The sequence below is a fragment of the Nerophis ophidion genome, linkage group LG19 (assembly GCF_033978795.1).
Source record: "Nerophis ophidion isolate RoL-2023_Sa linkage group LG19, RoL_Noph_v1.0, whole genome shotgun sequence".
Classification (NCBI taxonomy): Eukaryota; Metazoa; Chordata; class Actinopteri; order Syngnathiformes; family Syngnathidae; genus Nerophis; species Nerophis ophidion.
Window position 1 is genome coordinate 23,624,332 of NC_084629.1, and position 59,608 is coordinate 23,683,939.

General features: G+C 40.3%; 2 protein-coding genes across 7 annotated transcripts; one reads left to right on the forward strand and one right to left on the reverse strand.

Annotated features, from left to right (window-relative positions):
• Positions 1-7,040: 7,040 nt before the first annotated feature.
• On the reverse strand, positions 7,041-33,397 carry sf3b1 (splicing factor 3b, subunit 1). 6 transcript variants are annotated; one of them, XM_061879609.1, is made up of 24 exons: positions 33,310-33,397; positions 32,668-32,846; positions 32,414-32,515; positions 28,270-28,384; positions 26,214-26,293; positions 25,962-26,147; positions 24,156-24,618; positions 23,959-24,080; positions 23,680-23,877; positions 23,500-23,601; positions 20,247-20,426; positions 20,078-20,164; positions 19,563-19,833; positions 19,328-19,473; positions 18,944-19,090; positions 18,570-18,695; positions 15,536-15,757; positions 15,272-15,454; positions 15,084-15,195; positions 13,801-13,921; positions 13,583-13,714; positions 8,805-9,077; positions 8,513-8,729; positions 7,041-7,498 (listed from the first exon to the last, which is right to left on the reverse strand). In XM_061879609.1, the coding sequence occupies exons 1-24, from the start codon at positions 33,335-33,337 to the stop codon at positions 7,340-7,342; spliced, it is 3,951 nt and encodes a 1,316-aa protein (XP_061735593.1). In that variant the 5' UTR covers positions 33,338-33,397; the 3' UTR covers positions 7,041-7,339. The 6 variants fall into 6 exon arrangements, 4 of the variants coding, with proteins under 4 accessions (XP_061735593.1, XP_061735594.1, XP_061735597.1 ...); XM_061879610.1 differs by lacking the exons at positions 28,270-28,384; positions 32,414-32,515; positions 32,668-32,846; positions 33,310-33,397 and adding an exon at positions 26,643-28,141; XR_009802948.1 differs by lacking the exons at positions 7,041-7,498; positions 8,513-8,729; positions 8,805-9,077; ... (13 more) ...; positions 23,959-24,080; positions 24,156-24,618 and adding an exon at positions 26,643-26,697 and having other exon boundaries at positions 26,084-26,147.
• Positions 33,398-35,088: 1,691 nt separating this feature from the next.
• On the forward strand, positions 35,089-59,018 carry coq10b (coenzyme Q10B). Its single transcript, XM_061879614.1, has 5 exons — positions 35,089-35,245; positions 52,563-52,721; positions 56,043-56,235; positions 56,310-56,411; positions 58,253-59,018. The coding sequence occupies exons 1-5, from the start codon at positions 35,148-35,150 to the stop codon at positions 58,418-58,420; spliced, it is 720 nt and encodes a 239-aa protein (XP_061735598.1). The 5' UTR covers positions 35,089-35,147; the 3' UTR covers positions 58,421-59,018.
• The last annotated feature ends 590 nt before the right edge of the window (positions 59,019-59,608 follow it).

Consider the following 59,608-nt stretch of genomic DNA (forward strand, 5'->3'; position numbering starts at 1 on the left):
ATATTAACCTAATCATCTTTCACATTCCTATAATTCACATAATTTTCAGCCCATAAATTCCAATTGAACAAAAATTATTCCAATGTTATCATTAATAGTAATGTTGTCAAACCATGTTACTGTAAATGTATTTACACTATGTCACAGCTTCCTTGTCCTTGCACTGCAACATAATTCCTTTCCTTGTATGAAGCAGACCGTGACAGTAATATAAAATCATGGAATCTTGAAGAAAGCCTATTTCATATTTCCACATTTGTCAACAGAATAACCTTCAGGACATTGTCCCTTTTCCCAGAATACCCCATTTTCCACAAGAAACATTTCTCTACCCATCAGAAAGACTCCAATATCAAAAAGTTCTGGACATTTTTGGTGATAACAATTTTCCACATTCCAAAAATGTCCAGAAAGTTAGTTTTTTTTACCCATAATTTCACATTTTACGATACACAAATTCCCTTTAAACTTAAGTAGCGACAGATTTAAACCATTCCAGAGTTAGAATTAAAAACACAATAATTAATTTATTTATTTGATTATAAAAAAAATCTTTGATTTAAATTATTTTTCTTTGATTAATCATTTACAGAGTGCAAATATTAACACATTCAGAAAATCCGGACCGGCCTGCCTGGAACTTTAAATATGTGGACTTTGCTTCCACTGCAATTGAGCGTACATGAGAGCGGTGGTGTGTGTGAGTGCCAAGAGTTTTAAATGGTTTGTTTGAGTGGCAAGCAGAAAAATCCACTATTTTAAAGACACAGTATATTTAAAAAAATATTTTGAAATAACTGTGTTTTTAACCCAACAAACTAATCAATAGGTTACTTTATTATTACATGTATGGATAGCTGCCGGAAGGCCTGGGCGATAAAGCGGTGATACGTAGTGCGATAAACAGATAATCGATAAATAAAAATGTGTTCAATAAAACTTTACTTTTTTTTTTGTTCTCTTGGTTTGGAAGATAACCGAAAGTAGCAAAGCAACTAAACAAAGGTCATCGCTCTCTGGTAACCGAGCAACGCAGGAGCGATGGGAGGGACACGCTAACAGCCAATCAGGTGACAGTATAGACTACCAAGTTTGCTTGCGCCATCTTGTCGTTCTGCGGTTAGATTCTTTGCATGGAGTGAAAAGAGAAATTAAAAATGAAGAAAGTGTGGAGAAAAGAGGAAAAGTCACCCGGACAGTATGGCAGTCTTGGGGATTTTGTTATAAAAGGGACCGTAGTCAGACCAATGTGGTCTGTAAATAATACAACCACACCACCATCGCCGCGCTCACCCTTTAGAGCACAGCCAAAACTTCCTGGCACTGAACCTGCAGAAAATAATTTCTCTCAGGTTTCTTTATGTTTACATTTTTTCTCTATTTTGCTACACTTTATCAAACATTTCTTACATATTCCTTAATTTTCACCTTCATTTTAAGAGGTTACTATAAAGTGTTCAATGTGATTTTACAATTGTGGTTACATTGTTTGAGGGTTTTTTTCATGCTTGTGTTAACATTTCCTTTCTGCCTTGATAGCATAGGGGATTATAATCAGAGAAAGGTTACATTTGAAATAGAAAAGTTTACATTTAATATATTTTTCTTCTTCTCCTTATTCACCATAGGTCACAGGTGTCAAACTGAAGGCCCGGGGTCTAGATCTGGCCCGCGACATCATTTTATCTGGCCTGCAAACACCTGGAAATTATATGAGTCAATAAAGTACTTAATATTTTCTCACTAAAAGGTAATGGATTTTTTTCATTTCAACAGAAAAAATATATGTACTTCTTGAAATGGCATGTTTTTTGAACATTAAATGTATCCATTATGGCAACAAATATAACAGTATATTATCATACTTTCCTAACATCCATTCATCCAACCATTCTCTACCGCTTTTCCCTTTCGGGGTCTTGGGGGGTGCTGAAACATTTTTTTTGTCTAAATAAAAATAAATACTTAAATTTACAGCAAACTATCCATCAAATTTATAAAAAATACAATACATCTTATGTTGTTTTTACGATAAATTGAAAAAAAATTATGTTTTTGCATTAAAATTCTGTTGAGTGAGCTGCTGTCTTTTCACTGTAAAAATCTTGTCTTTAACAGTGTGTTACTGTAAATGGAATAACGATCCATTTGTTTTTTACGGTAAAAAAACTGGCAGCTAAGTTTCCAGTATAAAAAAGGAACTTGTACTGTTTTTCCATTAACACTATAATGTTGTAAAAAACAATGTAAATATAATAGTAAAATTCTGGCAACTAAGCTGCCAGCTTTTTCCGTGAAAAACAAAAAAACTAAACAATGGTACTCTTTTTATATTTACCGTGAAATGTAAGAAAAAAAACACTATTTTACGATAACATCTCGTAAATGTATAGTTTTTACTGTAAAATCTAAAGTCTACTTAAAACAATTCATATAATTAATGAAATCCAGAGGCAAATTCATACATTATTCGCTGTTACAAGAGGCTCTTTTATAGCAGCCATAAGTGCCACATGTGGCCCTCAAGAAAACCAGTTTGACATCCCTGCTATAGATCATAAAAATATCAATAATATAAAAGACTTATATTGTGATGGAGTTTTCAGCCATTTGGCAACACTTGTGGAATGCCAACAAAGCTGTTGGAGGTTAGATGGTGGTCTGTTTAGTCAGATAGTCGTGCTAGGATTGTACAGGTGGACCGAATGACTTCCATTTCCAAGGCGTTCCTACTTGCTGCACCACAACAGGCCTCAAAGCAGCACGAGTAACAACATGAAGACGTCCCGTGCAGTCCCGGACAAGTTTTGGACTTGTGTACGCACTATTGTGTCATGGTGTCAAAAACGAGCGCTCCTCCTCCTCAAGCTGTGCGGAAGAGGACATCGTGTGTTCTGCAGCCTGCAGGAATCTGGGTCACGGCACGTGTCCCAGGAATTGAACACAGAAGTGGGAGGTAGGGGGGTGATGGAGGAGGGGCTCTTTTCTTCCCCTTCTATAGTGTGTGTGTGTTCTTGTATCCTACATCAAGGAACAGTATCTTCCATATGAGGACCGGTGAACAAGTTAGGACATAAATAATGGTCCCAATACAGAAAACCATTGCATCTAATAGAGAATGACTCATTTGCACCGCTGCTGGTGAAATTTATCAAAATGAGTGTGGTCCCAAAAAGGAGGGATTTATCAAATTGGCTGTGTGTCGGTTTTAAAAGTGCTCCCCCTCTGGTCAACATATAAAATAACAAGTGAGTGTAAAAATTTGAAGTGCTACCCCTCTGCCGACATATGTTATAAGTGTGTGTAAGAAACTGAAATGTGCCCACTTTGGCCACAATTAATTTAAAAAAATGAATAAATAAATATGTATATAACTGTTCATAACTTTTATGGACAGAATTTCTAGATGCAGTCAAGGCGTTGAGGGGTTCCGGTTTGGTGGCCGCGGGATTAGGTATCTGCTTTTTGCAGATGATGTGGTCCTGATGGCTTCATCTGGCCAGGATCTTCAGCTCTCACTGGATCGGTTCGCAGCCAAGTGTGAAGCAGCCGGAATGAGAATCAACACCTCCAAATCCGAGTCCATGGTGGAGTGCCATCTCCGGGTTGGGGAGGAGACCCTGCCCCAAGTGGAGGAGTTCAAGTACCTAGGAGTCTTGTTCACGAGTGGGGGAAGAATGGATAGTGAGATCGACAGGCGGATCGGTGCAGCGTCTTCAGTAATGCGGACATTGTACCGATCCGTTGTGGTGAAGGAGCTGAGCCGTAAGGCAAAGCTCTCAATTTACCGGTCGATCTACGTTCCCATCCTCACCTATGGTCATGACCGAAAGGATAAGATCACGGGTACAAGCGGCCGAAATGAGTTTCCTCCGCCGTGTGGCGGGGCTCTTCCTTAGAGATAGGGTGAGAAGCTCTGTCATCTGGGAGGAGCTCAAAGTAAAGCCGCTGCTCCTCCACATTGAGAGGAGCCGGATGAGGTGGTTCGGGCATCTGGTCAGGATGCCATCCGAACGCCTCCCGAGGGAGGTGTTTAGGGCACGTCCAACCGGTAGGAGGCCACGGGGAAGACCCAGGACACGTTGGGAAGACTATGTCTCCCGGCTGGCCTGGGAACGCCTCGGGATCCCCCGGGAAGAGCTAGACGAAGTGGCTGGGGAGAGGGAAGTCTGGGCTTCCTTGCCTAGGCTGCTACCCCCGCGACCCGACCTCGGATAAGCGGAAGAAGATGGATGGATGGAAATATGTATATAAAGACATACTGTAATAACTAAGTAAATAATGAAAATGAAAAAACTACAACCAATTCAACAACAACAAAATTAACTAAAAGCTTACATGTTTTATATTTGTATAGTATGTTGTAAATAAAAAAATCTTTCTACATCTCGAATGGGTGGTCCTAAAGAGGTAAGCATTTTTTCAGAGGTCTCAAGAAGGTTACAAATACAAGAATGTGTGTGTTTGTGTTCATGCATGTGTGGGACTTTTAAATTGCCACATGAGTGACTTGATGACCGCAACCCAAAGGGCAGGGAGAGAAAGAGGTCAAGTGTGGGTAAACACTAGACAGTGGAGGGCAGGGGGCGCTATTGGGCTATCTGGAGTATTAGGAGTGTAATGACCAGGATAAAAATATACCTAAGCGGGTTTGTGGTAGAGGTATTTTTCCATGAAAAATGTGTTACTTCGTTTTTTTTTTTGCTTTTAATATTAAAAGAAATAAACATCAGTGAAAAATGTTAATCTGAGAATTAAGATAACTTGAAATAATTTCTAACCAAAAAAATATCAAAGTTATACTTTCATGCGGACTAAGTACTTTTAAAGAAATAGATGTAATGTTTGTTTTTTTAATATATTAGATTTGAGATCAATTATCTTTTCAAGACAAAAAAATAATCTTGGGATTTTTTATAATGGTATTTTTTCTTCAATTGAAATCTTTGTTTTGATGCGGATTGTTTTTTTAAAAACAAACTTATTTTAAATACATGTGTACATATATATATACATAGACACAAATATGTATATACGCTATATATATACATATATATATGCAGCTGAGATAGGCTCCAGCGACCCCCCGTGACCCCAAACGGGACAAGCGGTAGGAAATGGATGGATGGATGGATATATATATATATATATATATATATATATACACACACACACACACACATATACACACACGTTTATATATATAATATATATACAAATATAGACACATACATACCTATGTATACACATATATATATACAGTACAGGCCAAACGTTAGGACACACCATATATATATATATATATATATATATATATATATATATATATATATACATACATACATACATATATATATATATATATACATACACACACACATTTACATAAACATATGTACCGTATATAAATACATTTGTATTTATAAACATATATATATATATATATATATATATATATATATATATATAGATATATCATTAGAATTATACATATTTGATTTATATAATTATTATAATTAAATATATTATTAACGGTTGTATAATTATTATAAATAAATGATTAGTATGTGAAAATTCAACTCCTACCTTGTTTACTTTTATTATGACCTCCTTAAAATTTTGTGGTCACTCAGAAATATCAAGGAGCTAAAACGTGCCAAACATGGATAAGTGTGGAGTTTTTTCATTTCGAAAAGATCCAACACTACTGCAATACATTTACGCAGACAAATCCACAGTAGTCTTAGATAAAGTAAATTTTTTAAAACATGTCTTTTCCAAAAGATTTTTTTTTATTTTCTAGACAAAAAGTAGTAACAAACAAAAAAAGGTATTAAAAACAACAAATGTTGAAATCCTATGACAAAATTGAGATGCCAAAGGGAGCGATGATGTCATACTCTTAAGCAGGGGTTCGTAATCTTTTTGACATGACCCAACTTTCCCACTACAGAGGGCCCCATAACCAAATAATATGCTTATGATTTGAATTTTGTTAAACAATATTTAACCTACTTACATTTAACAGGACAAACCTTGTTAAATGATATAAAAGCATGTGTTAATCACAAAGATTTCTAAATTACAGAAATAAATACTAATCAAATGCTGAAATATATTCCAATGAAATGTATAAATGTCATTACAAATTAATTGAAAAAACTGATGTTCCTTAAACTGCCAGAAAAATGTTTAAGTAAAAATGAAAATACAACTTCACCGCTTTAGTCGAAATGTTTGTGCTTAAAAACTTCTCTGCGGCCTTGTTCACACTGCAGATCAATTCCAATTATTCAGATTTTTTTTTAAATCCGACCCTGGTCGGCCTCTTTAACATGTGGATATAATTTGCATACGTATCCGATTTGTCTGCTGTCTGAACGCTGCGGTCCTGTTTGTCCGAACAGTACGTCATCAAAAAGCGGTGTCAGAATTCTTCATCGAAATAGACAGATGCAAAATAAATAGTCGGCAGGTCAGCAGAAAAGTTTCAACAATAAAATATTTGAAGAACTCACGACAAAGTTTCCCCATACCTGTCTTGGACTGCTTGCACACACCTTCATCGGAGCAAATGTCCCACAAACTGCCAGTGCCAAAACGCTCGCCTTCTTAATCTTTTATGCGTAATACTCCCGTTCAGAAAATGTTGACTTTGCCTGCACAAAATCCTTGAAATTGCCACAAATGCGGCAGTACTAAGACCTACGAGAATCAGAGCCATGTTTACTTCCATAGACACTGCAACACGTGTGACATCAAATTTTTTGTCATGTATACAACTACATTCAAAACATCTATCCTGCAATGTGAACTCTGCCTATGACTTTAGCGGTCTGATCATTACTGCCATAAGTGGTGGAAAAGTGTACTACAACTGTGACCCTATATAACAGTAGGCCCTGGCCCGATGGTCAAAAACCCTGTTCTAAAAGGACCACCCAAAGAGCCCTCATGCTTGTCTTCATTCATGTTTGTATGTCTGAGCAGCTAGAAGCGGCATTCGTTGATAATTCCGTGCAATAAGTTTGTGAAGCATGTGAAAGCAACTGTACACAAACCTTTAATTCGGTTAAATAAAAACAACAACCTAATAAGAGCTGTGAAATGAGGGAACATCCAATCAGAATGGATACATGGGAAATATGCAAATATTTAAAACAATTCCAACTGGTTTCTGGCATTGAGGAGGAAATAAAGAGGAGATGTGTTGATTACGTACAGACGCTAGATTGTTCTTTTAGTGCGACTGCACCTACTTTTACTGCTCACTGTGGACATCACGCAGCTGCTGGGGGAACGAAGCAAAGAACCAAGAAAAAGCGAAGGGAAGGAGTATTTACAAGACATAGTCCAGCTCGTAGCGGACGTACATGTTCTTCTCGTCGTTGTACACTTGAGGGTAGTGAGCGATGAGGGCGTCCTGCGAACCGATGTAGATGGAGTTGTAGATCTTCCAGTAAACATCTCGCACCTTCCTCGCTGGGTGGAACAGACCCTGGAGACATAATACATTTTTTAAATATTAAAAAAAAAAAAAATGTACTACTGAAGGCGCTTTTGACTCATAATCCATAGTCTGGATTTATCCCGAATTTCCACTGAATCCGAAATGATTGCGGATCAACAACGCGGTGGCGGACTCTCTACATCAGGAGTGTCAAACACGTTTTCATTGAGGGCCAGATTGCAGTCATGGCGGCTATCAGAGGGCTGCTTTTAACAGTGAATCATCTACTAATTTGCCTACACATTTTACTATCAAAAATATTTTTTACGTACAGTGTAAAAAAAATGAAAAATAAAAAATCTGTATATTTCACATTAAAATTCTGGTCTCATATCCCAGCTAAATGGGGATATAGGAGCCAGCATACATGGAGACCGAGAAAGCAGAAGACTGGTTGATGTAACACTCTCTCCGCAAAAAATAAATTGGTTTATCAAGGCAGGACAAAGTAAACGATTTGTGGTTTACTTTTGTACTACTTCCCTTATCTCGTGATTACGCATAGATTCGTGAGATCTTGTAAAAGTCCACGCTATTTCGCTGCACGATCGGCGGTGGGGATTGCCGCGGCCATCTCGGATTGAGTGGAAATCCGCGGTCACAAGCTTCTCATTTATCAATCAATCAATCAATGTTTACTTGTATAGCCCTAAATCACTAGTGTCTCAAAGGGCTGCACAAACCACTACGACATTCTCGGGCAAGGAAAACTCACACCCAGTGGGACATCGGTGACAATAATGACTATGAGAACGTGATACTGTGATACTGATGACTATGAGAACATATGAGAACATGATACAAATACTATTTATTGTTAGCGTCGGCTTTTCTGTGTATGCAAACGATTCAGTATTAGGTAACAATGAGTTCTATAGTTATCTTGTAGTTCAATTTGAATTCCTAGTCTTGGTTTACTTCTGGTTCTGTAAAATTGTCTCAATGGAGAATAGGTAATTTTTTTGTTGAGGTTAAGCTTTTGAAAAATAGTTGGCGTCTCACCTGTAGGCAGTATTGCAGCATGCGGCATGGCCCGATGGCGACCCTGAGCCCCTCCAGGGCGCCCATGACGGCCTGTATGACATGCGGCGACGTCTCAAACACGTTGGGCCACACGTAGTTCAGCAGATGGTTGAGGGAGTCCTCGCAGCCAAAGCCATAGACGCCGAGGGACATGTGTTGGACCACGGCGCTGGCCGTCTGCCTGTGGACCAGGTCTCTGTGGGACCACACAGCAATACGGGTTAGGCAAAGGTCCCTTCAAAATGGACGACTGAAGGGCGGCGCGGCTCACCTGTCCATGAGCGCGTCCTCCAGCAGCGGCGTGACAGCGTAGATGTAGTCCTTGCCCATCTCACCGATGTACTCAAACAGGAAGGACAGCGACTTGAGCACGCCGTTCTGGACGTTGAGCTCGGGCACGCGGTACTCGTTCATGAGTGCCGGCAGGACGGTGAAGGGCGAACACGTCTCTGCCACGATGGCGATGGCCACAGTGGTGCACACGCGGTTCTGCCGCTCCTGCACCTTCAGGTTGTTGAGCAGCGTAGCTAAGACATCGTGGGGGCTGGAAAAGACAAGGCGACCATTATTAACCTTTAGTGTCCTATTCACCGGTGGCATATGGAAGGCAGAACCTTTAAATGTTGGGAGTTTCAAACCCTTAACGCGCACCTTTGCATCCGTTGGCCTCTTGGTGGCAGTGTTGTGTCCCCCCCTCCCTATGCAACCAAAGCAGTGCTATGTGCGGCTTTTTTTCAACCGACTAAAAAGTAAATAGACATTATGTTTCATGGCTGCTTTACTTTTGCCTTCAAAAGCAGGTGCTACCGAGCACTGGAAAAAAAAAAGTTTTTTGACAAAACTGACAAAATCAAAAAGGGCATTCATTACCTCTGGTTTAACTTGACTTATTTACATACTTTAAAGCATACAAAGAGCCATTTGAGCCCATTTCCCCCAAAATAAAACCCTCCTAGAGCCGCAAACTCTGTTCGATTTGTAAATGAAGGTAACACCTCTTATAATTTTGTTACACTTGTGCTTTATGAAATCAAACACAAAAAAAACCCTCATATTTTATTTCCCGGTATAACGAAGCAAATCACTAAAGTATTTTGAACATTACAAAAAAATACACTGTTCCCTACCTTATTAATGCATTTAAAAAAAAATCAACTTGCTCCAATATTATGAAGGCATACAACTGCGGCTTTTTTTAATTAGACTAAAAAGGGGAAACAACAGTCTAGTCATCAATGAAGCCTTAATAAATCAAATGTTTAGTCTTTCTTTATCCATCTATCGCTAGCTTACCGGTTGACCGCGAATACAATTGCTTGGTAACATAGGGCCTGAGACGTACATTGCAATCGACAGTATATTAAAATGTTTGATTTTCATATAACAAGATCCCAGAACTCTCCAAAATGATTGTTAAATTAAAATAAACCAACTAAATAAAATTGAATAAATGAAGTAGCCATTATTTGTTGACATTTTGTTCAAAGCCAAAGGGAGCCATAGCGGAGGCATGAGAACGCCGCATGAAGCTCCAGAGCTGTGAGTTGCAGACCCCTGATTTAAAGACTTGTGAGCAGTTTTAAAACGGCACTTCTGAGTTTAACCTGAGCGTCTGTGTTTCTTTGTCATTAATAAGCAGCTCTGCGATGACTGTCTAAGCACTTGAAGCGACAAATATTTTTAAGCGCTTAGCACAGAAAGCACATTTCAGCACATTTGGGACAAACATGCCAATGAGGATGACTATCCAAAATTCCAGCCATACAAGGATGAGGAAAATTTTGGCTTTTTTTTAATTTTTATTTTAAGAGCTAGGAGTGTCGATATTGATATAGGTCAAATAGCAGCAAAAAAAACCAGCATCAGATGATATTAGTGTGCAGCCAGATAAAATCTAAATGTAAGCACACAAGGTGGATATTTTCTTCTATTTCAGTCAAGTCATTTACAAAATGTAAACAATGTACGCCATTGGCTACTAGGAGCTTTCAGCTACACAACAGCTAAACACACCTAGACATGATAATTGAACAATATTGCAGTCTAAAACAGCACATATAAACAACAATCAAATAATTATACAAACCCCGTTTCCATATGAGTTGGGAAATTGTGTTAGATGTAAATATAAACGGAATACAATGATTTGCAAATCCTTTTCAACCCATATTCAATTGAATGCACTACAAAGACAAGATATTTGAAGTTCAAACTCATAAACTTTTTTTGCAAATAATATTTAACTTAGAAGAATTTCATGGCTGCAACCTGTGCCTTAGTAGTTGGAAAAGGGCATGTTCAACACAGTGTTACATCACCTTTTCTTTTAACAACACTCAACAAACGTTTGGGAACTAAGGAAACTAATTGTTGGAGCTTTGAAAGTGGAATTCTTCACCATTCTTGCTTGATGTACAGTTTAAGTTGTTCAACAGTCTGAGGTCTTGTTGTTGTATTTTATGCTTCATAATGCGCCACACATTTTCGATGGGAGACATGTCTGGACTGCAGGCAGGCCAGGAAAGTACCTGCACTCTTTTACTAAGAAGCCACACTGTTGTAACAAGTGGCTTGGCATTGTTTTGCTGAAATAAGCAGTGGCATTCATGATAACGCTGCTTGGATGACAACATATGTTGCTTCAAAACCTGTATGGACCATTCAGCATTAATGGTGCCTTCACAGATGTGTAAGTTAGCCATGCCTTGGCCACTAATACTACCCCATACCATAACAGATGCTGGCTTTTGAACTTTGCGCCTATAACAATCCGGATGGTTATTTTCCACTTTGTTCCGGAGGACACCACGTCCACAGTTTCCAAATATAAATTTGAAATGTGGACTCGTCAGACCAAAGAAATCTTTTCCACTTTGCATCAGTCCATCTTAGATGAGCTCGGGCCCAGGGAAGCCGGCGGCGTTCCTGGGTGTTGTTGATAAATGGCTTTCGCTTTGCATAGTAGAGTTTTAACTTGCACTTACAGATGTAGCGACCAACTGTAGTTACTGACAGTGGTTTTATGAAGTGTTCCTGAGCCCGTGTGGTGATATCCTTTACACACTGATGTCGGTTTATGATGCAGTACCGCCTGAGGGACAAAAGGTCCGTAATATCGCTTACGAGCAGTGTTTTCTCCAGATTCTCTGAACCTTTTAATGATTTTACGGACCGTAAAATAGATGGTAAAATCCCTAAATTCCCTGCAATAGATCGTTGAGAAATGTTGTTCTAAAACGGTTTTGACAATTTGCTTACAAATTGGTGACCCTCGTCCCATCCTTGTTTGTGAATTACTTAGCATTTCATGGAAGCTATTTTATACCCAATCATGGCACCCACCTGTTCCCAATTAGCCTGCACACCTGTGGGATGTTCCAAATAAGTGTTTGATGAGCATTCCTCAACTTTATCAGTATTTACTGCCACCTTTCCCAACTTCTTTGTCACGTGTTGCTGGCATCAAATTCTAAAGTTAATGATTATTTGCAAAAAAAAAAAAAATGTTTATCAGTTTTAACATCAAATATGTTGTCTTTGTAGCATATTCAACTGAATATGGGTTAAAAATGATTTGCAAGTCATCTTATTCCGTTTATATTTACAGCCAACACAATTTCCCAACTCATATGGAAACGGGGTTTGTAGTTGCACATTACTTACACATACAAAGTCTTCTAGGCAGAAGTAGGGGTGGGTATCGAGTATTGATTGGAACCGGGACTAACTTTCCGATTCTCCCGGAATCGTTCAAAATTTTAAATTTCGATTCCTAGTTTCGATACCAAGTCCGCCGACCGGAAAAAAATAATAAGTCCGCCAACCCGGAAGAAGAAGCCGCTGAACACCAACGAAGAAGCGCCCACCGCCGGAAGTGTTAGCATAGCCGAGCGAGTCAGTCAAGCATGGATAGCGGGCGGCGACGGTTGAAAGTGTGGCTTTATTTTATTAAAAAAAAGAAATATCGGCAAAATGTAACACGTGCGACAGGACTGTTTCGTGCTTAGGAGGTTGCACGTCGAACACGATGAAGCACCTCCGAGTTCATGGAGTACAAATAAATGCGTGTCCCGTCTTCGACAGGAGACACTATCTACCCAGAACGCTCACGCATCCTGCCTGAGAAGGCGGATATGGTCATTTTCCTAAACAAGAACTGTCTCTGATTTTATACTGTACCTGCTGCTAATCTGGACTGGGTTCAGCAAGTTGTTTCTTAGTGTTTTTTTGCTTTTCTGCACCAGGTTAGCCCATCAGTGGGAGCACGGTAACATGTGTAAGTACCTGCAGCATCATACACTTATGTGTAAATGTGTTTTTAAAAATAAAGCTCTCTTGATGAAAGTGTACCCCTGTGAAAATGTATTCATAATATTTATATTTGAGTTCATAGATCTGATAATTATATTGTAAACAGCCCTGTGAGGAATTTATAGTAAAGTTCATAAAAAGTTAATAGAATTAAAATTGATGGAGAATGTCAGACTATTTCATTCGGAAGGACTGTAGGTTAGCTGGCTCATTTAAAAGATCCTAAACTTTATTTTGACCCTGCCTTTTTTTTTTTTTTTTTTTTAAAGAAAGAATCGGATTTAAGAATCGTCAGGAATCGGAATCGAAACAAAGAATCAGAATCGGAATCGTTCGAATTCAAACGATACCCAACCCTAGGCAGAAGTGCATCAGAAAGTATCCAGTAAAAAACGTGTCTGCATCAATCAACTTACTGCATCGAGTGATTTCATACCCACCAATGTTGTCTTTTGACATTATATTGTATTAATATCGGTATTGGCCAATAGTGAAGGCTCCAATTTCTGTATCATATAGGAAGTAAAAAAGTTGTATTGGGACACCTCTACTAAGAACCATTTACTCCCCCTAATTTTCAAGTGTGACAACACACAGATTTCAGTTTCCTCAACACACTCATGGCTGGAAGTCATTACACTGTCATTTGTGTGAGTTTTTGTAGACTACGACTATATATATATTTTATAATATGTTTTGGACTAACATTTATAAAGTGAAAGGCAATGACAAACTCACCCAATAGCCTTAGCAATGTAACCAAACGTGTTGACAGTTGCTCTGCGGATGGCTTTTTTGTGGGCCTTGAGAAGTTCGAGCAGTTCAAAACAAATCCTCATCCATTCCCGGGCCGACACGTACTCCGCACCTCTGTAATAGTAATAGGAGAAAAAAAGGGTTTGATGATCAAATGCGCCCAAACACAGAATCAAAAGGAATCTTTCCAGGTTGCTGACCTGTCTGCTATCCTGCCAACCAAGTCGATGCAGTTCTCCTGCACTTTCTCGTGTCTGTTCTTCAAGATGGGGGTCAAACGAGGAAGCAGGTCTTTGATGGGCGGGGTCATCTTGTGCATACCTGGGGGCAGGAGGGAAATGTTTAAAAAAATTCATGTCGGCAACATTTTTTGTAGGGGTGTCAAAAGAAAACTTTTTCTGAATGAATGGAGATTCTTATTTGTAACGATTTTTAATTAATTAAAATAACAAAAATCGACTCAAAGAAAATATTTGTTAAAATTTTGCCCTACGTGTCAAAGTCAGGGCCCGCAGGCCTCCGGAATGTTATTTGATTAGTATTAGAACCAGCCCGTAAGCCACAGCCGCCTGCTGCTGTTTTGCACGCACCAATACTATTCAGTGTTGGCGCTAGGAATTTTCAAAATGGGATCCCAGGGACCCCATCAAGCCATAAAATTGGGGCCCCACAGTAAATTTTTGGGGTCCCGCTTTTTTGTAACCATTTTGAAAACAAATTATAAATGTATGCTTTATCCTGTTATATCTCACATTCTATATTGTGTTTTGGAAAAAGGTTGTCATAAATGTTCATTCATTAAAAAAAATACAATTTTTTATGCATATGTAATTTATTCAGTTATAAACATTCATTCATTTTCTTCTTACCTTCGTGCTGCCGGTATTTTTTTCTATATTTTTATTGTGATATTTTCAGAATGTGTTCCATTTTTGGCCAAAGTAAGACAGAAAAAAATCTGAAGTTGTCTTTGTTTTTTAGTTTTAATATTAATAATAATAATGGATTAGATTTATACAGCACTTTTCTAGACACTCAAAGCGCTTCAGAGAAGTGAGAACCCATCATTCATTCACACCTGGTGGTGGTGAGCTACTTTCGTAGCCACAGCTGCACTTGGGTAGACTGACCGAAGTGTGGCTGCCAATTTGCCACTACGGCCCCTCCAGCCACCACCTTTCATTCATCATTCATTCACCAGTGTGAACGGCACTGGGGGCAAGGGTAAAGTGTCCTGCCTAAGGACAGTGATTTGGATGTCAAGTGCACAGGTTTTCCCCCATGCGGCTCCTGAGCTAAAAAGAGTTTGACACTATTTTAAAGAGGAATGTAGTTAATCATAGAACTGGAACCCAATGTTATTAAATAGTATAAACTTTGAATCGAGAATCGATTCGGAATCGAATCAAGAGTCCTAAGAATTGAATCGAATTGTGTGGTGCCCAAAGATGCACAGCCCTAGTATTTTGTGACGGTGACTTACCGATGACATTGACGATGGCCTTCAGTGCACCCAGGATGCTACCCAGCACTTCAGGGTACTCTTCTCCCAGGTACTCGTAAAGCACCACACCCAAGTGACCCATCAGTTTTTCCTGCAGAGGCACACATAAAAGAAACGCTACAACAACGGACCGTTTGGAAGTAGGAGTGCATGCGGGCGATGCGTACCTCCTGACACGTCTTCATGACCACGGCGGTGCGAGAGATCAAGTCGGCGGCCTGTTGACGCACTTTGGCCGACTTGTTGTTGAGTCGCCACAGCACCGTACCGCAGATCTGGGGCAGGTATGGCTTGACACGCTTGCCAAGTGCGTTGACTACCGTGCCGAAACCGTTGAGCATCACAGAATCCTGCAGAGGGGAGAAAAAAAAGCGAATTTGATAAGTTCACGCTCAATATGGCAGTAGATGCGTGACCGTCGTCGCATTCACCTCTGTCGTCTGTTCTTGGAAGGCGTACAGGATGCCGTCGATCAGCTGCTCCTCCAGCTTGTGGTCGATGTCGGCCGCTCCCAGGTTGCCCATGATTTTCTCGATGGTCTCCATCACCATCTTACGGTACTGCTCCGCCTCGTCTTTCAGGTCGTCGACGATGCGAGAAATGATTTCAGCCGCTCCCACTTTGTTGGCCAGCTCCACGGTGGTGTCCACCAACTGTTGAAAGCATTTCCATGTTAGGGTTCCACTGCTAGCAATGGTCAAATGTCTTCCTAGATAGAACATCCTAGAGAGAAGATGCTAGATAGAAGGTCCTAGCACAAATGTGGGTATGGATCCAACAGAAAGTCCTGCCAGGGGCAGTATTGGTCATACCAATTCTGATAATTTAATGATATTGAACATTTGAAGTATCAAAAATAAAAACAAGATGGCAGTGTAACAATATCGATTAAATATAAAAATGATGTCCTACTAATGGCTCTGATCTAAATTGTCATTTTGACCTAAAAGTCCTGTGCTCAGGATCTCTTTGAGCTTTCAAAAAAACAAAAACAGCAAAATTATTTTTTGATGAGAAAAATTTATCTAACCACTATATATTATAATATACTCACATTACACAGACAATGATACAATACTTGGTGTCGTTACTGTTGATATTTGTATCGATTAGCCCACCTTTGTTTATATTCAAGAGCTCTAGCATTTCGCATAACCTCTTATAGTGTATTGTGTAGTTTAGCCAGTCCTTGTCCTCCAGGAATAATTCTTGTAAAATCAGTTTATTTGCAGCCCTGAAGGCAATGATTGCCAACTTAGAAGTGGCTTTGCACTATGGAAGGTACAGTGCATTGAGGGCACATTTGTTCCCATGTCCCTGGCAATTTAGAATGTGTCATGAAAATCCATTATCAAGAGATATCCATATTGAAAGCGCTTTCGTCAGCCAAATGTATATCATTTATATCGTGCAACGCTAACTACTGCATTGATGATGGACAGATGCAATTTTGTGCACTACCAAGTCTGCTAAGGCATGTGGTGTTTTAATAAAGCAGTTATGAATCCAACCACTGTACACAGTTGGAATGACAAGCTACACACACACCATCCCATTATAATGTGTTAACAGGCATGTGAGCAACCTCTGCAGAAAAAATGAGGGTACTTTTTTATTGGAATGAAAAGGCGCCACCCAAGCCCCAAAAGAACATTTTGAAAAACAAGACTACACTTCTTGCGATTGGGTGCGTTTCTACACAATTTTTTACCTTTAGATTTATTCTCTTTAACCAACCTCTTTTGGCTGTTTTTTTCTGACACGTACATGTCCCATGTAATGTACACCATTTTTTTTGTTTTTTAAAGTATAACATTTACTAACATTATTATTAATGAAAACGTAGAATTATATAACATGTATGCAAAGAACTCAAAAACGTTTTCAATTTGGCAAGTTTGTCCTGTAGCTACGCCCCCTAAGGTAATATACTTCCTGTATTGGGACCTTTGTTTACATCCGTCCTGTCAAAAACCTACCATTTCCCTGGGCTACTAATAATTACCGTATTTTCCGCACTATAAGGCGTACCTTCAATGAATGGCCTATTTTAAAACTGTGTTCATATTTAAGGCGCACCGCATTATAAAGGCGCATAGAGTAGATGCTACAGTAGAGGCTGGGGTTACGTTATGCATCCTTTACATGGAGCAGCGCTAAAGGGAATGTCAACAAAACAGTCAGATAGGTCAGTCAAACTTTATTAATAGATTACAAACCAGTGTTCTGACAACTCTATTCACTCCCAAAATGAATAAACAGCTGTTTTATTATTTTACCCGATTCAATAAACACATAAAAAACAGTCTGATACTGTTACGGTAAATCAAACGTTAGTGCAATCACAATATAGTAACACTCGAAATAGTGCAAAGCAATAATATATCAATAACTCAACGTTGCTCAAACGTTAATGTCACACAACACAACACACAAAATAAACATGTAAAGCTCACTTTATTAAGTTATTCCTCATCCACGAATCCCTCAAAATCTTCTTCTTCAGTGTTCGAATCAAACAGTTGGGCCAATACGGCATAAACACACAGAAACGGCACGCCTCCCGCAGTCATATATCCCAGCATGCACCGCGCGCTTCTTCTTCTACGAGTGAAAAGGAAGTCAGCGGCTGCTTACCGTAGGAGAAGGCGCGCGCTTCTTCTTCTACGGGGGAAACAAAGGTCGCCGGCTGCTTACCGTAGAAGAAGAAGTGCACTTCTACGGGGAAAAATGAAGTTGGCGGCTGCTTACAGAAGAAGCGCACTTCTTCTACGGGGGAAAATGAAGTGGACGGCTGCTTATCGTAGAAGAAGCGCACTTCTTCTTCTACGGGGGAAAATTAAGTCGGTGGCTGCTTACCGTAGTTGCGAAACCTGTTGTGGCTCAATATTGGTCCATATATAAGGCGCACCGGATTATAAGGCGCACTGTCAGCTTTTGAGAACATTTGAGGTTTTTAGGTGCGCCTTATGGTGCGGAAAATACGATACTCTTCAACTTACGGGTTCTGAACTAACAGTGTTTGGATTGTAATCATCCAAGTAGAAAGCAGTCAGTGTTGTGGCTCAGAGAGCGAACACAGGCTACAACAAGTAAGCTAGCTGGATGAGGCTAACTATGCTAACTAGCAAGCTTGTTTTGGCACCCCTGATCGTCTCCCTCTCCTGCAACTCAGTGTGGCAATTAGGCAACAGAATTAGTATCTGCGACTGACGCACGCGTTGTACAAATTTAGTTTAAATCGTATTTTTTTTATATTTCATTTAAAAAAACACGGATGTGATATTTTGACGCGAAAAATATTTTTTTGAAATGCATGTTTTTGCAGACATTTGTGAGGGGGGGCAAAAACACCAAACCTAAATAACAACAACACGGACTTTATCTCTTTATGGCGGTCAAAAATAAAGAGTATTTGAGAGTATTTGTTTTAAGAACTTCTTTGTGGTTTGTACGAGTGCTGACCTGTCTATAGTTGCGTCTGTCCAGGGCCATCCTGTGCTGCCAGAAGTGCTTGAAGAAGGGTGGCAGGATCTCTGTCTTGATGTAGTTAGCTTCCACACCATCAGTGCCACAGCACTGCTTCACCACCTGTGAGACAAAGCAGAAGGTGTTGGTCAAATGATGGGGGTAGGGTGGTGATGGGAGGTACTATGCAGATTTTGTGTGTCTCCAACAAGTGCAGGTTGAGAACAGAGATGAAAAGTGTCAGCTCTGCTAGCTCTCGTGTTGGAAGTTTATCTAGCGGCTTACAAGCCCTGATTCCACCACTTAGCAGGTAGAACAGGCGAGAATTAGCCGCGGTGGTGGTCTTTAATGTTGGTGGGACTCTCCCCTACCTTGAGCACAATCTTCTTCATCTCCTCATCGGGGGACTGGAACTCTCTGATGAGGATCAGCATCACTTCCCTGGTGTAGTAGTTGGCGTACTCTGCATCCATCAGTGGGATGAGGTAACCAATAGCTTTGAGGAAGGCGGCCAAACCCTGTAGTCAAGAAAACGCAAACTCTTCGTACAACTTCTGCGATGATTAAACTATTTTGTGATGTGTGTTGTCTGAAGCTGCCAGCAGAGTATTGGTGGCCATTTTTAATGACCTCTACTGACAGCAGCAGCCCCAACGAGGAGACACTATAGCAAGCAAATATTCACACTGTAGCCACATGGAGGCTTAGTGCTGGATGGTGATCTTGCATGTTTTTACTTTTAGAACTATGCTCACCTTTCCTCTGTGCTGTCTGATACCCTTCCAGAGAGGCTTGAGCACCGAGTCGAAGGATTCGATACCGTACGGTGTGGCGGCTTCAGCCAAAGCGGCGATGGCCAGGGCACTGATGGTCCTCACTTTCTGCTGCTCATCCACCAGACCTGCAGCACGGAAACCAAAGCACTTGTCAGAGTTGGCACATATCAATAGCGAGAGCAGCGCGACAGTGACAATCTTGCACGTAACCGACCGTGCTCGATGATCTCCACCAAACTGCGGAGGTGAGGAAGGATGGCGCAGCCCATGAGAATGGCGATCTGCTGCACGATTTTGATGCCTGTGTGCCGGGCCTGCCAGGACTTCTTGCTCTTGCAGACGGCTTTGAGGAAGGGCAACAGGGAGGGAATGCCCAGGGCGGACGCGACCACGGCAAAGGCTCTGGCAGTTGTGTTCCTGACGTACTCGTCCATGTTGTCGATGTCGGGTCGCATGGTGGAGATCATCGTTGCCAAGCCGGCAGCCTTGGAAGAGAGGAATGTTGGTTATGTGGGCGTGTTTGCATAATAGTTACTCATTGATCTGTGTGTAAAAACATGACTGTCACCAGGTTTGGGGTGAAAACAGACAAAATGTTGTCAAGCCTGCCTACTCTCGTCCTGGTGTTGATCTAGCCAACGACTCGGCCTGCTTTGACCACAGACTGGTCGAACAGGCTGCAATGAGTCGCAGGCAAAAAAAAAAAACTTAAAGCAGGCTTCAAAGTACCTTGGCCAAGTTGGAAATGATCTCTCTGCCTTCTACTCGGGCGTAGTAGTCCTCGTCAATCAGCAGGGGCTCGATCACCACCAGGATCTAAACACAGAACGGGTATTTGATCACCTTTGAAAGTCCAATCGAAACATTAAAAAGGCTGTAGAAGGAAAGTGGGGGTTACCTTGTGTACGTAGGGTCGAACCAGGTCATCCAGTTTGTAGAGAATGCGGTCGATAACTTTAACCAGCAGATGGCGCTCTTGGTCCTCGAGGGTTGGGGACATGAGCAGTGGCAGGATCTGGTTGAAAAGTGGTCCTGCCCCAAACTCGCGGGCTTTGTCTGTGATTTGACGCAGGGCCGCCTACAAACATGAATGACAGCGGTTTACACCACAAGGCAACAACATTTTCACCACAGGACGTTTTGTCTCCTATATTCAACAGAAGAATTGAGGCTGCCCACAATGGGAGAAGCGGTTTGGTTTCGTAAGAATCATTCACAGCGATGCCAAACACAGGCGGAATACTGGGTGTTGACCTTGCAAATATACACTTTCTATGTCGTCCAGAAAAATGGATGCCCACTAGAAGACATATTTTATCCAAGAGTATGAGAAAAGAAAATTTTTGTGTAGGGTTGCCGACAATAATTTTTAATACCATTGTTATATTACAATTAGGGGTGGGCAAATTAATGCGTTAATTACGAGTTAACTCATCAATCTATTAACGCCGGCAATTATTTTATCGCACATTTGCGTATGTTGTTTACATACTTTTATTTTGTTAACGCCTTTTCTTAAAAAGATGGCGTCGCCCGGATGGGCTTCGGGGTCGAGGGGCTCTTGGTAAAGATGGAACATTTGGCAAAAATACCGGACAATTCTGCAAATTTCATGGCTGGCTTACAGCCCTGGTTCTCCCCTCCTTCACCAGCCAGCCCCACCAAGTGCTGGCCAGTGACCTGGTGCCATACTCGGACGTGCAACAGGTGTCCAAGATAGCAGCGTATGCTTGCAGTGCAATCTCTCAAATCAAAGTGGACGCTAAAGAAGAACTGGTGGTCCAGTTTGCTATTCCTTGATTTTTCGACCGCCAGACAATTCTGGATGTGGATAGATCGGGCCGTTTTGGACTGAATGATGCGTGCTTGCTAGACTAACTAGCATGGGAATACTTTGCCGGCTACATCCAGCGGCCTGTGAAGCAGCAGAGTATGTGTGTTGTCTGTCTATTTATGAATAATGCAGACGAGGAGTGTTGGCTGAGTTCTTAACGTTTGCTTACAGAGCGTGCATATCACAACATACAAGATGCCGTCATGGCGACACACAACCTATACCGGGCTACCGCGCATGCTCGTCACTCCTGTTGCATGCTGGGTAGGGTAGTTCTTTTTTTCCCTGGCTCATAACATCACAATATAGTACCATGTATATAGATAGATAGATAGTACTTTATTTATTCCGTCAGGAAAATTAAAAATGCATTCAGTTTATCAAAGCACCTAGCAAACAATCGGAAAATTCCCATCATATCAATTCCTAGATATGGTCATAATTATTTTAAGTGCACTACGCAGAATAAACACAACATTATTAATATTGCTATTACGGATAATTTGATCAAAAATTCCCTAAAACAGCCCACTACCTATAATATAGGTTTTTCAGACATAAGATCCCTGATAAAAAAAAATGTTTCTGCTGTTACCTCAGAAATTGCCTGTTCAGATGTTATGATTGTGGCTCAGAGATTTGTATGTAGATTATATTTATTTTCCATAACAAACAGGATAACTTAAATACCCTGGCAGTGGAAATAAGCTTAAATGTTTGTATTTACATTTGTTGAGTTGATTTTCATAAAATATGCTATTTAACTGCTACTGTTTAACAAGGACTGATTTAAATTGTGTTTGCAAAGGGACGGCGTGGCGCAGTGGGAGAGTGGCCGTGCGCAACCCGAGGGTCACTGGTTCAAATCCCACCTAGAACCAACCTCGTCACGTCCGTTGTGTCCTGAGCAAGACACTTCACCCTTGCTCCTGATGGGTGCTGGTTGGCGCCTTGCATGGCAGCTCCCTCCATCAGTGTGTGAATGTGTGTGTGAATGGGTAAATGTGGAAGTAGTGTCAAAGCGCTTTGAGTACCTTGAAGGTAGAAAAGCACTATACAAGTACAACCCATTTAAATGTTTTGGCGCTTTTGTTCATGTGAGAGAATATTCCAATAAAGGTGCACTACACACTACTTTTGAATTCATTATTGGGCTTTGCGTATACAATGCAGTTAATCGCGATTAATCGGAGAAATAGTGCGATTAACTCCGATTAAAAATTTTAATCGTTGCCCAGCCCTAATTACAATGCATAATACATGTCGATGACACATTCGAGCTGTGTCTGAAAAATTGACTGCGACAAGCGAAAGAACAAAAAGTAGCATTCTAGCTTGCGGCTAAATTTTCTCCAAGGTGCAAAGCCACTTCAAGTCAGCAGCTACTAAGCCACTTTTATTACAAGTATGCTCCCTGGACGAGGAATAGGTAAAAATGCTCCAATAAATACCGTGGGAAGATAAAATGACCACAACCTACAGCTCTTGAACGTAAACAAAGGCGGGAGGCTCGATATGAATATCGACACTAACGGTATATTATCATTATTTGGTCAATACTACTGTGTTCAGATCAACATTTAGTATCAAAAACACCCGTTTTTGTTATTGTGTACATAAAATGGACACGGGGGACTTTATGGGAAGAATTAAAAGGCTTTAAAACAGAGACACTAACAGATGATACAAACATTTATTTGATATTGTTACACCTGGATCCTGTGTTTTTGTCTAATTATTATGGAAATCAAAAATGCATCAATAATTAAGTCTTGAAAACATGAAGCATCAGCATTGGTTTGCCCAGTACTGCCCCCGTAACTACTTGGTATTGGATCAGTCCAAAGCTTACGTAAAGTATACATAGAAAGAGAAAATTTAGTTACATTTTAACGGAAGTGTAGTTAGAACCATGCTACAACAAAAAGTAACCAGATATTAACAATAAAATATCAACTAGACAATAACAGTTCTGACAAAATGATAAAACCAGGACTGGCGCAATATGCACAAAATTTCAGACGTTAGTATCCAAATTAATAACCGTTGTAAACTATTAAAAAAATCTATTTTATTAGCATATACTGTAGATGCCAAATAATACATTGTGATATGTATTGTTAGTGCAGGAGGCTGAAAAACATATCCCGATATAGATTTTAGGTCATATCGCCCATTATTAGTTGATTACAATACTGCAGCATCCAGATCTAAGCTTCTAGCATCTAAGGTAAGTAAAATTAGCACGCGTGTTTTGTCTAGTCCTTATGTCCTCACTTGGTACAAAATGTGGGAATGCATAAAGCCCGGTACCAACCTTTCTCATGGGAGGGGTTCCATTTTTGATCTTCAACAGCAGCTTCATGATCTTCCTTTCCTTCTGTTCTTCAGGACTCAAAGTGGATTCATCCACTTCAACCTGAAACAAACACATGTTCACAGGTTCAGTAACGGCAGTTGGCTGATTTTTTTTAGGTTATGCGGTTTTGATGCTGACCAGCAGTTTGTCAAAATACTGGATGTCGTCGGGTTTGAGAAAGGGGAGGTTCCCAGAGGGTTGGTCGTTCATCTGCTTGGTGGTGCGGTCCTCTATTTGCATGTGGAAGCCCGTCATGCCGCCGATAGGGGTGGGGGTGGCGGCTAGCTTGCGGGCCGGTGTGCGTATGGGTACGTAGCCAGCTGGTGGAGGCAAGACCTGCACAGAGCGAGCAGATGAAACAGGATCGTAAAAGACTTGGAAAACTTAACGCGGAAGAAGATGGAATGGTGTGCTGACCTTGTATCCTTCGGGAAACATGGCGTCAAGCTCATCATCTGTGAGGGGCCGGTTTCTCTCGTCGATCTCCCGCTCCCACCTCCAGGCCTGCAGCTGCTCTGGAGTCATGTTCATCAAGTGACCTGGACACAACATTATGGTGCGGCTTGTTTATCACAGAGGGCAGATTAGGACAATAGACAGTAAGGTGTTCCTACCTGGTGTTGGGGTGGCCATGTTCATGGCAGGCGTTCCTATCGGGGTCTTTCCAGGAGTCAGCAGTGGAGTCGAGGAGCCCATCTGACTAGCTGGGGTTTCATCCCAACGGGATTTCCTCTTGCTGGCCCCCGGTGTAGGGGTCTCCCCTACGGACTCGTCCCCCCTGTCTGTGCGTGGTGTTTCGGCCCAGCCACTCCCGTGTCCGGGGGTCTCCCTCTCTGTCTTTGGAGTTTCGTCCCAGCGGTTCTTGCGGACGCTTCCCGTGGCTCCTCCGTGGCCGGGTGTGGCATGGCCAGGAGTGTCCCTTCCGGGAGTGGCGGCGCCGGCCGGCGTGTGGCTTGGGGTGGGGTCCCACATGCGGGTGCTGGGTGTGGCGCCTGGGGTCTCGCTGCCTTTGGGTCGGCCAGGAGTTTCGTCCCAATGGCTGTTGGATGGTGTGTGTGCGGGAGTGTGTCCTGGAGTCTGGAGGATTTACAAAATATCAATACAACAATCCATTTATAACTCACTAATGTGGGATTCCCCCAAATTAAATTAATATACAGTAATACCTCGATTTACGAACCATTCACTGAACAAATTTGCAAATCACTAACCGCATTAAAATGTGCTTTAATGTACATGTAATAAGGACACTACTTACAGCATAAACACTTTGTGGGGCCCAACATAACATAACTACTTCCTAGTTAGACAACATACCATACATAGGTAGCCTATACAGTACTGCCATCTAATGTCTAGGTACCAATTGCTAGGTACCAGCAATTGGTACCTAAACAAAGGGTAAAAATGTTAACTAAAATAGGGAAATTTGCTGAGGCTGGAACGAGGGCTGGGCTGATAAAACACTATCACTGTATATCACAACAGACATTTAATCATATCAAAATAAATTGTGTTTGATAAATATATATAATTTTTGTCCGGAAAAAACGGAAAGACTAAAGGTTGGCTACCAAAAACACTCGCGGCCTGGTAAGCTTGTTAAACAGGAAGTGGTCGTGAAATGGGCGGGACAAGTTAAAGAACCAATCGCAGAAACAGTATCAACCATCACTTTTGGTTGCACCATCTTGCTGTCATTTTTCGTTGTCTTTCCCAGCGCTTATCTTTTATTATCAATACACGTCCGTTTCTTATTCTGATGTACGGAAACAGCTAGGAACTAAAGTGCAGGACTGTATATCTTAAAATAAATAACATAACAAATGTGCTATATTTAAAGATAATAATTTGGTCCCGTAATATTTTAATAATATTTACTGCATAACATTACTTTGTAGCACTAAACCTGCAAATACGTGTTCCTCTCAGGTTTCTCTAAGTTTATATTTTCACATTTTGCACTATTGTGTTACACTTTATTAGACATTTCTTACATATTCCCCTATTTTTAACACCCTTAAGGTTAGTGTTAATTGTTTATTATAAGTTTAGAATGTGTTTACATTGACTGATTGTGTTAAATGCTTGTATTGATATTTAATTTACTTTCTGCCTTGATAGCTGAGGGGATTATAATTAGAGAAAGGATACATTTGAAGAAAAAATATTTTATCCTCGTCCACATTTTGATAGGTCATAAAAAATATCAATTATTGATATTGACAAATAAATAAAAAACTTATATTGTGATACAGTTTTCAGCCATGTCGCCCCGCCCTAGCTGGAATCCATTATTAATTCTTTGTTTCTTTTATAAAAATGTACCTTTGTATAGCAATTAAGAACAAATAAAGTTGGCAAATTGAGGTTCCACTGTAATGCTTATGTGGTGGGGTAAATAAAGAAAGAAAAAAAACCTCAGCCCCGGCATCAGCCTGGTCCCAACTGGACATCTTTTTGGGCGTGGCATTGGAGGGTGTTTGGTCAGCTGTCTGGTCCCAGCGACGCTTGCGTTTAGCGGCAGCTTGGCTGGCGGCAAACCCGTTGACAGCTTTCAGGTCACCTGACTTGGCCTTCTCTACCATCTGCAGCCGGATCTCTCTCTGCAGGCATTAAAAAGACACCCGTCAGCCTACACGCTACAAAGCAAACAGGGTTCTTCCTCTCACCTCCTCCTTGGACAAGTTCTGCTCCCTCATGACGTCCATGTACGACCTGACCTGCAGCTTGGGGTCCGGCGTTTTGCCTCCTGAACGAAAGAGCACCAAGAAGGACAGAGGACAGTCATCAGTGAACGTTCTCGGGGAAGACTTTGCTCTTCACACCAAGCACAAACAGCCAGCTAACCCTTACTTTCTTTTTACAAATTATGTTGCTGTGTCTCAAAAAAAACTGCTGATTCACACAAAAAACATTACATTTTGAAATCTACATATTTCTTCCTCTCTTACATAGACATAGCATCATAAAGACAGAAACAAGCAGATACATGGAGAGAAGAGCTTAGGTTTGTGGTGTAGTTTTGTTTTAAGTGGATATAGATGTTATAGCCATCACTGATGCAGGGGGTCCTGGGCTGTGCTCTTCAGAATACGTACACTTTCAGTGCCAAGGGTCCATCTGCAGTCAGACTTCAACCGGCAGAAAAGCAGCCTAGAAAATTGCTCTTTACCATTAGTAACACTTTGGAAAAGGGTTTGAACTTACACACAACAGTATACCACCTGTGTTGCATTGATATATATGGCACTCAAAAAATTTAAAAAAAATAAAATAAAATATCTTCTCGGGGGACAACCCACAAAAAAATTATGCAACTAAAGGTCTATCTGGAAGTAAGGCTGTTGTTTCCAAGACAAATATTACAGAAAAATAAATAAATTAAAGGGTCTTTTCTTGGGAATCAAGAGTATGTCTAGCTGAGCAGATTCCCTTCAGAGTAACTAGCATGTAGACCCTGACAAAAAAAAAACTATGCACTGTGTCCCCCATAACCTACACAGGATGAGTTGCTGCGCCCTTAACAGAGTGCAGTACAGGACTGGCAAAGCAGTACTGCTGTAGGAGAGAAATTAAGGACAGTTAGTATGGGCGTGTGGTATTGCGGCACACAATGTTCTTGATAACATATTTCTATTTTACAGAATCTTTGTAAAATAAAAATATTGATATATTTCTGTGACAACAAAAGTACACACCGCTGTCGCTACATGCAGGCTACAAATTAGCCACATGGCATTATTTTTGTTGGGAAAACTAGCTTCCTCTTATCAATAATATCAGTGTCCGTTTCTAATAGGGATGGACAAAACAACTGTTGATTTAGTTGTTATCTAGTAAATGGAGATAAATTTGAAACAATTAATGCTAATGTAAGTGCACTGTTGGGGTAGAACCGGCAGAATCGCTGTCTGAATAATTATGTGAAGTTTAGCAACACATACGCATGGAAATAGATGTTTGGAACATTTTTGTACAAATTCTCCCAATCTTTCATTGCAACACAATTGTTGGAAAATTTAGATTAGCTCGTTGGAGTTTACCAGGATATTAAAAATAGCATAATTATTAATACAAGCGGGCAAAGTTAGCAGATTTAGTCAAATGCCCATCTGTCGTTGCTCGTGCCCTATGCTTGTCATATGTTGCGTAACGTTAAGTTTAAAATATTGAGCTAAAGCGAGTCTTTCGGGTAGCACAGCTATCGAGATGACCTAGGAGCTGGAAGAGTCTACAGTCTTTGTGTATCATTTAAGCTTGGACTGGCTACCTAATATTGACTTGTCGGGCGTGTATACATCATAGCGCTGCATAATTTAGCCTTACGGTCACGTGGGATTGTTAACCCTTCGACTCACACACGCAACCCATCTGCGACCCACGTCTCGTTAGGTCGAACTACCCGATTCCGACACCTAACCGCCTCTCCTACTCAAAAGCATGGTAATCCTACCAGGAGTTTAGTTTTTTTGCACAATGCAACTCCCCCCCGCCCCCAACAAAACCCTGATGTTTGTGGCAAAGGAAAAACTATCAGACAACAGACAAGGACATAGGATTGACCACAGAAAAGGCATGAAGTCTGGGAGGCATCAAACTGCATTGTGGTCGAAGGGTTGAACAGCTACCATATGTGGTCATACATAGCAAAACCATGAAAAGTGAGGAAATAATAAAAAGGGACCGTATAATAACAACAGGAAGGGAGAATACGGCAAAATTTACCATCTGCAAAGGGGTCCAGACGCTCCGGCGAGATGATCATCTGTATGCGTCGTTGTTTGTATTCGTCCTCCCGCTCTGCAATCTTCTGTGGCCGATGCTCCGCAAAAGGGTCATACTGCAAAGAAATTAATACAAAAAATCAATTGTGGTTAATGGGAAAATGTCCAGTATATCCTAATAATTCAGTCGTCTCTAGATTGTGTGGGATTTTTTGCATCCTATTATGCCTCATCGTAGGGCTGGGCGATATTGGCTTTTATTAATATCTCAATATTTTTATGCCATATCACGATATACATCTCGATATTTTGCCTTAGCCTGGAATTAATACCTGATGCATATAATCACAGGAGTATGATGATTCTATGTGATTACATTAAAACATTCTTCTTCATACTGCATTAATAAATGCTCATTTTAAACTTTAATGCAGAGAGGCAAATCCCAACTAAGTCAATTTACCAAAACTGTATTTATTAAATACTCTTAATTCTCTTGCGGGTGACTTTTTAAATGAAAGAACAAATTAGTAGTGCTGCTACCTTTTGTAGCAACATTTCTGCTGCATATTTTGCATATTACTGTTATCTGCTGAATATCTTCCCGCTTGAAGTCAAACCACCGCCAGATGATGGACCCTCTGCTGTTTTTTTGGGCATTAATTGTTTTTCCTCAATTTGTGATCAGTTAAGGACCTTCTCCCTCTTGTAATGTCACTCGCACCGCTGCACTTGCACGACCTGCTAACGTTAGCCATGCTGCTACCTCTCTGCTCGGCGAGAGCGTATGACGCTACACGCACGACATTATGTGACGTATGTAAGAAGGTGGGCTTGTTTTATGTCTCTGTGAGAAGGAGAGACGAGAAGGAGTGAGAAACACCTGTAGTGTAATGCCCGCAGCCAAAAGCAACTGAGTGAGAACGTATACTCGAATATTAACAAATAGTCATTTTCTATATCGCACAGAGGCAAACTCGTGATATATCGTTTATATCAATATATCGCCCAGCCCTACCTCATCACTAAACAGCATTTTTAAAATTTTGCCGGTTTGAGAAATTTTTCCCCAAAAAATATGCAAAAAAATAAACAGTAATAATAACTAAGGTAATTTGTTTTTAATTAGCAAAAAATGGGTGTGAACTCACATTATGTCACAAACTGCAAGTGAAGCAGAGTGACCAACAGATGTGCTTTTTTTTAAATTCTAAAATGTTTGCAAAATTTAAATGGAACAAAATAAACATTAAAATACTCAAAAGACTATGGCTTTATGAAGGTAACACAATAATTAGGTTTCTTCTGTCAAGAAAGTACCGTATTTCCCAGATTATAAGCAGCTTCTTTATTCTGAAGCTTTGAACCATGCAGTTGAATTATACATTTTTCTTCTATAATGGTCATAATGTTTTGTATTCAACAAAAAGTTTTCACAGAACACCGACAGACACAGAAAAGGTGTTTTATCATTTGTGCTGTGGCACCACCTTGTGGACAAGTTTACTCACTGCAGGTGTTTGTTCAAAATGTATTTTTTGTTTGGTGTTTTGAACCGGAAGTACAACCGTCTATAGCGTTCTGCTGAAAAGGTTTCTTCATTCATCACTGTTAGCAACGTACGTAAGTTTTCATGCATATTTGTACGTGCTATCGTGATGTAATCAAGCTGACATTGTTACCATTAGTAAATATACCAACATTGCTAATATAAAAAAAATGTTTCTTTAAAAATATCTATATTCTGTTAAACCAGTAATTCTAAGATAAAAGCTATTCGGTCGTGTTTTTGTTATATTTTGGCTTAAAAAATATATATATATCTAAGCAAATTGTAAACAGCCTTTTTAAAGGGGGAACTGCATTTTTTGGCCTATCATTCACAATCATTATGTAAGCCAAGAACACATTTTCCTTTTTTATTAAATGCATTCTAAATATACTATACTATATTCCGCCTGCAAAGCGCTCTAAAAAACTTCTAAAAACCTCCATCGTCGAATAGATGCTGTAATAGGTACATTCATAACATGTAATATTTACATATTTCAGTCATTTTAGGCATATGGTGGCGGAATAATTACACAAAGTTCGCTTTTCCCTTCAACAACAACATTACTAATCATGACAGACCTAAACAAGTACAACCATTTAATGAAAGAGAACAGATTACTTTGGGACAAATGATGACACAGAACCGTCCATTTTGAGCCCTAATATAAGGAGGATGAGCTGCAAATTTTTAAATATGTTTTGTAAACAGATCCAGCTTTAATGAAAGACTAAGCATCATGTAGCAGTATTGTTAAGTACCCAGCAAGATACACAAACTATGACCCAAAAAAACGATCACATACTGTACCATGCCTGCTCCCACTGGGATGTTGACTGATCGGATGTTCATATCTTCCCGTTTAGATTAAGAATCAATTGTAATCCCCAGGAAGAGTTAAAATAGGGTGCCGCAAACAAATGTGTTTTCATGTTTTTCTTGTAAACTCTGAGTCTAATTTGAATGTGAAAGTTCACAACTTCTCCGTTTATGGCCACGCCCTTCTACTCTCCAGGTAAAAGTTACTATTTGATGATCTAAAATTAACATTCGTCTCAAAGGCAATGCAGCAACTCACCAACTCGAATATGACAATATAGCAGCAGAAGCTAGTTAGTTATCCATCCACCCATTTTCTACCGCTTATTCCCTTTTGGGGTCGCGGGGGGCGCTGGCGCCTATCTCAGCTACAATCGGGCGGAAGGCAGGGTACACCCTGGACAAGTCGCCACCTCATCGCAGGGCCAACACAGATAGACAGACAACATTCACACTCACATTCACACACTAGGGCCAATTTAGTGTTGCCAATCAACCTATCCCCAGGTGCATGTCTTTGGAAGTGGGAGGAAGCCGGAGTACCCGGAGGGAACCCACGCATTCACGGGGAGAACATGCAAACTCCACACAGAAAGATCCCGAGCCTGGATTTGAACCCAGGACTGCAGGAACTTCGTATTGTGAGGCAGACGCACTAACCCTTCTGCCACCGTGAAGCCCTCTAGTTAGTTATAAAGTATGATATTTTACAACCTAGAATGCATAAAAAATGAAAGATATGTGTTCTTGGGCAATATATATGCTTTAAAATGTCATTATTACTTAATTGTTTTAAATCATTTTTGACCTGTTGTGGTATAACTGCTGTTCTGTTGTATTGTCTTGTTGTAATCATTATTTCAACTTTTTGCCGCCCTATTTGTCGGGTCGCTGTTGAAAAGGGGATTTTAATATCAACAAGTCTTTACCTGGTTAAACAAAATTGATTGATATAGGGCAGGGGTCGGTAACCAGCGGCTATGGAGCCGAATGCGGCTCTTTAGCGCCGCCCTAGTGGCTCTCTGGAGCTTTTTCAAAAATAAAAAATGGAAATGATGAGGGGGGAAAAAAATATATTTTTTTTCTTTTTAATTTGGTTTCTGTAGGAGGACAAACATGACACAAACCTCCCTACTTGCTATAAAGCACACTGTTTATATTAAACATGCTTCACTGATTCGAGTATTTGGCGAGCGCCGTTTTGCCCTACTAATTTTGTCGGTCCTTGAACTCACCCTAGTTTGTTTACAATTTACATGTATAACTTTCTCTGACTTTCTAGGACGTGTTAATGCCACTTCTTTTTCTGTCTCATTTTGTCCACTAAACTTTTATAGTTGTGCAGAAATGCACAAAGGTGAGTTTTGTTGACGTTATTGACTTGTGTGGAGTGCTAATCAGACATATTTGTCATGCAGTGGACTGCAAGCTAATCGATGCTAATATGCTATTTAGGCTAGCTATATGTACATATTGCATCATTATGCCTCATTTGTAGCTATATTTGAGCTCATTTGGTTTCCTTTAAGTCCTCTTAATTAAATTTATAACTCATGACACACTATCTGTATGTAATATGGCTTTTTATTTTTTTGCGGCTCCAGACATATTTGTTTTTGTATTTTTGGTCGAATATGGCTCTTTTAACATTTTAGGTTGCCGACCCCTGATATAGGGATTGTGAATATGTAAAATTCCAAAAATAAAAAGACATTTCCCCTTAAACTTGGTGAATTTAACATTTCACCTGCAATGTGCATCTCTAGTGACTTACTTGTTCATCCGACTGGGGGATGGCATTAAGGATGGCCACCGGAGCATGGTAACCCTGCTTCTTCTGCCCCAGCAAACTTGTTGATGTGTCCTCTTCATCATCCTAGAGGACATAAAAATGAGAGAAGTCTAGTCACGGTGCGCTAAGAAAGCACAACCATGCTTGCTATAAAAATGCAGACAAAAAGGGCATCGGAAATTGTCAACAACATGGTACAAAGCAGGCATAGAATGAGTAAATAGGAAACATCTTACATCTTCCTGTTCGTTGGCGGCGATAGAGGTGACGTAGCCAGCAAAGCGGCTGTCGCTTCCTCCATATATCTCCTGGTCAAAAAAGCCAGTGGAAACGAGGCCCACTCCTTGCTCTGCTGCTCCTTCTTCCAACAGAGTGGCCTTCATGCCCTGGATCTCCAGGATCTGGGCCTCGATGTCTTCGCAAGACCGAAAAAAATTGGTAGACAAAGAAATAAATCAATAGTTGTTACACAGTATCAAATACAGCGACTCTTGACAAAAACAATTAGCAATGTAGCCGTAACCACAACGTAATATGGCAATGGCCTCAGTGAGAAGCTTAACATCAAATACATTTTCAGTATCGGTTCACATGCTTAACGGATTAATTATATTAAAAATGTTGACTACATTACGTAAATCATCACGATTTGCATGCCGACGGCCGATAGCTAACATGCTAACAAGCTAGCAACCAGCGCCATTATCTAATCCTGACCGCGTTGCGTCGCATCCAAGCCCGTTGCTTTTCCCCGTACATTTAACGGTGTATTTACGTACTCCGAACACATAAATGTAACAGTAACAAACGCATCCAACGAAGTGGTCAGGATTTGGCTAACAATACAGCATTTTAGGTGTTTTTTTTTATTAATTTACCTTCGTGTGTTGTGGCGACCTTCGCCATTTTGATGGTGGTTGTTCGCGACTGCAACCGGAAGCTGGTACAGACACAATACCAGAAATGACGACACCTCAGTTTAAGCAAAACAGGAAAATAAAAGAGACAATTTAAAATAAAACATACTATCCATTGTCTGAGAAACTTTAATATTTTAATATTACTTTGATGAAAAATGTTCCAATGAATATATGCAGGCAGTTTTAGTGAAATAATATTTTCTGGGCACAGTTCATAGGAGTTCACAAAAGTTGAGGTAAGGAAAATAAGGACGATATATTACGTACATAATTCTACACAAAATTGAATAAATATAATTTAAAATTATTAATGGAATATACCTTTCAAATATTTTTTGAAACTTTTAAATTTAAGATGGAGGCTGATGGCTGTTATATCTGTGGAGCTGGAGGATGTCAATCATCTGTTTGTGGAATATGAGAGTGTAGTGTTTTGGGAGGAGATCAGAGATTGGCTGAGAAACAAGGGTGTGGAGATGTCCCCATTCTCTATAGAAAAGATCAAATTTGGTATTTTTATAAACGAAAATGTTGGTCAACAGTATGCTCCAGGCAAAAAAATATATACATAAATGTCGATTTTTGAAAGTACGGCCTACATTTTCTAATTGGATTAACGGTTTACAATTATCAATCAAATCTTGGAGGATGATCAAGAGTAAAACAGCCGTTAAATTAATATATTTGTTACAAAACAGTTAAATTTATTTAAGTATCCCTTTAGTCTTTTTTCATATTTTTTTTATTGTACTTATTTATTAATTATTATTGAATACTCTATTTGTATTTTATTTTCTTTTCTTTTCTTGACATGTTTCGCTGATGTTGAAAGTGCATTGACTTTTGTGTGCATTATAAATGTATGTTTGTTGTTCAATTAAAAAAAATAAAAATAAATACTCTTATACAAGTTTAAGTTCGAATATTAATACAATTAGTCAGCGTAAGCAATACACTCTTTTAAACAATACAACTAAACAAGTCAACATAATGCCTGGAAATATAAACCAGTATCTACGTTGCCTAAAAATGCAGTTGAAAATCAAAAAGATATTTGAATAATCTAGCAAAAATGTGGTATATTAAAAAATATAATTTCAGTCAATGTCTCAGGACTCAAATTGTTCTAGAATCAACATACCGGTATTTGCATGTCATGTAAACACTTGTATGTAGGTAACCTGAACCTTCTGGCATTATAGGCCACTTATTTAAGGTTGGCTTGTTTGCACGTTTCAAAAACTGAAAATGAAAGTGGTTAAGTTGGCTTCTGTTAAATGAAAATGAGATATATAAAAATATGTTTTTCATAATTTTAACACGTTTTATTGGTCTTGTATTTTAACTTCACCTAATAGAGTAGCTGCCTGTAATTTCGTCATGCTCTTATGTTTGATGACAATATCACGTCCTATTCTATTGTTATTACCTCCTTTGCTAATTATTCGCGTTCTTTTGCTGTTTTACATATGCAAACGATCGTTTCAGTACTTCATATTTAATTTTGTTATACATCACTCGCTCGAACAGAAAAGTTCGTGCATCAAGTGAACTATGTGTCAGAATATTTGCTGAAATGTATCAGTAATTAGTCCAAATAGGATAAAGTACACCAGGCAACATCTCGTGACTCTGTTGCGTGTAAGATTTTTCTCGGTGACGTAAAACCACAGCTGACCAATTAGAATCCTTCAAACGTGACCCAGCTGACCAATAGGACGTCTGTATGCGAGGATAGGGGCGGGGCCAACTAGAGGGTCGATCATCTGGAGAAGAAACCTGTGACAGACGCAAAGATGGCGAGAGGCGCTCCGAACCTGAGAAAAGTCGCGGAGTGTGTTAAGCAGCTGCCGTCTGCGTCCAGTCGGGACGTCCACTCCAGAAACAACATCAGGTAAATTATTTTTATACACTGGCAGAACGGGAATTCCGAGCTAGTGCCCGCCCTTTTTCGTCCGAGTGGCCAACAATATCCGGTTTAAACTAGTCGCTATAGCATCATTTCAGCAACCAAACGTGTATTTTCAGGCTTGAAGGTGAATTGAATCCGTACATGATGGTAAAACAATTGTTTACACTATGCAAATGTATTGTTAAGTTCTTTTGGACTTCAGTCGGCCTGCACTTGAAATTGCTTTATCAGCTCAACTTCAGAAGATTTTCTTGAGTTTATTTAACGCCTCAAATATTTACAGGAGCTTGTCAGGTCGGGTTGATAACCTCAAATCAAAGAGGATCAAACTATTACCCAAACTAAACATTGTTCAATACTTATTAAGGTAGTGTTTTTCAACCACTGTGCTGCGGCACACTGTGAGATCTAGTCTGGTGTGCCATGGGAGATTATCTAATTTCAGCTATTGGGGTTAAAAAAACATGTTTTGAAACCAGCTGTTGTAATCCGCAAAAAATGTGCCGTTGTTGAGTGTCTGTGCTGTCTAGAGCTCGGCAGAGTAACCGTGTAATACTCTTTCATATCAGTAGGTAGCAATAGGTAGCTAATTGCTTTGTAGATCACAATATGAAGACAACAGCAGGAGGCATTGTGCAGGTAAAAAGGTATCTAATGCTTAAACCAACATAAAACAAAAGTTGAGTGCCCATAAAAAAAGGCATTGAATCTTAGGGATGGCTATGCAGAAGGACAGTACAACTGAACTGGCTACAAAATAAAGAAAAACAGAATGCTGGACGACCGCAAAGACTTGCAGCGTGTGGAGCAGAGATGGCATCCATGTACATCTGTACATGACAACAATGTCCACACAAAGAAGGATAGCAACAACTGAAATAGTCTTGATTTCTAAAACAAAGCTGGTGCGGGGAATAGTGCTCAAAGGAAGACATGAAACTGCAACAGAAAAATAACAACAAAACAGGAAAAGCCACCAAAATAGGAGGGCAAAACACTACAGCCAGGAAAACGCCCCAAAACAACAAAAAAGTCACGGCGTGATGTGACAGGTCATGACAGTGCTTTGAGACACGTATAGTGAAGCTTGGTTGGTTATGGTTTAAATTCATATTCAACAATTGTGATGACAACTTTTTATCGTCAATATCGAGTTACATTTTTTCATGATTTCTGCTGGTGGTGTGCCTTTGAATTTTTTTCAATGAAAAAAATGAGCCTTTGCTCAAAAAAGGTTGAAAAACACTGGATTAAGCAACCAGCAGTACCGTATTTTTTGGACTATAAGTCGCAGTTTTTTTCATAGTTTGGTTAGGAGTGCGACTTATACTGAGGAGCGATTTATGTGTGAAATTATTAACACATTACTGTAAAATATCAAATAATATTATTTAGCTCATTCACGTAAGAGACTAGATGTATAAGATTTCATGGGATTTAGCGATTAGGAGTGACAGATTGTTTGGTAAACGTATAGCATGTTCTATATGTTATAGTTATTTGAATCACTCTTATCATAGTATGTTACATTAACATACCAGGCACGTTCTCAGTTGGTTATTTATGCGTCATATAACATACACTTATTTAGCTTGTTGCTCACTATTCTCTATTTATTTTAAATTGCCTTTCAAATGTCTATTCTTGGTGTTGAGTTTTATCAAATAAATTTCCCCCAAAAATGCAACTCATACTCCAGTACGACTTATGTATGTTTTTTTCCTTCTTTATTATGCATTTTCGGCAGGTGCGACTTACACTTCTGAGAGACTTATACTCCGAAAAATATGGTATTTATACTGTATGTAACTGTCTCCAAGAACCAAAAGTAGCCCAGCAAGCACACGACATTGATTCAACGTTGATTATACTCACATTTCCAGTAAAACGGAGTTCGAAACAACGTTGCAAAATATATATATGTACAAATTGAGACAACGTTGGTTGAGAAATGACCAAAAAGCATGTTGTTTTAACGTTGTAATTGTGTTGTAGAATATTGGTTGAGAAATGACGAAAATGTAATGGTTAAAATCAATGTCAAAAAGTATGTTGATCTAACGTTAAGTTTGAGTTGCTCAACGTCAGGACCTAATTCAACAAGTTCTCTACATTGTTACCAAAGGCCTGTGTGTAAAATTTTAAAAATCGTTTGCATTAAAGCGGTCTTATCAGACAGGTCTTGTAAAGACAATCCCAGTTATAGACGTACCATTTTCCTGTGATAAATGTTAAGAAAGTTATGGACTTTTAAAACTGGTGACAAGGCATTAATTTGGGTCAATTTATTTGTAAGGACTGTTTGTAACTTCCTCATAGTTACATTTTTCAAAGCAAAAAATATAAAAAGAATGTCACCAGCTTATATTACCATTAGTGATGTAACAGAACACATTTGTTTTAAAACTGTCCACATTTTTCACAATTACTTAGTTTATGTATTAAAACTTTGTCTTGTCAACACGTGCACATGCACAAAAACAGTCCAAGAGACGCAACAAACACTTTGCAGTTGTTATGATAAAATATGCATTCAATGACAGCTAAAGCTAGCTATTCAAATCGTTATTGCTATTTTAGCTAACAACACCCAAAGCTAATGCATGTACATGTGGTACGTGCGCACGTAATTACGCTATTACGTTCTAGGAAACGTCAGAGGGAAGACTGTAACGCTTGGCGCCCACAAGGCATGCCCCTTTAATAAAAAGCCAATGAGGTTCAAGATTTTAGGTGTGGACTTTTTGTTAAAAATGTCATATTTACCCCATTTTATCACTGGAAAGCTTGCTAAACAAAGAAACCGAAAACAAGTTTCACATTTACAGTGTGTTTTTAATTGTCATAAAATTAGAGCTAGAAGTGACGGAAAATTTAAATAAACATGACTGGTGGGACTTGACTTGTGAGTCACTTCACAATAGACTAGGCAATCGGCGGGTCCAAAAAAATAAGTGTGCGAATCGATCAATTTAAAAGATTTTAGGCAGACTCACAGATAAATATCAAACTAATAATAGGGCTTCCAATAAACATTTTACTCACCATAGATGTTTTGCAGGGTAGTATTGTCGAGCGTAACTTGCTAGATTTGGTCAAAGGATGCGCGAGTACCTTGTCCAATCTGTAAATGGTGATATTCTGGATAAACTTGGATATGTCTTCTATGTCGTCAGCACCGATGTGTAGTGGTGATGAAAACAACGTTCAAACAGCTGGGGGTGTTAAACAAAAATCAAGATTCGTACCTGTATACATTCTTAAGCGATTAAAATAATCCAACATGGATTTTCAAACGTTTTAATGTTTAAAAAAAAACAATACATCTGTGCAGTACAGACAAATGTATTTTTTTTAAATGATCTCAATGTTTTTAGGCCATATCGCGATACACGACATATATCTTGATATTTTGCCTTGGACTTGAATGAACACTTGATACATATAATCACAGCAGTAGAATGATTCTATGTGTCTACATTAAAACATTCTTGTTCACACTGCATTAATATATGCTAGTTTTAAACTTTCATGCAGAGAGGGAAATCACAATTAAGTCAATTAACCAAAACTGTATTTATTAAACAGTTATTAAGCAGTGGCACAAACGTTCATGTCATTTCCAAAACAGAAAGTGCAAGATTGTCAGAGACATTTTAAGTGTCAAATAAAAATTAGCTGCATGATAGGAAATCAAATAATGTTCGTCCTTCGCTATGTGGTAGGTTACTACATCAACGGTGTTGATGTGGAAATGTTTGCCTCTGTATTTTGATGGTGTGGGCGTGTGGCACAGACCGGAGATGTTGACATGCGAAGAAAGCAGTCTTCATTCTCTAGCAGGTGACTTTTCAAATGATGCTACATATTAGCAATAATGCTACTTTTTATAGCAACGCTTGTGCCGCATGCTTGACTTATTACGGTTGTCTGTTTGACATATTCCCACTTGAAGCCAAATCACCGCCAAACGATGGACCCCCTGCTGTTTTTCTTGGGAATTACTTCTTCCCTCATTCGCACCTTCTTTCTATCGTGTTACCACTCGCACGGCTCTGCTAGCTTCACAGCTAACGTTACCCATGCTGCTACGCGAGGGCGTATACGTATGTGACGTATGACGTGACAGTAGGTGACGTGTGTAAGAAAGTGCGCTTTCTGTCTTTGAGAAGGAGAGACAGAAAAGAGCGAGGAGAGCCTGTAGTGTAATGCCCGCAGCTAAAAGCAACTGCCTGAGAACGTATACTCGAATATCACCATATAGTCATTTTCTATATCGCACAGAGACAAATATATCGTGTATATTGATATATCGCCCAGCCCTACGTACTTTATATGGATTAGCCGCATGATATTGTCACACGATTCCCTATACATTTGATTAGTAAATGTATATTGTACCTACACTGTAAGGGATAAAGGCATGGTCATGCATTAAAGGCATCATTTTTGTCCTATGGTTCATCATATTATGGCAGTCATGTGATGTTTAATTCTTCTCAAATAGGCCAAGTTTAACTAAACATGGAGCAGTACTACCGCAGTTCACATTTCTCAGTGCATTGGATCGATCGCAACCAGACTGTTCCGATTGTCTCGGAAGACAAGCAGGCTTCGTCAGTTCATGCTCACAGACATAAATAAGACGGCTCTAATCTGAGAGGATGTATTTATCCTCTAAAAATGGCCCAAACACAGATGGGTTCGCTCTGTTGAGGTGGAACAATCCTTTAATAGAGCTGTCCTAGAGCGTGTTGCACTATATTGCATCAGTAGCTAAAACTAGAGGACTCTACTGCGGCACAGCAATGCTTCAATGAAGGTTAGCCCAACAGCGCCATACACAGTAACTTATATTTGCTATTTCAGCTTTGCAACAGTATGTATGCTAACCTCACTTTCCGACACGTTAGAAGCTGTGATAGTCATTGAGAAGAGAGCCCGCTTGTTTCTTTATTTCATTGGTCATCACTGTAAATCTGTGCAGGTCGCATGACAGGACACATGTCACACAAATTTGGTTATGTCAACATAAAGTGGGGGTTTATCTTGAATTGGTAAATATTTGCTGACATACATTTTTTCTTATCAGCACTGTTGCGCTTTGTCATCTAATCTCAGTGCTGCTAATATCACTGGAATGTTTTAGAGGAAATAACCTCTATTCCATGGTGTTTGAAACTTGTATTCATGTAGAAATAGAGAATTTAGACCGTAACCAAGATTTTTTTTTTAGGACAATGGAAGCCATGTAAGGTTATACAGTGTGAAAAGTCAGCAAATCTTACAAGATCTCTCCATGCCTCAGTAGGATGAAGTATGTGTGCATTTAGTTTTTTCTTTGGTTTTCCATACTTTTTTGCGACTGATTTATGAAGTCCAGACAGTTGAGTCGACCAATAACATTACATGCTAACCGATACTTAGCTAGCAAGTAGCCACCGTCTGTCTTCCGTCTCCTTGTTGTGGCTCCCTCAGACTTAAAGCGAAAAAAGTTTGCTTTTTTAAAGTTCTATAATTTGTGTGAGGCTGTGATTGTGCACAGGCTGAGTTCTGAGGTGCAAGGAAGGCAAGTAAAAGAGACTGGAAGGCTGTGTTTTCAGTTCAGCTTCGTGAGTATGCAACCCCTTGGGTAAGCTAACCATGAATACTTTCCAAAATAAAAAAAGGAGTTAAATTTCAAATGGACAGGTTTCTTTTCCTGTAAAATAAAAAAGATAAAACATTTAAAACGTTTATAAGCTCTGTTATGTTTTGCAACTCTGTACTATTTTTCTTTAGTGGAAGAGGCAACAAAATGTCTCTTTTGATAGTAAAGGTGGCAGACCCCTGCTTTAGCTGTTCAAAGTATACGTAACTTGAGTTAATGTATGTATTTTAACTTATTTCTATACGTGTTGCATAACTGTACTGTTTTTACATCCTTGTTGAACTTTAAAGTTAGCAGCCTCTTGCACATGTATATCTGGCAAAATTGCCGCAATGGAACTTCTGGCATTTATCCGCTTATGCACAAAACTGATCATTGCATTTAAGTAGCCCAATAATGCCGATCACAAATGTTGATCCTCTCTGGCTGACAAGTGGCTAGCAGCTATTTATAATTTATGTGTCACCATACACAGTGTGGAACCGCTCACCTAAACTAATAATCAACACGGCAAAAAAACTACATTTCTTAGTTTCTTAAGTATCATGATCAAGTATTATTATTGTCATTGAAGAATAGGGATGATGTTCGAAAACCGGTTCTCCCGATGCTTCGATAAGAAAATAACCTATTCCATGGATTCAAATCCCTTTTTGAAAACCGGTTCCCGTTGTTGAAGCCACGATATTGTATTTTCGCGACCATAGGGCGCACCGTATTAAAATGCGCCGTGTCAATTACGGGTGCTATTTCTGTATTCAACGCATGAATAAGGCGCAGTGTATTTTTGGCCGCAGGCATGGTTAAAAATACGCTAGCGTAAAAGCTTAGAACATACGCAAGCATGCATGAACGCTGTTTTAAAAAGGCAGCAGGAGCAAAGCTGAGTTCGGTTGTACTTTATTGAAGTATTTATTATTGTATTCACAATATTTTTTTATCAATCCTCATCCACTAATTCATCAAAGTCCTAATCTTCTGTGTCCGAAATGAACAGCTGGGCAAGTTCTCCATTAATGACGCCAGAGTCCCTCTCCTCATTTTCAAAGTCAGTCTCGTTGCCATGGGGCTCCTCTTGCCCCGTTGTGCGTAGTGATTCGCTACCTTGCAGGTCCCCTTCTTCTCAACAGGGATGTCGAAAGTGAGCGGCACCTCGTCCATGCTGTCCGCAGTCACGTCCGCCTTTCCTCCATATAAAAAGCGTGCCGGCCCAGTCACATAACATCTATGGCTTTCGGAACTCAGTGCACACACAAGGTGCAAACACAACAACCTATCTGGATTTGATAAGAGATTCGATAAGGACTCGGTTCGATAAGAGGATTCGATAATGGCATAGAAATCGATAATTTCTTAACGAACATCATCCCTATTGAAGAACAAGGCTAAACTTCTTAGACACAGAGAGCAAGTCAGGAGCAGACATGCTGATAGCTAAGCTAACTGCTAAACTAATTTTAAAATGACAGAAGAAATACTGTAAGTGCTTAATAAAGTTTAGAACGTGTTACTGCAGAAATTAAGCAAATATTAAAATTTCATCAACAAATGAATTAATAAAAATGAGAGAGAGGATAATACAACAACTGTGGGTGTGTCCGCATCGTCAAAGTCAGTACATGACACGTAAGATAGGGATCGGCTCAATCCATAAATTGGTAGTGTCAGTATATGATCAATAGCTACCACCACCTAAGTTAGTGAATAATGGGTTCTCACTTCTCCGTGAGCGCTTATAAATCTAATCCATTATTATTACTGTAGAAGTCAGATTGATCTTCTCATTTTATCAAAATATATATTTTTTTGTTTTTGCTACTGTTTGCAAACTCCGGGAATAATTGCCTGAACACAGGAAGACTTTGAGGGCAAAACCCAAAGGATTTAAATGACTAATAGGTAGTAGTTTTTGAAATTATTTTTTCAGTATTGTGTAGTATTGAATTTTTTTGCTCAAACAATTGTATGTAATAGAAGAAGATAATGCCAAACTATTTTAAATATTGTGTTGATAATGTCAATTGCACTCACCATAAATACATGTACAAGTATCGGTATTGGTATTGGCCAATCTCACTTATCGGATCATATATGATCGGAATCGGCAACATAAAACCTTGATTGCAGGGTATCCTCAGGGTCTTAAAAAGTCTAAAAAAAAGTCTTAAAACCAATCATTTGAATTTAAAGCCTTAAAATTTCTAACATTCTCCAAAAATCTCATAAAAGGTCTTAAATATACTTGGAAAAGTTCTTAAAAATCTATTAACGTTAGTTTTAATAAAAACATTCATAAACTTCAGTCTCGTTTGAATTGTTTTGATTTTTAAATATGCTATAACGTTTGGCCATTTTTTTTATTCTGACTTCCAAACAAATCTTAGTTCACAACAGTGAGGTTCTTCATGTTTTTAGTTAGGTTAAGCAGCTGTGAATAAATTCATATACTTTGCAAATAATTCTGGGTTCCTTCAAGTCTTTTGTACTTTTTTGCCTGTATCGATGTGAAATGGGTCTTAAATTTTATTCATTATGGTCTCAAAAAAGTCTTAAATGTGGCCTGTTGAAACCTCCAGAGACCCTGGATGGAAAAATCCCGACTTTTAACACACCATCATTTAAAGTTGACTCTTTGGTCCCCCATCTGCACCCAAAAGGTTGTGTGCAGATGTGGGGGTTTTAAAACCCAACCTAAGGGAACATATTGTATTCAGCTATATAGGTTTTACTGTACCAGTTAATAAGGTTGTAGCTTCCTATTGAAATTAGCCAAAAGGTCTGTATGCAAATTATTCAACCAGGTTCAAGGAAAGTTGCTGACAGGTGTGAGAGCAAGACAAGGCAAGGATGGAATACACACAAGAAGTCTCTGGTAACATGCAACGATGAAGGCAATAAATTGGTATTGAGCGCCAGGAGTCAGTCACACGTCAAGCGTATCGCATTTCAGGCGGTCAGGATCGGGCTTCCCGCGTTGGCGAGGGCAGGAATGAGAAGAGCAAATCTGTCAATCCGACGTGCGCGGGACAGCGTTTACGTGCCTGACTCGATGACATTCAGCTTAGTCTTGATGACACCTTCTATTTTCCTTTTGTTCTGACAACTTAAACCGCCAGAGACAGACCATCATCCTTTCTTTTTTTTTTTTATTACCCTTGTCAAAGTGACACATTTTGGAAAGAAACAGCGTTGGTTTTCAGGAGGAAACAGTCTGTATGTTTGCTACAACTGCCATTATGTGGTTTTCCCTAATATTTAACTTGCCCCCAGACAAACAGAAAGTATGCAGACAGACGCACAGTGAAAGGTTAGGTTTGAAGTTATGCTTTCAACGCTCCAGTAACGTCAGCAGCCCTGACCTTGGCCTATTTTGTCACTTGCTCTGTTAAATGTTGACGTCCATTTGAGTGAATGAGTTGTCTCTGGCTCTTGGTACAGTTATTAGGATTTTATAAATATAAATAAAATGTTTATTCATTACAAACCCCATACATTAATTCAAACAAATCTGGCATTGGGCAGTTTATGTGAGTGTGGTTTTTAGGGGTGTAACGATATGAACATTTCCCATCACAGTTATCATTATTATTGCAATATTGTTGAATGTGCTCAAAGAGTACTTATACACACACACAGACACACACACACACACACACACACGCTATCTTTTGACCAAATAATTTTTTTGCATTTCTAAAATGAATAGACACACTGATAGAAAAGCCACTATTTTGCATATTTTCTGTTTTTTATTTATTACTAATAGTGTTTTAGTGTGTTTTGTTTTTAATGTTGGTTTGTACTGTCACACTTTGAGATGTAATTAAAATAAATAAAAATGCATACCAAATAAATCTAAAATTGTTTTGATTTTTTATGGCGGACATTGTGGCGTCTTACTCTCTGTTCAGCGGGCCTTGAACGCACCGTATAAATCTTTGTCTCCTATTCTTTGGAGTAAATAAACCGATCATTTTGTTCTAAGAGAGCACAGCTTGCAGGTTCAATGTGTACAATTGAATATTATAGTTGCTCAGATAGTAATGTGTTTAATTAAGTGCAGGTTGGGGCATGTTGTCAGGGTTTACCGTAGACTGCCAAGATACCTGTGACGGTATAGGCGTGGTCACATGAGGTCATCGAGTAATTTGCGATGATGATATGGATGGATGGATAGATGGATATTTTTTTTCTTTAAAAAGGCTCAAAAAATTTATTCATACAGTTACAAAAACTAATCTGATATACCGTATTTCCTTGAATAGCCGCCGGTCATGTAATATGCACCTGCCTTGAATTACTGCCGGGTCAAACTCGTTCCCCATAAGCGCATGCTTACTTTTACCGCCAGGTCAAATTCGTGACGTCATGAGTGACGCCTCTCCTGTCGTCATTTCCAAAATGGCGGAGGAGGGTTTTTTTTGCTTTTACTGTGTGTAAACCAGGTGTCTTGTTCCACAGCCGTGCAGATCACACTGATGGTTGTGATATAAAACAACTTTAACACTCCTACTAATATGCGCCACACACTGTGAACCCACACCAAACAAGAATAACAAACACATTTCTGGAGAACATCGGCTCTGTAACACATTTTAAACGCAACATAACACTTACCCAGAATGCATTGCATCCATGACTCTTACCGGATATATTATACACCCCGCTAGCACCAAATCCCGCCTCCTCCTCCATCCCCCACGCTTCCGATCCGTGCGTCGGTTGAGGTGGGTGGGGTTGGGGGCGCGTGTATAATATAGCCGTAGTTGTTATGTTACGTTTATAATGTGTTACATAGCCGATGTTCTCCAGAAATGTGTTTGGTGTGTGTTCACAGAGTGTGGCGCATATTAGTAAGAGGAGACAAAGATTTATACGGTGCGTTCGAGGCCTCTCCTGTCGTCATTTCCAAAATGGCGGAGGAGGTTTTTTTTGCTTTTACTATGTGTAAACCAGGTGTCTTGTTCAACAGCCGTACAGATCACACTGATGGTTGTGATATAAAACAACTTTAACACTCCTACTAATATGCGCCACACACTATGAACCCACACCAAACAAGAATAACAAACACATTTCTGGAGAACATCGGCTCTGTAACACATTATAAACGCAACATAACACTTACCCAGAATGCATTGCATCCATGACTCTTACCGGCTATATTATACACCCCGCTAGCACCAAATCCCGCCCCATCCCCCACGCCCCCGATCCGTGCGTCGGTTGAGGTGGGTGGGGTTGGGGACGCGTGTATAATATAGCCGTAGTTGTTATGTTACGTTTATAATGTGTTACATAGCCGATGTTCTCCAGAAATGTGTTTGGTGTGTGTTCACAGAGTGTGGCGCATATTAGTAAGAGTTTTAAAGTTGTTTATATCACAACCATCAGTGTAAAAGGTGTGGCTGTTGACCAAGTATGCATTGCAATCTCGTATGAGAAGCAGCGAAATGCATGCGTCCGGCCAACACGCAGCATGGTGTAAAGGTGGGCGCGATGACATGTTGTAGAGCAGTGGTCCTCAACCACCAGGCCGCGGCCGCAGAATAATTTTTTATGAATTTTTTTTTTTTTTTTATCACTCTCAAATTTTTACTGCATGCCATTGGTAAGTGCAGGGGTGAGAAGAGGTTTTAAAAGTATTAGGCCCTGCTTACTTTTACCGCATGCCTTGAATAAGCGCAGGAGTGAGAAGAGGTTTTAAATTAGCGCCCCGGCGGCTATTCAAGGAAATACGGTAATTAATTAAAATCAACATATCGTTTTGCCATATTTTCAATTGTTGCTGCATTTTGTACAAAGTACTTTGTTGAGATTGTTTCTAGTGTTTCCAGACTTTTAATGACTTTTTAAAAATTAAAAAATCTATCAACTAATTTAGCATCTTCTTCTGGTGTTACTTGTAAGACTCAACTCCTGTCCCTCGATGTCGCTGACTAAAGAGGCAAGCTGCAGCGAGCATGACGTCACACTTGCTTGGCGCTGTTGCCGCAGTTGGACTTTCTCTTCTTAAAAGCCGCCACTGTCCTTTTTAATATTTGCACATTTTGTAGATGGCTCTTCGCGTGGGTATATCTGCACTATTTATTAAAAATCACATCCACTTTACAGACATGCTGGCAACATTCCAGACATCCGGTAGCGCAGTTTTCAGTGATCAAAGTCTTTTTTCGGTGGTCAAGTTTTTGGTACTTTCTGTGTGGAGTTTGCATGTTCTCCCCGTAACTGCGTGGGTTTGATACTCCGGTTTCCTCCCACCGCCAAAAACATGCACCTGGGGATAGGTTGATTGGCAACACTAAATTGTCCCTAGACTGGGAATGTTGTCTGTCCAAGTATGTTGGCCCTGCAATGAGGTTGCGACTGGGTGTACACCGCCTTCCGCCCGAAGGAAGTTTTTGGTACATCACTTGTCAATAGTGCACACACAATCATCTGTATATATCAATTCCAACTAGAACAACATTTTTAATGTTTCATGTTTGTGTGGTTTGGATTTGATGTCACTTTTTCCCATGTTTGCAAACACACTGTCAGTGCCTGAAAGGTTTTTGGTGGAAAATGAGGTGTTGTGTGTCCTCGGAAGCACGGACTCACAAGACGAAAGTGTTTGCATGGGAGATATACAACCTGTTGGAATTGTGCCGTTTGTTATCATAAGATTGGGATTAACAGTTAAAAACAGCGTCAGACTTTGTGATTTCTTCTGGGGGCTGAATTATATTATTTTACTTAAATTTGTTTTCAAGTAAAAAAATAAAAAATATTTTCAAGGTATGGTGATAATAAAAATGCCTTGGTGGCACGCCACATTCAATTACATTAAGTGGAAACCTTGGTTGTTTCTTAATAGGGAAAGACGTTAATGCCTCTCATTTTCATGTTAGCATACAAACTAGCGAGCTGACTCCTGTCACTCCGTAAGTTTATCGAAGATTTTTCAAACATTTTAGATTAAAACGGTAGAACTAACCGTCGGGAGTTTTACCGTGGTTATCGATATTTCATATATTGTTACATCCGTGTTGGTGTGCTAAGACAATATGAACACAGCACACCTCAAACATAATGACTCTGTCCCATCAACGAGCCGGATTCAAGTCCTCCTAGCTCAAAATTTTGCGCAAACAAACGCAATACAACAAAATCGAAGAAGTAGAACCATGGCAACCACTTGCAACGACTAGAAAAACAGACCATTTACAGTAGGTAAGGTTGTATTATTGCCTCATTCGTGTGAGAATCCTGCATGGGGCTGAAGCATTCAGGAGCAGGACTAACTAGGACTAGCTGCAGTGCGCTCAAACAACCACCAGGTAGCGTCTGTGAGCAGATAATACTGTATCATCTCTTTCGAGCTTATCGGGTTTTATCAGTGCGGTAGTGCTTTTTTTACGCATTCTTCACTCACGCTTAAAGTGATGGAGGAGGCATAATAGGCAGAAAGGATAGACTATTTTTGAAAGAAAATTGACGAACTTAAAGAGAGAAAAATTATGTGAATACAAACTTTATAATTTACACCTGTAGCGCTTAACTAAGTAGCTCAAATGCCTTTTTAGTCTCTTGATCGGTGACTTCTAGTTTTTTGGTTGTCTGCCTTGCATCGATTTGGAGACAATTATCGGTACAAATTTACTCTTAACACACCCCAAATCACAAGACAATCTTATTATATATATTTTTTTTCAAGTCAGCTCCCGTCTAATGGCTGCTGGTTGTACGAGCTCTGTGCTTTTGTGTGTCTTCATTGGTGTTCTCGATGTTTCCTTCCTGTTTTCATGTCGTTTTTGCCTTTTGGTTGGGGCCCTTTCAGGACTGGGCAGCAAGGGGTGGCACTTTCGTGACTTCTGCGCTGCTTTTTGGCGGACATTTGGATTTTCTTCACGGGGATCCTTTTGGCCATGGCCATGTGTCGCACCGGAGGCCAGCTGCTGGCTCTCTGCCACACCAGAGTCCGTGTGGAGAGACTGAAGGAGATGCGAAGGAAGAAACGGGGCTGCAGAGTTGGTGTTGAGCGTCTGGATGAACAAGACTTTGACTTTAAGCTTGTGGGCAGCCTAGGACGGAGTTGGCTTTCTTGGTTTCTTTGTTGGGTATGTTCCTGTCCTTGCCCCCCACCTCAGCAGACCTTGGTGTTCGTGGGTGTTGAGATGGTGTTTTTGTTTTGTTGTTTGTGCAATCGAATGTGCACAATATGTGTTATTTATTGCTCACTGTTTGTTTTTTTTGTTCTTTTACTTTTGTAGCTGTACGTAGAAATGGCGCTGCTAAAGTGGCAACTGGTTGCAGCAGCTCTGGTCCAACTGTTTCAACTTGCGATTATGCAATGTACTGTTTTTGTTTGTTTTTCTAAATGTTTTTAAATGTAAAGCACTTGGTGCTATATTTTATATGTATGGAAAGTGCTATGCTAATAAAGTTTGATTGATAGGTTGATTGGCAACACTAAATTGGCCCTACTGTGTGAATGTGAGTGTGAATGTTGTCTGTCTATCTGTGTTGGCCCTGCGATGATGTGGCGACTTGTCCAGGGTGTACCCCGCCTTCCGACCGATTGTAGCTGAGATAGGCACCAGCGCCCCCCACAACCCCAAAGGGAATAAGCGGTAGAAAATGGATGGATGGATGATTGATATAATAACAACAAACAGTAGCAATCACACAGTATAGTTAAAAGCACAAATGATTTACAACATAAAAATAAAAACACGCAATGGGTAAAAACATTTAATAATTCAATAAAAACTATTTAAAATCATGTCCCCAATAAAACAGCGTCTTGACGTTTTTAAAATGTCCTGAAATTCCTCTAAAGTGATGGTTCAGGTAGCCTCAGATCCTTTTGTAATGTATTACATGACCATGGAGTTGCAAATCTGAAGGCTTTTTTTATTTTAATTTTTTTACCAAGACTTGTGTTGGCTCAAGGAACCAACGCGCCAATGATGTCCTGTGACCGCAAACTGTAGCGACTGGAGTCTCTACACATAAAAGAACACAAGTAAGAGGAAACCATACCCAAGAGCAATTTACAGTCCCAAAGGTGCCCCAACCAAAAGGCAAAACAGACATGAAAACGAGATGGAGACATCAATAAAAACAAAGACGCACAAGAGCACAGAGCTCCTACAACCAGCATCCACTACAGCGGCAACATCTTGAAAAAATGTTTTTAAGGTTTTAAACTAGGGCTGGCCGATATGGCCTTTTTTTAATATCTTGATATTTTTAGGCCATATCGCGATATGCGATATATATCTCGATATTTTGCCTTAGCCTTGAATTAACACTTGATACATATAAATGATAAATGGGTTGTACTTGTATAGCGCTTTTCTACCTTCAAGGTACTCAAAGCGCTTTGACACTACTTCCACATCTACCCATTCACACACACATTCACACACTGATGGAGGGAGCTGCCATGCAAGGCGCCAACCAGCACCCATCAGGAGCAAGGGTGAAGTGTCTTGCTCAGGACACAACGGACGTGACGAGGTTGGTACTAGGTGGGAATTGAACCAGGGACGCTCGGGTTGCGCACGGCCACTCTCCCCACTGCGCCACGCCGTCCCTATATAATCACAGCAGTATGATGATTCTATGTGTCTATATTAAAACATTCTTGTTCATACTGCATTAATATATGCTCATTTTAAACATTCATGCAGAGAAGGAAATCACAACTAAGTCATTTGACCAAAAGTGTATTTATTAAACAGTTATTAAGCAATGGCACAAACATTCATGTCATTTCCAAAACAGAAAGTGCATGATTTTCAGAGAGATTTTAAAACAAGCTATTAGTGCACTTTTGTGCATGATTTCACTAAGATGACATATTAAAACAACACTATATTAAAGTGCACTTTTTATCCAGAACGCCACAACAATAGTTTAAAACAAATAAAGCGCAGTTTTGTGCATGATGTCACACAAGATCTTTCAATAACTGTCAAATAAAAATAAGCTGCGTAATAGGAAATCAAATCGCTATGTGGTAGGTTACTGCGGACGTTATCTCCTTATGTTGTTGACTTTTTTTTCATACGGTGTTGATCTGGAAATGGTTGCCTCAGCATTTTGATGATGTGGCACCGAGCAGAGATGATGACATGCAGAGTTTCAAGCACTCTTTATTCTCTAGCAGTGGACTTTTCAAATGATGCTACACATTAGCAGTAATGCTACTTTTTGTAGCAACGCCTTTGGCCCACGCTTGACATATTACGGTTGTTGACGGTATTACATATTCCCACTTGAAACCGCCGCCAGACGATGGACCCCATGCTGTTTTTCTTGGGAATTAATTCTTCCTTCATCCGAATCTTCATTCTCTCGTATTACCACTCGCACGGCTAACATTACCCATGCTGCTACCTCTCTGCGCCGCGAGGGCGTATACATACGTATGTGACGTATGTAAGAAGGTGCGCTTGCTGTCTGTGAGAAGGAGAGACAAAAAGAGCCTGCAGTGTAATGCCAGCAGCTAAAAGCAACTGCGTGAGAACGTATACTCAAATACTATGATATAGTCTTTCTATATCGCACAGACAAACCCGGCATATATCGTGTATATCGATATATCGCCCAGCCCTAGTATAAATTGTGTTAATGATTTAAATCAAAATGATGGAAAAGTTGTGATTGATAACTGCACGTTGATAAACTCATGGACTGACTGGGAGCAGCTCGCTTGCTTAAATGCTAACTTGAATACAAGAGACATTAACATGTTTCTCCATTAAGAAACAACATATCTACACTTACTGTCTGAGCAGATATTCAATTGTGCACATTGAACTTACAAGCTGTGCGCTCTTAGAACAGAGTGATGGTTCAATACTCCAAGAAATTTGTGCTGATATCATATTGGATTAATATCCTTCCATCCATTTTCTACCGCTTATTCTCTTTGGGGTCGCGGGGGGTGCTGGTGCCCATCTCAGCTACAATCGGGCGGAAGGCGACGTACACCCTGGCCAAGTCGCCACTTCATCGCAGGGCCAACACAGATAGACAACATTCACACTCACATTCACACACTAGGGCCCATTTAGTGTTGCCAATCAGCTTATCCCCAGGTGCATGTCTTTGGAAGGGGGAGGAAGCCGGAGTACCCGGAGGGAACCCACGCATACACGGGGAGAACATGCAAACTCCATACAGAAAGATCCTGAGCCCGGGATTGAACCCAGGACTACTCAGGACCTTTGTATTGTGAGGCAGACGCACTAACTCCTCTTCCACCGTGCTGCCCTGGATTAATATCCATACCGGTAAATACTCAAGGCTCCAATATCGGTGTGGTATCAAAAGTGAGAAGGTTGTATCGGGACACTGCTTATGTGAGTGTGAAGTACGTCTGTGTTCTTTCCACCTTGGTGCCTGACTGTCACTCAGACTGCGTCCTCACCTTGACGTGTTTATCAGGAAGAATCAGGAGGCCGGACTTGTGCCACGTCCAATTAAACGGGAGGAAGCAATAATGAATGTTCTCCCGCGCCGCATATCTTTCCTTAAAGGCTCGGCGCTAAATTGGGAAAGGCACGTGGAGATTCCAGAGCGTCGTCGCTGCCTTGACGTGCGCCTGTTGCGTCACTGTGGAAGTAGGCCATGGCTCACGTGTTCTGTGTCCCCCAGGTACCTGTCCTCATTCGGGGTCCTGATGATCCGGCAGCCACCCCAGCTGGGCGCTGCCACACCCGTGTGCCGTGGCGTGGTCCTGCCCACCCGCGCTTTCTTCAATCTGGCTGACGCCTTGTCCAAGAGGAGGGAGTACTCGGAGAGACGCGTCATTGGGTATGAGGTTCTAGAAGTGGATTTGTTTTTTTCATTTTAATGTTGGTTTTAAATTGTACAAACCCCGTTTCCATATGAGTTGGGAAATTGTGTTGGATGTAAATAGAAACGGAATACAATGATTTGCAAATCATTTTCAACCCATATTCAGTTGAATATGCTACAAAGACAACATATTTGATGTTCAAACTGATATAAAATATTTTTTTTTTGCAAATAATCATTAACTTTAGAATTTGATGCCAGCAACACGTAACAAAGAAGTTGGGAAAGGTGGCAATAAATACTGATAAAGTTGAGGAATGCTCATCAAACACTTATTTGGAACATCCCACAGGTGTGCAGGCTAATTGGGAACAGGTGGGTGCCATGATTGGGTATCGAAACAGTTTCGCAAAAAATACTCAGTCTTTCACAAGGAAGGATGGGGCAAGGTACACCCCTTTGTCCACAACTGTGTGAGCAAATAGTCAAAGAGTTTAAGAACAACGTTTCTCAAAGTGCAATTGCAAGAAATTTAGGGATTTCAACATCCACGTTGGTAGATGGGAATTCTTATTATTTATGGACAAGTAATGTGAAATATATATTGGCACAGCTTTAAAACACACACATAGTGACCTCCTGTTCAGTGCAAAGTAAGCTTCAAAATAAAAGCATGGCACTACTCACCTAGAGTAGGGATGAGATTTATTAGTCTCCTTTATGGCCAATCAATGTGAAATGTATATTTGCACATCATTAAAACCTACACGCAGTGACTTCCTGTTCAGTGCGAAGTAAGCTTAAGGTTAAAAGCATGGCAGCATTCACCTGGTGGAGGGATGGGAACTCTTACCGCTTATGGCCAAACAATGAGGAATCTATATTTGCACAGCATTAAAAAATACACACAGGGACTTCCTGTTCAGTGCAAAGTAAGTTTCAAAATAAAAGCATGACGGTATTTACCTGGAGTAGGGATGGGAATTCTTACTACTTATGGCCAAGTAATGTGAAATATATATTTGCACAGCACTAAAACGTACACACAGTGACCTCCTGTTTAGTACGAAGTAAAGTTCAAAATAAAAGCATGGCACTACTCACCTGGAATAGGGATGGGATTTATTATTCTCGTTTATGGCCAATCATTGTGAAATGTATATTTGCACATCATGAAAACCTACACGCAGTGACTTCCTGTTCAGTGCGAAGTAAGCTTAAGGTTAAAAGCATGGCAACATTCACCTGGTGGAGGGATGGGAACTCTTACCGCTTATGGCCAAACAATGAGGAATCTATATTTGCACAGCATTAAAGGGGAACATTATCACCAGACCTATGTAAGCGTCAATATATACCTTGATGGTGCAGAAAAAAGACCATATATTTTTTTAACCGATTTCCGAACTCTAAATGGGTGAATTTTGGCGAATTAAACGCCTTTCTGTTTATCGCTCTTTTTGCGATGACGTCAGAACGTGACGTCTCCGAGGTAATACAGCCGCCATTTTTATTTGCAACACATTACAAACACCGGGTCTCAGCTCTGTTATTTTCCGGTTTTTGACTATTTTTTTGGAACTTTGGAGACATCATGCCTCGTTGGTGTGTTGTCGGAGGGTGTAACAACACTAACAGGGAGGGATTCAAGTTGCGAAAAGTGTCTGCCGCCAGACCCCCATTGAATGTGCCAAAGTGTCTCCACATTTTAACGGCGATGACAGACATGGCACAGAGATGTATGGATAACCTGCAGATGCATTTGCAACGATAAAGTCAACAAATTCACAAAGATAGTTTTGTTGATGTTGACTGCCAGCTAATCGATGCTAACATGCTACGTTAATCGATGCTAACATGCTATTTACCGGCGGTGCTAAAGCAGACATGGCACAGAGATGTATGGATAACCTGCAGATGCATTTGCAACTATATTACGTTTACTTCCTCCCACATTTAATGCGAAAAAAACACTCACCAATCGAAGGATTTAAGTTGCTCCAGTGTCACGAGATGCGAAAGTCCTGATCGTTTGGTCCGCACATTTTACCAGCGATGCTAACACAGCTATTCGGCCATGCTATGGCTATGAATAGTGTCAATAGCTATTCGCTTAATAGCTTCAGTTTCTTCTTCAATACCTTCATACTCCAACCATCCGTTTCAATACATGCGTAATCTGTTAAATCGCTTAAGTCGCTGAAATCCGAGTCTGAATCCGAGCTAATGTCGCTATATCTTGCTGTGCTATTCGCCGTTGTTTGTTTACATTGGCAGCACTGTGTGACGTCACAGGGAAATGGATAGTCGCATCACAAATAGCGAAAATAAAGCACTTTAAAGCTTTGTTTAAGGATATTCGGGGACCGGTAAAATTTTGAAAAAAACTTCAAAAAATACAACGAGCCACTGGGACTGATTTTTATTGTTTTTAACCCTTTTGAAATTGTGATAATGTTCCCCTTTAAAAAATACACACAGTGACTTCCTGTTCCGTGCAAGGTAAGCTTCAAAATAAAAGCATGACGGTATTTACCTGGAGTAGGGATGGGAATTCTTACTACTTATGGCCAAGTAATGTGAAATATATATTTGCACAGCACTAAAACATACACACAGTAACCTCCTGTTTAGTACAAAGTAAGCTTCAAAATAAAAGCATGACGGTATTCACCTAGAGTAGGGAGGGGTATCGAGTTCAGTACTTCTATATGTACAGACAAAGTAACAATTCACATACAAATCAAACAGTAACCAAATTTCACTACTTTTTTGTTGTCACATCCGGCTGTAGACTCTGCGCTGGCCCGAGCACTTGGCGGGGAAACAAGCACTCTAAACAGTCTCCGTTGGACTGCATGTCAACAAAGCAAGCATACCTGATAAGAAAGGAAAGCCCCACTTTTTCAAAGTGCACTCGCCCGATGCTAACTTACATTGAATATGTCATAGACGTGCTGCTGATTTGCATTATAATTATGTAATTAAAACTACGACACATTTGACTCATTGCCAACATTTCTAGGCAGCCAGAAAGTGAGTCAATGACTCATTTTCTGTCCAAGTACAACAAACGGGGCTCATTATCGCTGATACTTTGGCAAAGCCTTTTATTTCATTCCCTAACAGGCTTGGAGGTCAACTCTTGCTTTGCGTAACAAGGATAAAAATATCTTTGAATAGGGTGAAGGCGTGCTGTGGGTGTGTGTGTTCCTTACAGGCAGCCATCTTTAAATCTGCTTCTATAAATATACCAGCGGATACTCTTACGTAACAGTCTGTATACATTATATGTATGTAGGGATCTGTGTGTACTTATTGTTATTGTTTGTGCAGATATTCCATGCAGGAGATGTATGAAGTGGTGGCGGGCGTGGAGAACTACCGCCTCTTTGTTCCCTGGTGCAAGAAGTCCGACGTGATCTTCAAGCGCAGCGGCTTCTGCAAGGCCAAGCTGACGGTGGGCTTCCCTCCCGTGGTGGAGAACTACACCTCGCTGGTGACCACCGTGCGCCCCCACCTGGTCAAGGTGCGCCAGTCCCTTCCTCGCGCACCCGTCGGTTTTCCAAAGTCACTCATGCTCCTGTTTCGCGTTTCCACCAGGCTTCCTGCTCGGACGGCAAGCTGTTCAACCACCTGGAGACCGTTTGGCGTTTCAGCCCGGGCCTGCCGGGGTACCCTCGGACTTGCACTGTGGACTTTGCCGTGAGTACACACACACAAAAACATGCTGAACATAACAAAAGCATAGTTGGCCGTGACGCATGTGCGTGTAATTAAATTGCTATAGTGTAATGTTAATGGATCTGATCAAAGAGATTACATTTTGCACTCCAAATACAGCCATCCATCCATTTTCTTCCACTTGTCCCTTTGGAGGTCGCGGGGGGCCGCTGGAGCCTATCTCTGCTGCATTCGGGCGGAAGGTGGGGTACACCCTGGACAAGTCACCACCTCATCGCAGGGCCAACACAGATAGACAGACAACATTCACATTCACATTCACACACTACTGTAGGGACCATTTAGTGTTGCCAATCAACCTATCCCCAGGTGCATGTCTTTGGAGGTGGGAGGAAGCCGGAGTACCCGGAGGGAACCCACGCAGTTACGGGAAGAACATGCAAACTCCAAACAGAAAGATCCCGAGCCCGGGATTGAACCCTGGACTACTCAGGACCCTTGTATTGTGAGGCAGATGCACTAAACCCTCTCCACCGTGCTGCCCACACTCCAAATCATTGTTTATAAAAAAAAAGTACCATTATTTCCGGACTATAGAGCACACAATAAGAGAAATATTGTTCCATAAGCCACAGTTGTAACATGAGTTATTTATACATAAATATTTATTTACATACCTTAATGGTTTCCAAACAGTGCATCTCACGCGGCATTTAAACGGCTGATCAAACAAAAGAGAAGTCATCTGCCTTATATAGCTCTCCAATCAGCTAAACAGACTCAATAACTCCGTGGCGCCGTTTTGGTGAATTACGACCCTGAAACAATATAAAAAGAATGCTACTGTTAGTTAATAATACTAACACAGACACTCTTAAAAGTGTTAGCATATTAGCTAAGCCAAACTACGCTATCTAGATTACTTTATGATAGCATGTAAAAATATGCACGAAAACCCTCTGAGAGACATCACACATGGGACAGTTTAGTAAGTATGAATAGTTTTAGTTGTATTGCGAAACTTTCAAACGTTGCTTGGAGGGATGAATGAAGAATCCACACGAGTAAACACGCAACGGACGGCGATAAAACGGAACAGCACTTCTACTTCTGGTTGAAAGCTCAGTCTCAACCAGGGGTGCCCAAACTTTTTTTTTGAAGTTCAACTCCTACCTTGTTTACCTCCGTGACCACACCCTTAGTTTTTTTCATCAGTCCAAAATATCAAGCAGCTAAAATTCGCCAATCGTATACAAGTGTGGAGAGTTTTGTATTTTTCCCATCATCCATTGTAATGGATTTAAATGGGTGAAGCTTTTATTTCTTTATGCTAAGATGTTTTATAACATCCACAAAGTTCAGTAAGCAGGTTGTGTTATGTGTGACCATGTTTGTTGAATTTTTGTGCCAGTTGAATTTAATTTTCTGCACTATGACTAGGGAAGGTTGTTTGGATAGGGTCATAAATGCTGTGAACTTTGATGCACTGACTTGAATTACGTTTGTTGGCCACCAGACGGTGACAAAATGGCAGCTAATCAGACTGCTGACAGTTTGTGTATTGTATGAAAACACTGCATCCGCCTAAACTGCTTATTGCTGTAGTTTGGACTACCCTGGTCTAAACTGAAGGGCAATGCAGCATCTGCAGTGAGCTAACTCATCCAAAACATGGCGCCATCGCACATACAACACACTTTATCAGTGTATTTGCTTGGAAACTATTGTCATCGTACAAAAATCCATAAATGAGCTGCACCGCTTTCCAAGCCGCAGGGTTCAAAGCATAGGAAAAAAGTAATGGCTTATAGTCCAAAATTTACGGTATTTTTAAAGCTCATCGTGCCACGTTCTTTCCCCAGATCTCCTTCGAGTTCCGCTCGCTCATCCACTCGCAGCTGGCCCACGTCTTCTTCGACGAGGTGGTCAAGCAGATGGTGTCGGCGTTCGAGCGCCAGGCCTCCAAGATCCACGGCGCCGAGACACAGATCCCTCGCGAGCTCATGTTCCACGAAGTGCACCACACGTAGCGTTGCGCGCGTGTGTTTTTGTGTGAGTGTGCGTGCGCTCACAAGAAAAGCGAAAGGCACGCGGTCTACCTGAAATCAACAGCGTGCCTTTTTGTTCCTGACAGGATTCTTTTTGAGCAGCCGAGTAGGTCAGTGTGAACGCTCATGTTACAAGCCCCTCCCACCAGAGGTCAGAGGTCAGCCTCCGTCCGACAGAGGAGTTAGTGCAGATGGTGCTAACACTTGGGGAACACTTTTATTCTCATTTCGACTCCTGCAGCACACCACGCTGGCCCAGCGCCGCACACACGACATCTTTGTACAGTAAATATTTAGTTTGTGTGCAATATAATATCTTTTATTTAACTAGTACCTGCTGCTGGGTCAAAGGTCACAAAACCCCGTCAGCCAGCACAATTCCGACTCGCATATTTATCTTTACTCGTACGAAAACCTCGCTCACATGTGTATTGTGTAAATATCACGACAATATCAAGGATGAGCTGCTTAAGATCTTATTTTTGTTGGAGAAAAATATTTTGTTGTTGTTGTTGTTGACTGATTCCAAGAAAAAAAATGTACTGACTGCATGATGTATAAAATATTTTTTTTCTAAAAACATTGCAATTTCTTTATTAGCCGCAGCCTTCTGCCCGTCCCCAACTGGGCAGGACAGAAATAGTCTCATCATGTGAAGAGTAAGAATAAACCAGTCATGCTGTTCTAAAGGAGACACCTTGAAAACTATTAAGATCACAAACCTGCAACAAGATATTTGAGCACAAATTTTTCTAATTTGACAATATTCCCCGGGACAAATCCCGAAATGGACGACATTTTAAAAGTATCAGGCCAATTTGGCTCTCATAGAGGAGCAGAAGAAAGCTACAGAGTAGGTTGGTAGAGTGGCCGTGCCAGCAACTTGAGGGTTCCAGGTTCGATCCCCGCTTCCGTCATCTTAGTCACTGCCGTTGTGTCTGTGGGCAAGACATTTCACCCACCTGCTCACAGTGCCACCCACACTGGTTTAAATGTAACTTAGATATTGGGTTTCACTAGGTAAAGCACTTTGAGTCACTAGAAAAAAATCGCTATAGAAATATAATTCACTTCACGAATGAATTAAAGGCAGAGGAATTGCTCGCTCCTGCAAAAGCAAATGGCGCTCAGGAATGTTCCCCAGGTGATGGCAGGAGACTTTATCGCCAA

What these genes read in the sequence shown, in the direction of transcription:
- sf3b1 (XM_061879609.1), bottom strand. Translation starts at nt 33,337, where the DNA reads ATGGCGAAGGTCGCCACAACACACGAAG. An exon ending in GGTCGCCACAACACACGAAG is followed by an intron (nt 32,847 to 33,309) that starts GTAAATTAATAA and finishes GGTCTTGCGAAG; the next exon opens with ACATCGAGGCCCAGATCCTG. An exon ending in TCTGGACCCCTTTGCAGATG is followed by an intron (nt 26,294 to 28,269) that starts GTAAATTTTGCC and finishes TCTTTCGTTCAG; the next exon opens with GAGGCAAAACGCCGGACCCC.
- coq10b (XM_061879614.1), top strand. Translation starts at nt 35,148, where the DNA reads ATGGCGAGAGGCGCTCCGAACCTGAGAAAAGTCGCGGAGTGTGTTAAG. An exon ending in CACTCCAGAAACAACATCAG is followed by an intron (nt 35,246 to 52,562) that starts GTAAATTATTTT and finishes TGTGTCCCCCAG; the next exon opens with GTACCTGTCCTCATTCGGGG. An exon ending in TGCGCCCCCACCTGGTCAAG is followed by an intron (nt 56,236 to 56,309) that starts GTGCGCCAGTCC and finishes CGTTTCCACCAG; the next exon opens with GCTTCCTGCTCGGACGGCAA.